Source organism: Corylus avellana, chromosome 11 (assembly GCF_965113065.1).
Source record: "Corylus avellana chromosome 11, dhCorAvel1.hap1.2, whole genome shotgun sequence".
In the NCBI taxonomy this organism is placed as follows: domain Eukaryota; kingdom Viridiplantae; phylum Streptophyta; class Magnoliopsida; order Fagales; family Betulaceae; genus Corylus; species Corylus avellana.
This window is the reverse complement of record NC_142500.1, coordinates 4,018,902-4,089,702: the sequence shown is the minus strand read 5'-3', so window position 1 is coordinate 4,089,702 and position 70,801 is coordinate 4,018,902. Positions and strand designations below refer to the sequence as shown.

Sequence of the window (70,801 nt, the reverse complement as noted above, 5' to 3'; positions counted from 1 at the left end):
TGGCCTCTATCTTCATTAGAGCATCACCTTGATAACCCCATTTTAACATCTTCACCCCTGTTGACAAAGCATCCCTTATAGTCAACAAAAGCACAAAAGCTTTAGGGATGACCATGGAAAACCAAATAAGCTTCCACCATGATACTTTTGGAAACTTAATTCGGATTTCTTCCCAAGTTTCTACACAATGATAAACTGTAACGACCCAGGGAAAAGCGCTAGCCACATTTGCACTATCACTCCAAAATGACTAGTCAATTTAGAGCTTTCTTAGAATTCATTATAAAGCCTAATTTCACCTATTAACTAGGCAATGTGGAACTTAGTAACCATTACTATCTTTATAAACCACCCACTCTATGTGGGCTTCTTCTCAACTTCCCAATATGGGACCGGAGTATTAGATAAACACCATTTTGACAGTCCACACATGTGATCCATCTCTCCAATGGGCACAAGATGAAGTTTGCTTAGTATAAGAATTAAATTTTCTGACCTTGCCGGGTGCCAACACAATCTCTGTTCTTTCACACACTCGAGACCTTTACTTCTAGATTATTACTAGCATCATACACAGCCTGAAAACCATATTTCTCATATAGAATTCCATCCGATTGCAACTGTCAAGCCAAAGGTGAATACCCTTTCCATCTCCAATCTTAAATTTCAGAAAATTTCAAGCAACATCCTTAGTTTTAATAACTTCCTCCAACTCCATGAACTTGATTGAGGTATTTTTACTATCCAAAAGCTACATACTCTTAACAAATACTCCCTCACCCAAGCTACCCACAAAGAACCTGCTTTGTGGGTATGACAGATTTGTTCCAGCCTTCAAGTCTCTTTAAACCCACACCTCCTTCACTCTTTGGAGCACAAACCACCTCCCAAGAGACCTTTGCTTAGCTTTAGACAAGTTAGTCCCTAACCATAAGTAACGATTAAATTTCTGCTTGAGCAAATGTATAATCTTCTTTGGTAGTATGAAAATACTAGCCCAAAACACTTGAATGCTATACAACACAGATGATTGCAATTGCAACCTCCCAAAAAAAGAGAGTTTCTTAGCCAACCAGGATTAAATTCGAGCAGAGATTTGCTCTTTGCTCAAGCAAGCTGCCGCAATCACTAGCTGTTAGTTTCCTAGAGATTAAAGGCACCCCAAGGTATCTAACAGGACGTTGGTTCTCCTTCATTTGTAGACACTCTACAAGCTGTTCCTTCTGCAAATCAGTCACACCTGCAACATAAAGGGAGCTTTTTGTGGGATTAGCTGAAAGCCCTGATAAAGAAGCAAACTCCTGCAACACTGCGTTGATGATTTTAGCAGATGTTGTAGTAGCAGCTAAAAAAAGAAGAACATCATCCGCAAAGCACAAGTGCGTGATCTGCAATTTTGCACATCTAGAATGAAACTCAAAAGTCAAAAGTCTTCTTTCACAGCTACTTCCGCCATTAATCCAGTAAAAAAACTCCTTAGAAATGACAAAAAAAATAAGGGGAAAGGGGATACCCTTGTCAAACCCCTCTTGCCTTCAAAATAGCCCACTAAAGTCCCATTCACAGCCACAGAGAATATGGGATTTGTTATGCATTCTCTGATCCACTCAACGAAACCAGTAGGCACACCAAAACAGAGTAAGCATTTGAATATGAAGTCCCATTCCAAGGAATCATAAGCTTTCATTAAGTCAATCTTCAAAGTACACCGAGCTCTACCCTTTCCCTACCTTTTCCTTTATGGTAACATAAACTTTGGATTTAAAAACTGTCTCCGATATTCAAGTATAAAAATGCTTTTCAGAAAAAGATGTAAATTTTTCTGAAAAAGTTACACTGAGCTCTACCTCTTAGGAATATATACAAAAACAAGCTGAAATTCCAGAAGAAGTCAACACTGGGCAAAAATAACAAAAGCAAAGAAGAGAAGAAGAGAAGAGGGATGATAGCTGAATATTCAAAGAAAATGAAGAGATAAGGGATAAATCAAATGGGGTTTACAGCAGGAATACCTGATTCGGTGTTCTTTTCTGAGGAGGTCTTCCTCGGACAGCACCGGAATACGAGCTCCAAGGGTTGGCGCCGTGGGATTCTGTAGTCTTCGCACTACGCACTCCTGATTCCTCACCAGTTTATAACACATGCATGGGCGTGAATAAACACAGGTGTCAGTTGGAGGAAGGCCCAGAAGGGAACCAGTATTTTTTCTTCTTTCTTTTTTTTTTTAAAAAAAAACACCCGTCTTCCTCGATTGGGTCTTCCTCCATGTTATCATGATGGGCCCCCAAAACGCTTTAGATGTTGGGCTTAAAGGTACTCCTGGCCCAGTTGTGGCCTTAGCTGAACCCCAAGCCATCAACATGCAGCCCATTGGATTTACCTGTTTGAAGATAAACCACCGCCGTAACAGGTTGTTGTTGTTCACGGAAGCGGCACGTCCTCCATCCAGATCCACAGCCGCGCTATCCAGTATCCAAAACCATAAACAATTGACCAGAAATGTCCTCCACTAGGGCCGAAGGGGGAAGCACCAGAATGCTCATCGGCAAGAACAAAGGAAACAAGGGGGAGGATCAGGCCGGCTTCATAGAACGCAGATCCAGCCGCAGTAGATATGGGGGGTCGGTGGAAGAGAAATGTGGTTCATGAACAAAGGAGGAACAATCAATCTAAAAATGAACAAAAAGGAAAAATAATGTAGAGAGTAGTAGAAAGTCAACGCAGAATTGAAGGAAACCGTATGCAAGAAATGCCAAAAATGAAAGGAGGAACAATCAATCTCAAAATGCTTATGACTTCATCATTAATGTACAGCATTCTTGCAATGGTTAAAATATTTACCATTTTTCTTTATTCTAAGCGACTCAGTTGCCTCTTCGATATACCAACAAAAAAAGGGGGTTAAATACAAAAAAATAGTTGCCTCTTCGTAAAAAAAAAAAAAGAAAAAAAGTTACCGGATATACGAGCTAAAAGCTTAGACATAACGCTAAAAACAAGTTTAGATAGATTAATCCAATCCAAATGAACCACAAGCACCACTAAGCAGGTGAAAGTAGAAGTCATCTGCGAAATGCAGCCAATGAAAGCCACGCAAAATCTGATGGATACTACTATCGGAAGTACGAATACCCCTATCAAACATTTAAATAGGCTTCCTAAGAAGTCAAGGAGATTTAGATGAAATGTAATAGTGGAAAAAAAAATGTTTCCAAACAAAAACCAAAAAAAGAAAAGAAAAAAAGATCCGCTTCACAGATAAAGAGTCTAAAGCCCAACTGGATTGGGTTAAATACTAAGCAACAAAGCCACAGAAAATTACAAAAAGTTACATAAAATAATAGGAAAACTCAAAACACAGAAGCTGGGACGGAGGAAGGCTTCAGCAGAAGCTACATGGCGTGCGTGGGACCCACGAGCCGGCGCGTGAGATCCACTCGCAGGAGCTTGTGGTCCACGCCCCGACGCGTGGCCGTCGAAAGGGGCCACAGGGAGCTTCGCCGGAAAGCTAGAAAGTCGGTGATGATGGAGGAGAGATGTGTTTCTGGCTGGGGCTGATGGAGAGAAGTTGATCGGATGTTGAAAAATCCAATCTTCAAGCCTACACAAATCTGACCGACGAAGCGATGGAGGGGACGATCCATTGTGGCGGTTGTTTTTTGAGGGTCAGGGATAAATCCTCATAGACGATAGACAGACCTAGAGAAATCTCTAGAGAAAAGTGAGTTCTATCACAAAGAGAGAAGCTCATAAGGAAAAGGGGAGAAAAACATGAAAAGGAGATTGGAAGAGGAGGGAAACCAGAAGGTTTGCCCTCCTCTGCAAGCAATTGCAGCTGAGCTTGAGACAGAAGAGAGAAGGGAGCTTTTTTTATATTATTATTTTTATTATTATTATTATTATTGGGCTTTCCTTAAAGCTTATTCATGTCCAAAAAATTCCAATAAATTATCGAAGTAAAAAAAAAAAAAAAAAAAAGAATATAAAAGATGGAACGAGTATTATTGTCACGATAAAAAAATAATAATAATAATAATAATTAGTGATAAATTCAATGAATTTATCACTAAATTTTTAGGACTCATATAAGTCTGACATAAATTTAATGATGAATTTACTTATTCACTATATAAAGATGAGTAAAAAATAGCTAGACCTGAAAAAATAGAGTGCTTATATCTGAACAAAATAAATGCCAACGTGAATTACCATTTTTAAATGAAAACTAATACTATTTACAAATGAGCATAAAACAAAGGAGGAACAATCAAAAAATGTGAATGACTTCTTCATTAATGTATTGCTTGCTTGCCATTTTTCTTTAGGGTTAAATACTAAAAAATCCCCTAAGGTTTGACATATTTATTTTTTGCTCTTTAGGGTTTCATTTTTATTACAAGAAGTACTTGTAATTTTCACAAAGACGGAAATTGTATCTCCGTTAAAATTTCATCCAAAACATAACGGAATGCATATCAGCACCAATCAAACGTCGACACGTGTCATGTAATTATTATTTTTTAATTTAAAAAAATAAAAAGATTAAAAAAATATATTTTTTTTTCAAAAAAAATTTGGGGATGGCCCTTTGGCCATGGAGGTGGCCAGGCCACTCCCATCTGGCCGGATGGGGGTGGCTCGGCCAACCCCTTGGCTACATGTGGTGGCTCGGTCACCCCCAATATCCACTGGGGGTAGTTTCGGCCACTCCCTTGGCACCTTGGGAGTGGCCGATCCACCCCCATCCCGCCAAATGGGGGTGGCCAAGCCACTCCCATGGCCAAAGGGGTGGCCGAGCCATAGCCACCCCAAAATTTTTTTTTTTTTTTTTTTTTTTCTTGGAAAAAATATATATTTTTAATCTTTTTATTTTTTTATTTTTAAAAATAAAAAAATTAATTACATGACACTTGTCGACGTTTCATTGGTGCTAATATGACATTCCGTTAAGTTTTGGACGGAATTTGAATGGAGATACTATTTTCGTCTTTACTAAAATCACTGGTACCATTTTTATTTTTCTCTGATAAAAATGAAATCTTATGAGACAAAAAATAAAGATGTCAAACCCTAAAATTTTTTTAGTATTTAATCCCTTCTTTATTCTAAAGGGTCTAGGCTAGACCAAACGACCGCAGACCGCTGGGATTTCTTCTGAGGGTTTTTTAACCCTTAGAAGGTAACGTAAATTTTTTTTTTCTTAAAAGAATTCCGTCAAAAAATCCAGTTGAACTCCCGTCTATTATTTTTTTGCCACCCAAACCCCAAGCCGTCTTCTCTCTCCTTTCACTTGCCCCTCTCTCCCCACCCCCACCGACGCTGCTCTCCCATGAATGCTACCCTCCCTTCCTCTCCCGGCCAAGCACTGCTGCCCACCAGCCAACAATGACGCCGGCCACTCCCCACCACTAACAAGGCTGCCACCCACCATCCAATGACTTTCTCCGAAAATTAAAGTCAGTAGTTTGTTAGATTTGATGGTGAGGACAATACGATGTTGACGGGGAGTAGAAATCTTAATTCACAAATCTCTTTCCTTTTTTTTATTTATTATTATTATTATTTTTTTAATCGTGGCTAAATGGCCCAGTTTAGAACCTTTCTTTGACAAAATGACCAATCTTTCTCTCAAGATTTAATTGCAGAAATAAAAATTTAGAACTTAATTTCATCTAGGTGGAAAAATTCTATGCCCATTTCATGGACTCGATAACACGGTCTGTTTGTTTGTTTGGATTTTTTTTTTTTTTTTTTTTTTTTTTCCCACTGGTCCAAATCGCTTGCATCTACTATGAAAGGACAGTCTTGCTTAGGAAAATTTTAGGGAAAATGGGGGGAGGTGAAATGGGTGGAGGTGGCTGTCCGAGCCGGTGCCGTGGTGGGTGGGCGGAGGGGGAGAGAGAGAGAGAGCAGTGTTTTTGGAGAAAGTCACTGAATGGTGGACAGCGGCCCTGTTGGTGGTGGATGGTGGCCGGCGTCATTGCTTTTGTGAATTGGTGGAATATTAGGTGATATGATGAACCTGCAGAGAGAAGATCGACAGCTTGGGGTTTGGGTAGAAAGAAAAAGAAATTGACGGGAGTTAAACAGGTTTTTGACGGAATTCTTTTTTTTAATTTTTTAATTTTTAATTTTTTTATAATTTATGTTACCCTTCTAAGGGTTAAAAAACCCTTTGAAGAAATTTCAGCCAGTATGCGGTAGTTTGTTCTACCGCAGGTAAGCCAAGTACATTCCTTTATTGAAAGCACACTTTATATAATTAGTTATCCCTTTCTTTCTTCCCGAATTTGAATAGAAAAAAAAAAAGAAAGCTATAAACTACAAATTTCACTTCGAGCATTCCCAATGGAAGAGTCATATTTTTATGTAAAATGGCTCTTCAAAACTCACTTTTATCTAGTTTAGCTAAGCCATTTTTAAGTGTCTCCACATCCGATTAACTATATTTCTAGAAAAAAGATGGGAAAAGATTTGAAAAAAAGATAAAGCAGGAGAGAGAAACACTAAAAAATAAAATGGCTCCCTTAAAAAGTGCTGCTACATTTAACTTTTTTTTAGCTCTTCTAATCAAATATCTATTTTACATATATTTTTGGCTCATCCAATGTGGGAGGTTTTTTGAACATTTGAAGAGCTATTCTAGATAAAAGTAACATTTGGCTCTTCCATTGGGAATGCTCTAAAATATTTTAAAGGCTTTCTTTTATCTATTATTAAATATACCCACAACATCACAATCCATGATGGAGAATTTATCTAAAACTATGCAGCATGGAGAAAAATCCATAAAACTACCATTATAAAATTTTACTCCTTTTTTTTTTTCCCCCTCAAATTAGTATCTCCTCTTTATGCATTTGCAGAAACTATAAGTACTTTTATCTTACATAATTTTACAAATGATCAAAAATCTTATTATTTGAAAGAGAGTAAAAGTGCCAAGTATTAACCTACAAAAATGTTGATGAATGTTATATATTAAAAATGGTATTTGAAATGAATTTACGAAAGGAGACGTAAAATATGCATATGAGACATCACACAAAAAAGAAAAAGACAAACAACTCTGGATAACTTTACTGTCCCCATCTCCACCAAAAAAATAAGGAAAACACAATTTTCACCCCCAAACTTCACCCTTCTCGACCACCAAACTTTAAATTGTAACACCCTCCAACTACTTACAAATCACACCTTTCCCTAAGAATTAACACAAGCCAAACCAAAATCTATATATAGTACATATACCAAAGGAAAAGTGAGCAAACAAGGTAAAAACATACAAGTATGTGATATCATTTTCATAGAACTTCTTATATTTTCTCCAAATCTTTCCAATCTACTTTCCCTGCGACTTAATCTGTTCAGCTACTTGTTTCAATTTGATAATTAACCTGTGAAAATTGAAACCATAGCAAAGCAAGTAAGCAATGGAACAAGAAAAAAGTGTATATTAACACCACAAATGAACGAGGAAAGGAAATTGATCAAAGGTTGTAGTCTAGGAAGTACCCGAGCCTTGAGATGAAATGTCCCCTAGTACGGGTGATGGTGATAGCACCATTCAAGAAGTTAAACTCGAGTTTCTCATTTGCCCTTATATCATCAGGTAGTATATGTGTTTCACCCAATTCCCTGGCACCTTCAAGGTAAATAACTACATCTACAGGACGGTCTCGATTATATTTAATGCGAAGATCCTCATAGCACATATATTTGTGGTCACCAGATGGAATTACAAATTCAAACTCTAGAAAGTTTCCAGGATCCCGTCGCACTTCCACTTTCATTGCTCTACCAGACGCATTTTCAAATTTAGCGTTTCGTGAAAAAGACTTGGCCATGGAACTACAACACAACAAATGTAAAATAAGCCAGGAAAGTTACTAGTGACCACTTTTAAACTAGGAGCTTTCAAACAAATCATTCAATAACTTCAGACACTTCAACAAAACAATAAGAACTTATCAAAGAAGAAGGGGTTGGTGATACCATCAATATCAATGTTAAAGTTGATAACATCGCCTATCTCATCTTTATAAGTGTATAGTGCATTATTTTCGATGAATGAAAATTTCATTAAAGAAACACGCTACAAAACACTCCAACTTTTAAACAAACTGGATCAAGCTGCAAAATACAGCATACAACAAACACTCCAACTTGCTACAACCAAACTCTAGCCAAAAACAAAATAAATCTGCAGAATCTAAAGCTGTGATACAACAGACTAGATATATTCTGCACAATTCCTGATCTGCAGCACCACAAAACAGAGAAAACTGCATATACACTTGCTACTTCCGCCATTAATCCAGTAAAAACTCCTTAGAAATGACAAAAAAAAAAAAAAAGAAGGGAAAGGGGATCCCCTTCTCAAACCCCTCTTGCCTTCAAAATAGCCCACTAAAGTCCCATTCACAGCCACAGAGAATATGGGATTTGTTATGCATTCTCTGATCCACTCAACGAAACCAGTAGGCACACCAAAACAGGGTAAGCATTTGAATATGAAGTCCCATTCCAAGGAATCATAAGCTTTCATTAAGTCAATCTTCAAAGTACACCGAGCTCTACCCTTTCACTACCTTTTCCTTTATGGTAACATAAACTTTGGATTTAAAAACTGTCTCCGATATTCAAGTATAAAAATGCTTTTCAGAAAAAGATGTAAATTTTCCTGAAAAAGTTACACTGAGCTCTACCTCTTAGGAATATATACAAAAACAAGCTGAAATTCCAGAAGAAGTCAACACTGGGCAAAAATAACAAAAGCAAGGAAGAGAAGAAGAGAAGAGGGATGATAGCTGAATATTCAAAGAAAATGAAGAGATAAGGGATAAATCAAATGGGGTTTACAGCAGGAATACCTGATTCGGTGTTCTTTTCTGAGGAGGTCTTCCTCGAACAGCACCGGAATGCGAGCTCCAAATGTTGGCGCCGAGGGACTCTGTAGTCTTCGCACTGTGGATTCCTCACCAGTTTATACACACATGCATGAGCGTGCATGACAGGTGTCAGTTGGAGGAAGGCCCAGGCGCCAGACGGGAATCCGTGTTTTTTCTTTCTTCATAAAAAAAAAAAATAAAAAATAAAACGCACGTCTTCCTCTATGGTGGCCTCCCAAAACGCCTTAGATGTTGGGCTTAAAGGCCCTCCTGGGCCAGCTGTGGCCTTAGCCGAACCCCAAGCCATCAACATGCAGCCCATTGGATTCACCTGTTTGAGAGACGCCACAGCATCAGGTCCGACGCTTGCAACCGCAGCCGGCACGGTAACCCGGTTGTTGTTCACGGAAGCGGCACCTCCTCCGTCCAGATCCATAGCCGCGCTATCCAGTATCCAAAACCACAAACAATTGACCAGAAATGTCCTCCACTAGGGCCGATGGGGGAAGCACCAGAATGCTTATCGGCAAGAACAAAGGCAACAAGAGGGAGGATCAGGCCGGCTACTTAGGACGCAGATCTAGCCGTAGTAGATATGGGGGGTCAGTGGAAGAGAAATGTGGTTCATGAACAAAGGAGGAACAATCAATCTAAAAATGAACAAAAAGGAAAAATAATGTAGAGAGTAGTAGAAAGTCAACGCAGAATTGAAGCAAACCTTATGCAAGAAATGCCAAAGATGAAAGGAGGAACAATCAATCTCAAAATGCTTATGACTTCATCATTAATGTACAGCATTCTTGCAATTGTTAAAATCTTTACCATTTTTCTTTATTCTAAGCGACTCAGTTGCCTCTTCATTATACCAACAAAAAAAAGGGGTTAAATACAAAAAAATAGTTGCCTCTTCTGCCAAAAAAAAAAAAAAAGTTACAGGATATACATAACGCTAAAAACAAGTTTAGATAGATTAATCCAATCCAAACGAACCTCAAGCACCTCTAAGCAGGTGAAAGTAGAAGTCATCTGTGAAATACAGCCGATGAAAACCACGGCAAAATCTGATGGATACTACCATCGAAAGTACGAATATCCCTATCAAACATCTAAATAGGCTTCCTAAGAAGCCATGGAGATTTAGATGAAATGCAATAGTGGAAAAAAAAAAAAAAAAAGTTTCCAAAAAGAAACCAAAAAAAGAAAAGAAAAAAATATCCGCTTCACAGATAAAGAGTCTAAAGCCCATCTGGATTGGGTTAAATACTAAGTAACAAAGCCATAGAACATTACAGAAAGTTACATAAAATAATAAGAAAACTCAAAACACAAAAGTTGCGACAGAGTAAGGCTTCGGCAGAAGCTGCATGGCATGCGTGGGACCCACTAGCCGGCGCGTGAGATCCACTCGCAGGAGCTTGTGGTCCACGCCTCGGCGCGTGGCAGTCGAAAGGGGCCACAGAGAGCTTCGCCAGAAAGCTAGAACGCTGATGATGATGGGGGAGAGATGTGTTTCTGGTTAGGGCTGATGGAGAGAAGTTGATCGGATGTTGAAAAATCCAATCTTCCAGCCTACACAAATCCGGCCAACGAAGCGATAGAGGGGATGATCCATTGTGGCGGCTATTTTTTTAGGGTCAGGGATAAATCGTTATAGACGATAGACAAATCTAGAAAAATTTCTAGAGAAAAGTGAGTTCTCTCACAAAGAGAAAATTAAGCTCATAAAGAAAAGGGGGGAAAAACATGAAAATGAGATTGAAAGAGGAGGGAAAGCAGAAGGTTTGCCCTCCTCCTCAAGCAGTTGCAGCTGAGCTTGAGACAGGAAGGAGAAGGGTGCTTTTTTTATTTATTTATTATTATTATTATTGGACTTTCTTTAAAGCTTATTCATGTCCAAAAAATTCAAATAAATTATCGAAGTAAAAAAAAAAAAAAAAGAATATAAAAGACGGAACGAGGATGACTGTCACGATTAAAAAAAAGAGAAAAAATAGTGATAAATTCAATGAATTTATCACTAAATTTTTAGGACTCATATAAGTCTTGACAAAAATTCAATGATGGATTTACTTATTTACTATATAGAGATGAGTAAAAAATAGCTAGACCTCAAAAAATAGAGTGCTTAAATCTGAACAAAATAAATGCCAACTTGAATTACCATTTTTAAATGAAAACTAAAACTATTTATAAATGAGCATAAAACAAAGGAGTAACAATCTACAAATGTGAATGACTTCTTCATTAATGTACAGCTTGCTTGCCATTTTTCTTTAAGGTTAACTACTAAAAAATTCCCTAAGATTCGACATCTTTATTTTTGGCCCTTTAGGGTTTCATTTTTATTACAGGAGGTATCTGTGATTTTCATAAAGACGGAAATGGTATCTCCGTTAAAATTTTGTCCAAAATTTAACGAAATGCCATATCAGCACCAATCAAATGTCGACACGTGTCTTGTAATTAGGTTTTTTTTTTTATTTAAAAAAAATAAAAAGATTAAAAAATATATATTTTTTCAAAAAAAATTTGGGGATGGCCAAGACCATGGAGGTGGCCAGGCCACCCCCATTTGGCCGGATGGGGGTGGCTCGGCCACCCCCTTGGCTACATGGGGTGGTTTGGCCACCCCCAATATCCATTGGGGGTGGTTTCGGCCACTCCCTTGGCACCTTGGGGGTGGCCGATCCACCCCCATCCGGCCAAACAGGGGTGGCCAGGCCACTCCCATGGCCAAAGGGGGTGGCCGAGCCATAGCCACCCCCAATTTTTTTTTTTAAAAATATATATTTTTTAATCTTTTTATTTTTTATTTTTTGAAAATAAAAAAATTAATTACGTGACACGTGTCGACGTTTGATTGGTGCTGATATGACATTTCGTTAAGTTTTGGACGGAATTTGAACGGATGTACCATTTTCGTTTTTATTAAAATCACTGGTACCATTTTCATTTTCCTGTGATAAAAATGAAACCCTAAGGAACAAAAAATAAAGATGTCAAATCCTAAATTTTTTTTAGTATTTAACCATTTTATTTATTTTAAAGGGTCTTGGCCTAGACCAAACTACCGCATACGGCTAAGATTTCTTCCTAAGGGTTTTTTAACCCTAAGAAGGTAATGTAAATTTTTTTTTTCTTAAAAGAATTCCATTAAAAAATCCAGTTGAACTCCCGTCTATTATTTTTTGTTTACCCAAACCCCAGGCCGTCTTCTCTCTCCTTTCACTTGCCCCTCTCTCCCCACCCCCACCGACGCTGCTCTCCCATGAATGCTACCCTCCCCTCCTCTCCCGGCCAAGCATTGCTGCCCACCAGCCAACAATGATGCCGGCCACTGCCCACCACTAACAAGGCTGCCACCCACCATCCGGTGACTTTCTCCGAAAATTAAAGTCAGTAGTTTGTTAGATTTGATGGTGAGGACAATACGATGTTGACGAGGAGTAGAAATCTTAATTCACAAATCTCTTTCCTTTTTTTATTTATTATTATTATTATTTTTTAATCGTGGCTAAATGGCCCAGTTTAGAACCTTTCTTTGACAAAATGACCAATCTTTCTCTCAACATTTAATTGCAGAAATAAAAATTTAGAACTTAATTTCATCTAGGTGGAAAAATTCTATGCCCATTTCATGGACTTGATAACACGATGTGTTTGTTTTTTTTTTTTTTTTTCCATTGGTCTAAATCGATTACATCTACTATGAAAGGACAGTCTTGCTTGGGAAAATTTTAGGGAAAATGGGGGGAGGTGAAATGGGTGGAGGTGGCTGTCCGAGCCGGTGCCGTGGTGGGTGGGCGGCGGGGGAGAGAGAGAGAGAGAGAGTAGTGTTTTTGGAGAAAGTCACCCGATGGTGGGCAGCAGCCCTGTTGGTGGTGGATGGTGGCCGGCGTCATTGCTTTTGTGAATTGGTGGAATATCAGGTGATATGATGCACCTGCAGAGAGAAGATCGACAACTTGGGGTTTGGGTAGAAAGAAAAAGAAATTGACAGGAGTTAAACAGGATTTTGACGGAATTTTTTTTTAAAAAAAAATTTATGTTACCCTTCTAAGAGCATTCCCAATGGAGAAGCTATATTTTTATGTAAAATGACTCTTCATAACTCACTTTTATCTAGTTTAGCTAAGCTATTTTTAAATGTCTCTACATCCAATTAGCTATATTTCTATCTATTCTATTAAAATATTATTAAAAGTAAGAAAAGTTTTGGAAAGAAGAGAACATGTGAGAGAAAAAATAGAAAAAAATTCGGAAAAAAGAGAACATGTAGAGAAAAAGTAGAAAACGATTTGGGAAAAAAAGAACACAGGTAAGAGAAACAATAAAAATTAAAATAGCTCCCTTGAAAAGTGTTGCTACATTTAGCTTTTATTTTAGTTCTTCCAATCAAATATCTATTTTACTTCTTTTTTTTGCTAATCCAATGTATGAGATTTTTTTAAACATTTGAAGAGCTATTTTAGATAAAAGTAACATTTTGCTCTTCCATTGGAAATGCTCTATGGGTTAAAAAACCCTTTGAAGAAATTTCAGCCAGTATGCGGTAGTTTGTTCTACCGCCGGTAAGCCAAGTCTATACATTCCTTTATTGAAAGCACACTTTATATAATTAGTTATCCCTTTCTTTCTTCCCGAATTTGAATAGAAAAAAAAAAAAATGCTATAAACTACAAAGTACAAATTTCACTTCTAAAATATTTAAAAGGCTTTTTTATTTTTTTTATTTTTTTTATTTTATTTTTTTTAATTTTTAACTATACCCATAACATCACTATCCATGATGGAGAATTTATCTAAAACTATGCAGCATGGAGAAAAGTCCATAAAACTACCATTATAATTAATAATAATAATAATAATAATAATAATAATAGTTGTGACAAAGGCAATATGTTCAACAGAAATTAACATGACAAGATTTGGACATGTAGTTGCGGATACGCAAAACGTATTGCAGTCTTTTAGAGGGTGAAAATGTAATTTTGTTCGTAGAAATGTTAATGGTGCAGCCCATTTGCTAGCAAATGTGGCAAAACAGTTTTTCATGGATAAGGATTGGTTGGGGGAAACCTCAGATTGTATCCGTGATGTAATTTTGAAAGAGCAAATTGCTCTTTTTGTGATCTGATATATGACATTTGAATTTTTCTTTTTTAAAAAAAATCTAATTAATTAATTAATTAATAATAATAATAATAAGAGAGATTGAGATCCACAAATTTACACAATTGATGGTACGTAAAAATTAGTTTGATTCAACAAATTTATTCACACCGGCCCTCCCACTAGTTTTCCAATTCTAGCAACTCTTCTAAGTCTTAGGATGAATTTGGAAGTTCACATAATTATGAATCTCCTCCTTACAATTATTTATCAAATAAAAAGAATCACATATGTTAAAAGTCTTAGAGCTACATGGAGAATCTTTTATATACCATCCAACTTGAGGTCTTGTCAAATAAGTATTACTTTTGAAGTACTAATTAAATCATCAATTCATCTTTTGTGAATAAGAAAATAAAATTACTGCCTTGCATATATATATATATATATATATATATAAACTTTGACTCTTTATATAAAGAGTAAGGATAGAAACTATATTTTTCTTGTAGAAACTATCTCATTATATTAATATAAGTACAGTATCAACTAGCTATTAAATTTTTTTTTTAATAGTAGTTAATTGGTACTGTCATGTCAGAAGAGTTATCCTATCATTATCTCATCGTATTAATGTGAGAGTGCCTATCACCTTCTTTTTTTTTGTTTAACAAAGGTTAATTAGTACGACTACATCAACTGGATTATCGTACCATTATCACACTCAGCTGATATGACACTGCCTATCAACTATTAGATTTTTTAAATAATAACTGATCTTTATAAGATATAAGCGTTATTCTTATGTAAATGATTGGGAAAAAGATAAAATGAAGTGAATCAAAGTAACTGGATTGTGGGATTGATCCCACTCACTCTGACCAGATGTTCCCTAAAAGCAGCATGATGAGGTGAATGAGCAGCAATTTGTAGCGTAATAATGAACTTTACAGATGCATTATCAGCGGGATTAGACCTAGTGTGTTTGAAATCTAATTTGTCGTCCTCCTTGAAAGGGACTAGTGATGCAAACTTTTGATGATGGAGTAAAATAATTTACACATCATCAACAACCTTTTAACTCTCTCCTCCTCACCTTTTTTCCTTTATAAAACATTCTTTTTGTTGCCAAACATAATTGTGGCTCTGTCGTGAACAATGTGGAATATATCTTTTGTAATCATTGCCCAGCAAAGACAAGCAAATCCCATAAAAAGAGTAGCTTGGTGTGATACTTACCTGTTAGTGGATTTTACTATAGCCCAAAGCAATGGTGAAGATGCATGGCCCGAAGATGCAAATCCAATAAGTATGAAATTGTTAATTTTGCTAAGTGCTAGGGAGCTAAATAAATGAACTCATAAAAAATTTTAAACTGATGTGGCAAGAGTTTTTAAATTAAAAAAATACAATTCTTTCTTCCTTGTCTGTCACCCACAGTCTGCCACATCAGTTTGAAAATTTTTTTGAGTTCATTTATTTGGCTCCCTAGAACTTCTTGTTAATTTTTTCCTTTCAAAATTGTAATATTTTCATTCAGGCCCTCTCCTGACAACATTCAGTGGCCCAGAAAAAAAGTTTTTAGATGTGGGCCAGGAAAAAAAAGTTTTAAGATGTGGGTTGGATCCGTTCAAGAGTGGACTTATTCAAAGAACACTTTATATAATTAGTTATCCATTTCTTTCTTCCCGATTTTGAATAGAAAAAAAAAATGCTATAAACTACAAATTTCACTTCTAAAATATTTTAAAGGCTCTCTTTTATCTATTATTAACTATACCCACAACATCACTATCCATGATGGAGAATTTATCTAAAACTATGCAGCATAGAGAAAAATCCATAAAACTACCATTATAAAATTTTACTCCTTTTTTTTTTTTTTTTTTTTCCCTCAAATTAGTATCTCCTCTTTATGCGTTTGCAGGAACTATAAGTACTTTATCTTACATAATTTTACAAATGTTCACAAATCTTATTATTTGAAAGAGAGTAAAAGTGCCAAGTATTAACCTACAAAAATGTTGATGAATGTTATATATTAAAAATGGTATTTGAAATGAATTTACAAAAGGAGACGTAAAATATGCATATGAGACATCACACAAAAAAGAAAAAGACAAACAACTATGGATAACTTTAGTGTCCTCATCTCCACCAAAAAAATAAGGAAAACACAATTTTCACCCCCAAACTTCACCCCTCTGGACCACCAAACTTTAAATTGTAACACCCTCCAACTACTTACAAATCACACTCTTCCCTAACAATTAACACAAGCCAAACCAAAATCTATATATAGTTCATATACCAAAGGAAAAGTGAGCAAACAAAGTAAAAGCATACAAGTATGTGATATCATTTTCATAGAACTTCTTATGTTTCCTCCGAATCTGTCCAATCTACTTCCCCCGCGACTTAATCTGTTCAGCTACTTGTTTCAATTTGATAATTAACCTGTGAAAGTTGAAACCACATGAAAGCAAGTAAACAATAGAACAAGCAAAAGTGTATATTAACACCACAAATGAACAAGGAAAGGAAATTCATCAAAGATTGTAGTCTAGGAAGTACCCGAGCCTTGAGATGAAATGTCCCCTAGTACGGGTGATGGTGATAGCACCATTCAAGAAGTTAAACTTGAGTTTCTCATTTGCCCTTATATCAGCAGGTAGTATATGTGTTTCACCCAATTCCCTAGCACCTTCAAGGTAAATAACTACATCTACAGGACGGTCTCGATTATATTCAATGCGAAGATCCTCATAGCACATATATTTGTGGTCACCAGATGGAATTACAAATTCAAACTCTAGAAAGTTGCCAGGATCCCGTCGCACTTCCACTTTCATTGCTCTACCAGACGCATTTTCAAATTTAGCGTTTCGTGAAAAAGACTTGGCCATGGAACTACAACACAATAAATGTAAAATAAGCCAGAAAAGTTACTAGTGACCACTTTTAAACTAGGAGCTTTCAAACAAATCATACAATAACTTCAGACACTTCAACAAAACAATAAGAACTTATCAAAGAAGAAGGGGTTGGTGATACCATCAATATCAATGTTAAAGTTGATAACATCGCCTATCTCATCTTTATAAGTGTATAGTGTATTATTTTCGATGAATGAAAATTTCATTAAAGAAACATGCTACAAAACACTCCAACTTTTAAACAAACTGGATCAAGCTGCAAAATACAGCATACAACAAACAAACAAATCTGCAGAATCTAAAGCTGTGATACAACAGACTAGATATATTCTGCACAATTCTTGATCTGCAGCACCACAAAACAGAGAAGACTGCATATACACTCGCTACTAACCACTCCAGCTTTTTAAACAAGCTGGACCTCAAGCTGCAAAATAAAGCAAACAACAAACACTATAACATGCTATACACCCAAACTCTAACCAAAACCAAAACAAATCTGCAGTACAGCAAACCAGAAAAAAACTATAAGCTGCAGTACCACAAACCAGAAAGACCGGCATATACAACTCTTAGCAACTTTTTTTGATAAGTAACAACTTAAAATGTGAAACCTACATATTCAGAGCAGGTAAGCTCCATAACCTCATCTCTTAAATTATCCTAATTTCAACCTACTAACGAGATTTAAACAAGCAATCGATCAGAAATGTCCCAACTGTTGTGCAGCATTACATTCTAACTGGTTTTCCGAAATCTCCCCTTCGCAGTTACCCTTGATCTTATTTCCCATTTTATTTGCCTAAGCACAAGTTCTTCTGATCTGATATTGTTTCCATGCCTTATAATATCATTTCTTTGCTTCCACAGTTGATACGCTGCAGCACTCCCACTTAATCTACAGAGTGCAGCTTTCATTGAATTGCTCTTCAATTGCCATATACGCCATTGAAGAATATCTTCCCAATCTGTATATATAACATCAACTGCACACCATTTTAAACGCTCCTTCTAGATACGTTTATTGAAACCACATTGAAAGAAAATGTGGCCTCTATCTTCATTACAGCATCACCTTGATAACCCCATTTTAACATCTTCACCCCTGTTGACAAAGCATCCCTTATGGTCAACAAAAGCACAAAAGCTTTAGGGATGACCATGGAAAACCAAATAAGCTTCCACCATGATACTTTTGGAAACTTAATTCGGATTTCTTCCCAAGTTTCTACACAATGATAAACTGTAACGACCCAGGGAAAAGCGCTAGCCACATCTGCGCTATCACCACAATATGACTAGTCAATTTGGAGCTTCCTTAGAATTCATTATAAAGCTCAGTTTCACCTATTAACTAGGCAATGTGAGACTTAGTACCCATTACTATCTTTATAAATCACCCACTCTATGTGGGCTTCTTCTCAACTTCCCAATATAGGACCGGGATGTTACATAAACACCCTTTTGACAGTCCACACATGTGATCCATCTCTCCAATGGCCAATGGGCACAAGATGAAGTTTGCTTAGTATAAGAATTAAATTTTCTGACCTTGCCGGGTGCCAACACAATCTCTGTTCTTTCAACACACTCGAGACCTTTACTTCTAGATTATTACTAGCATCATACACAGCCTTAAAACCATATTTCTCATATAGAATTCCATACGATTGCACATCTAGAATGAAACTCAAAAGTCAAAAGTCTTCTTCCACAGCTACTTCTGCCATTAATCCAGTAAAAAAACTCCATAGAAATGACAAAAAAAAAAAAAGGGGGGGGAAAGGGGATCCCCTTGTCAAACCCCTCTTGCCTTCAAAATAGCCCACTAAAGTCCCATTCACAGCCACAGAGAATATGGGATTTGTTATGCATTCTCTGATCCACTCAACGAAACCAGTAGGCACACCAAAACAGAGTAAGCATTTGAATATGAAGTCCCATTCCAAGGAATCATAAGCTTTCATTAAGTCAATCTTCAAAGTACACCGAGCTCTACCCTTTCCCTACCTTTTCCTTTATGGTAACATAAACTTTGGATTTAAAAACTGTCTCCGATATTCAAGTATAAAAATGCTTTTCAGAAAAAGATGTAAATTTTTCTGAAAAAGTTACACTGAGCTCTACCTCTTAGGAATATATACAAAAACAAGCTGAAATTCCAGAAGAAGTCAACACTGGGCAAAAATAACAAAAGCAAAGAAGAGAAGAAGAGAAGAGGGATGATAGCTGAATATTCAAAGAAAATGAAGAGATAAGGGATAAATCAAATGTGGTTTACAGCAGGAATACCTGATTCGGTGTTCTTTTCTGAGGAGGTCTTCCTGGAACAGCACCGGAATGCGAGCTCCAAATGTTGGCGCCGAGGGACTCTGTAGTCTTCGCACTGCGGATTCCTCACCAGTTTATACACACATGCATGAGCGTGCATGACAGGTGTCAGTTGGAGGAAGGCCCAGGCGCCAGACGGGAATCCGTGTTTTTTCTTTCTTCATAAAAATAAAAAATAAAAAATAAAACGCACGTCTTCCTCTATGCCGGCCTCCCAAAACGCCTTAGATGTTGGGCTTAAAGGCCCTCCTGGGCCAGCTGTGGCCTTAGCCGAACCCCAAGCCATCAACATGCAGCCCATTGGATTCACCTGTTTGAGAGACGCCACAGCATCAGGTCCGACGCTTGCAGCCCCAGCCGGCACGGTAACCCTGTTGTTGTTCACGGAAGCGGCACCTCCTCCATCCAGATCCATAGCCGCGCTATCCAGTATCCAAAACCACAAACAATTGACCAGAAATGTCCTCCACTAGGGCCGATGGGGGAAGCACCAGAATGCTCATCGGCAAGAAGAAAGGCAACAAGAGGGAGGATCAGGCCGGCTTCTTAGGACGCAGATCTAGCCGTAGTAGATATGGGGGGTCAGTGGAAGAGAAATGTGGTTCATGAACAAAGGAGAAACAATCAATCTAAAAAAGAACAAAAAGGAAAAATAATGTAGAGAGTAGTAGAAAGTCAACGCAGAATTGAAGCAAACCTTTTGCAAGAAATGCCAAAGATGAAAGGAGGAACAATCAATGTGAAAATGCTTATGACTTCATCATTAATGTTACAGCATTCTTGCAATGGTTAAAATATTTACCATTTTTCTTTATTCTAAGCGACTCGGTTGCCTCTTCGATAACCACTACGGACCTTAAAGCTTATTCATGTCCAAAAATTTCAAATAAATTATCGATGTAAAAAAAAAAAGAACAAAAGAACAAAAGAAAAAGAAGTAATCAACCATCAGCTCAATTTTTATTAGATTTTAATCTAACGGTGGTTTAAAATTATTTATGAGTGTGAAGAAATGAGTGTAAAAAAGTGAGAATAAATGTAATATTATTAATATACATATTAAATTGACTAAACATATTAATACATAATAATTTGATTTATATTATTTGTTTCCTTATTTGATTCGAATATTAATAATACTTAATTTATTGAATAATTTATATATAGAAAACTCTTGAAATATAATTAACACAATTAATGATACTAATTAATGATAGGTTTTTTAAGAAAAAACCGGTTTATTCTTAAAAAAAAACTGGTTAAAAAACTAGTTTAGCCTTTAAAAAAAAAAAAAAAAGGTTCACGCCACATGTCACAATTTTAAGACACTTCTGGGAGAGTAGAAGAAAATGAAATTATGTAGAAAAACACAATGGAGTGCTTGAATCAGACCAAAATGAAAGTTGTTTTGGGTTGAGTACAAAATCATGTTGTAGGCTGTCCTCAAGAGGTAACTCAATCGGCTAGGACCACATCTCATGAAGTGAAAATCACTAATTTGAATTCCTCTTCCCCCTTTTATGTAGACATATTAAAAAATAAAAAATTCATGTTGTAGGCAGAATTTCTGATTGTGTGTTGCAAGTTAAGATGGTATTGGGCATTTTATCAATGTCTTTGTTATTCACGCTTCAAATAGTATGCTATTGTCCACTTTTTACTCCAAAATACCTGGTACCATTCAGAAATAACATGCTCTATCACGTAACATCAAGAACCACAAAGCATGTCCCATCAATATCCATCACTTGATAAAGAGAAAGTGGGTAAGCACCACAAATCATTTCCCATATTTTCTACGCTATTATATACAGTGTTTGAAACAGTACTTAGATGTTAGAAATTACAAATATTCCTTATCAAATATTCAAAAGGTTCTTTTGTCTATTAACTATACACTTGACATCACCAGTCATGATTTAAGTTACGTCACCAGAATCTCCTCAGCCTATTTCCCAAGCGTTTCAATTCGATAATAAACCTGTGAAATTTGAAACCATTGCAAAGTAAGTAAACAATGGAATAAGAAAAAGTGTATATTAACACAACAAATGAAGTATAAGGAACAATATATGAAAGGAAATTGATCAAAGATTGTAGTCTAGGAAAGTACCCGAGCCTCGGGATGAAATTTCCCCTAATAGGGGTGATGGTGAAACCCCTCTCAATCGAGTAGTTGAACTCCAGTTTCTCATTTGCCCTAATATCAGCAGGCAGAATATGTTCTCTACCCATTTCCCTAGCATCTTTAATGTAAACAAATACTCGAACAGGGCGCAATCCAAGGGGAATATCTTCATGGCAAACATATTTGTGCTTGCCAGGTTCAATTTCGACCATCTTCTCTAGACAATTGCCAGGATCCTGTCTCACTTCCACTATCATTGCTCTATGATACAGGTTTTCAACCCTAGTGTTTCTGGAAAAGACTTTGGCCATGGAACTACAACACAATAAATGTAAAATAAAAGCCAGAAAAGTTACTAGTTACCCCACTTTTAAACTTTGAACTTTCAAACAAATCATCCAATTATATATGATCTATGGGTTGGTGAAACCATCAATATCATTAGTAATTAAGTTGATAAATCTATGCTACTGTTTATTAGCCAAGGGGTATTTAGGGAATCAAGTGCTGGAAATATACAATTAAATGTGGCCAATCATGACAACATAATGAGCATCATACATTATGACATGCTAATTTAAGTAGCGTGTGATGAATGAAGGTCAGATGATATACGACTAAAGTCATGTCTTCATCGATCGTAGAAATCTTCAACTTAAATGTACAGAAAAACAGAGAGTTTATAGTTTTTCATCGGATCTCTTTTTGGGTTTTTTTGTGATGGATGGATTTATAAGAGAAATTTAATATATGACTCTTGATCTTAATCCCACTCTCAAAAAGTCCGTGGATTCCTCATCAGTAACGCAGGAAAAAAAAAAAAAAAAACGTGAGGAAAGAGAAAATCAAGATAATTTCGTAATCAACGACGGTTAAAACGAAATACTTATGCTCAGAAAAATAACAAAAGACGTGGGACATAGAATCGTAACAATTGCAATCAGAAAAAAGAAGAAGAGGGATGATAGCTCAATATTCAAAGAGATAAGGGATAAATCGAGTGGGGTTACAGCAGGAATACCTGAATCGGTGCTTCTGAGGAGGTCAGCCTCGAACAGAATACAAGCTCTGAAGGTAGGCAGCGAGGGACTTGGCTCCCCCCTCCCAGCTCCCACTCCCCCCTCGATCTCTTTATCTCTTTCTCTCTCTCTCTCTCTGTACTCCACGCCTCCAAGATTGACAATTTAGACTGTTAATAGATGGAGCCATAAGAGGTATCTTACACATATTTAATTATTTTAATATATAAATGGTTTCATTTTAGTTTCTGGTGTAAGTTTTGAAGTTAAAAACAATAAAAATAAATAAACAGAGTTGTGCTTGCAGTATCACATCACCATCATTTTAGGATTACAATCGACTCGAGCGAAATTGTACAGTAAAATTTTAAACACACTATATTTTGTACACAGATGAGGCAATGATGATGATTAATTACTCATGTTAAACTATAAAATACAATAACAAACATTATAAAAACTTGATTTTTGGCCGTCATGTTTTGAGAGTCGTGCGCCATTTGTTTTACTAAGATTCTCCTTCTAGAATTTTTGTTCTCTGCTCTAGCAGAGAGAGACTGCATAATGCGTGAGTGGCAACTGGCAACTGGCATGTCACTCTTCTAGAAGGAAGACGGACGTAAAACATATTTTTTGTAGAGGATCCGTTTTGTTTTAAGAGTCGTGCGTCATTTGTTTTACTAAAATTCTCCTTCTAGAATTTTTCTTCTCTGCTCTAGCAGAGAGAGACTGCAAAATGCGTGAGTGGCAACTGGCATGTCACTCTTCTAGAAGGAAGACGGACGTAAAACATATTTTTTGTAGAGGATCCGTTTTCCTTCAGCAAGGCTCTGTGGAGGAAAACTGGTGTCCTTAATTATTACCATGCTATCATGGTGGGCCGGGCCTAAACGGCTCAGATGTTGGGCTTAGAGGCCCGCCTGGCCCATACGTAGGATTTTAGCCCAACCCAAGTCATCAGAATGCAGCCCATTGGATATACCCGTTGTCAAAGATTCCAACCTGTTTGACGAGAAGCCATTTTACTCTTCGACGGAGAAACTGCTTACTGCTTACTGCTCCAGATCCTGTTTCAGCTATCGCCGACGCTTGCAGCCCAAGCGGTGCCGTAACAGGTTGCTGTTCACGGAACCAGCACATCCATTCAGATCCACAGCCGCGCGATCCAACACCACGAATAATTGACCAGAAATGTCCTCTGCCAAGGGGAGAGCAGCAGAATGCATATCGGCAAGAACAACGGAAAGAAGAGGGAGGGTCACTGGATCAGGCTAGTCAGGACGCAGATCAAGCTGCAGAGTATGGGGAGTATGAGAGAGAAAAACTGAAATCAATGAGAAAGCAACGATAAAATATTAAAATGTTTCGGAATAAAGGAATCCTTATACCTTCAAGAAGGGTTGTCGGGAGCGTGAATCTCGAGGGTCGCTGAAACTGAAGTCCGCGAAGACCGATCTGTGATAAGGAGGACACTTGTCAAAAGCTCCAGACTCCACAATCTCAATTAATTATATATATCTTCGCATTTTATTTACACTCCAAATTCCTCACCTTGCTGGATCCAGATAGGCCCGTGCTGCGTGTTTTAGGCCCAAGCAGTATTTGGCTGGGCTTGATTCGCTTGAATACAGTGAAATCAAGTCAGGCCAGAAATGAGAAAAGTTAAAACGAAGAAAAATGGGAAACATATTTCTTTTCTCTTTTTATAAATTCAATCAATTCGTCATCAAATTTGTGGACTCGATTGATTTACTCGTCATCAAATTTTTTTTTTTATCATTTCTCAAAAAATAGAGTGTTTATTTCTGAACAAAATAAACGCCAACTTAAATTACCATTTTTAAAAGAAAACTAAAACTATTTATAAATGAGCTAAAAAACAATGGAGGATCAATCTAAAAATGTGTATAAATTCTTCGTTAATGTATAGCTTGCTTGCCATTTTTCTTTATTTTAAAATAATTATGGACTGGAGAATATCCAGTTAATTGTCAGGATCTTTTTGAGAGATCCTAAGAACATAAATAAGAGATTTGTCCAATTAATAAAAATAATAATAAAATATTATATATTTTTTTTAAAAATGATTAAAAAATAAAATTATAAAAAACTAAGGAGTGACTGGCCACTCATTGGGGGTGGCCGGACCACCCCATAGCCCTTGGGGGTGATTCGGCCACCCCTAATGGCCAAATCTAAAAAAATAAAAAATAAAAATCGTTTGGCCCTTGGGAGTGGCCGGACCAGCTAAAAAACAAAGGAGAAACAATCTAAAAATGTGTATGACTTCTTCATTAATGTAGAGCTTGCTTGCCATTTTTATTTATTCTAAAGCGACCACTCTCCTTCAACCTTGGTGTTTCTTGAAAAGAGTTTGGCCATAGAATTGCAACAAAATAATTGTAAAATAAGCAAGAAAAGTTAGTGGCCACTTTTAAATTTCGAATTTTCAAACAATTCATCCAATACCTTCGAACAATTCAACAAAAATAAGAAAAAAAATATTATCAAAGAAGAAGGCTAACACCCGTGGCCTAGGAGTTGGTGATACCATCATCAACAGTATAGTTGATAACTGTTGAAATAATCAATAACAATGCCTTTGTCATCCTTATAAGAGTATACCTCTAAAAATTGAGAATTGTTACACATTACTCGTATTTTAGTAGATTGATGTGGTAGTGTTCTATAACAGTGTTGTACTTCTAACACACTGTAATTGACTAAAATGGATGAAAAAGAAAGAAGCTAGATGATGAATTGATAGAAATATAAACTATTTGTATAAAACTAAGCATTTCGAGGATGCTTAAACCTTCAAAGTTCCCAATAAATATTCTACAAATTCTTTGATAAGGCTTCATTCTAAGTTCAACATTTTATACTTACATTTTTCGCCCAACTACTTAACAGCTTTCCTAAAAGAATTACTAGCCACACTCGGTTACAACTGTTTATTACAAGCAAGTAAAACACATCTTAATTGACTACTTCCTTCTGTAACCATTCCTTTGCCATGTGGTTTTCTCATACAATTGTTACGTGTCACTCATCTAATATACCTATTAGAGCACACTAGTTGCAGATGCTTTATATGTAATTCACTTTTCTATGTTTAGGAAATTTTTAGAAAAATTACAAAAACATACTCACATCAGATTTCTTACATTTAACCAACTCTCAAGGGTTGCTACGATGTTTCCTAATGTACAATGTTCCCCGTACATTATTTTAATATAAACATTCATCTTTTCTCTCTCATTTTTCATCTCTTTGTCTTTAATTGGGGATTGTGTTGAAATTTTGTGAAATAAATGAGAGTAGATAGGGAAATTGTATTTTGTATAGAAATAATATTTTAATAGTATATAGAAAGGTAAGGAAAACTATTGTGAAATATATTTTCATAGGGAAGTAAAAAGTAATTTTATACTCTAAACTTAGAAAAAATAAAAATAAAAAGCTGTTGCTAGTACTCTTACATAACCCACTTATTTTAAAGACCTTGCCCACAAGGTGTGTAATTAAAAAAGATATGCTCAAAACCCTGTGTGACAGAGTAATTTTAAATGGCCTATTAAAAATGATGTGATTATTAAAATCATTCTTAGATCAAAATTTAATAATGATCAATCACATGCCCAATAATAATTTTAATAGCCATATCATTCTTAATAGAATACAAATAAGCTATTTAGAATTACTCCAATGTGACATGATGACATATTGACATCTACTTGAGCAATCCGATACAGGATCCCAACAAACAACTCAATAGCCCGTTAACAAAGGATCAGGACGTCCAAAAAATAAAAAATAAAGGATCAGGCACATATAAAAAACCTTCATTCTAGAAGCTCGGTAGAGTTCCACCACAAAGAGACAACAAAGATTTTTCTCACACAACATCACACACGCTATTCCATATTCATCCGAATTTCAAGATTTGGTTTCAGCCGACACATGCCAATTACAGTTGACTTGCACATGTATAAAACATCAAAACACCATCTACCGCACCAAAGACTTGCACATGCTTTTTATAAAACATTCTCGCTTCATAATAATATAATAAAGCCTCTCTTTAGGGTGCCGTAACAAATCTCCCTAAATGCAGCATCTTCATTAATTTAGGTTAATTACATTTTAAGTGTAAATTGTAAAATACTTCTCAAAACAAGAGAAAAAAAAAAAAAAAAAAAAAAAAAAATTTATCCCTCAAACCGGCAACTCATTTGCACTTGTACCTTAAAATGCTATTTGTGACACTTGTTCCCTCAAACTACTTTTTTTTTTTTTTTTTTTTTTTTTTTTTTTTTTAATTGGCACTTTACCTTAAAATAGATGGAAGATGTCACCCGACCCACACGTGTGAATGTTTTATTTAAAATACCAAAAATGCTTTGGTTTTAAGAAATACAATACCGTATTTTGATAGGAATCGGAATGCAATTCCAATTCATTAGGATTAAATTATTTAAATTAGTATTAGTTTATTTAATATTAAGATTATGTTATTAGAATTAGAGTTTATTTGAATTTGAATATTAGAAGTTTAGGTGTTATCATTTTAAGCTTTATCTACTTGATAGGGATAAAGTAATGATTAGATAAGATAATAGTTGAATTGGAATGCAATTCCAATTTAACTATGATTAGATTATTTAAATTAGTATTAGCTTATTTAATATTAAGATTAGGTTATTAGAATTAGAGTTTATTTGAATTTGAATATTAGAACTTTAGGTGTTATCACTTTAAGTTTTATGTATTTCTACTTAAAGACCATAAGAATGAATTAGACTTACATCTTTGTATAGCCTCAATTGGATTCACTTGTAGTTTGTCTCCGACCCTAATTGGAGTTCATTATCAATCCTATTTCCATTATCATTTCCACATTCATCCACTAGTCATCGCTTTCAATAGAAATTGCCTATCATATTTATCCTTTAAATAAAAAAAATACAATAAACATTTTTAGAGGCCGAGCCACCCCTTTGGGCGAAACCTCGAAAGGATGATTCGACTATCCAAAAGATGACTTTGCCAATACCTAAATTAACCCTGCAACTCTAAGGTAGTTGGGCCACCCTCTTCAAGAAAAACTCATCAAGTACTTATAACGCTTCATTTTAAGAAAAAAAAATTTGGTCAATCAGCATTAATGGCAAAATTTATAGAACAACGAAAGCTTCATCTGGACTTGAAAATGCTTTAAATGCTAATTTGCTAGCGAGTGTTATATGAAACAAATAAGTACCTTCTCAGCTTCCCTTTTAAATATCTAATCCACGTTGTTAGATCCAAAATCAAAAATCAAAACAAGGAAAATATCCGTGTGTTTGTGTGTGGGCAAAATGTATAAGAGACACCCATAATTATATAAGAAGACTTGTGAGTCACAACAAAGAGAAAAACGCTGTAAATGACTAGAACAAAATCATAAAAGAATCATAAAAGAGGAGCAACACTATAGAAATCAAATCCAATCCAAATCCAAATCCAATATGAATTTAGAACATTGTTTTAGCTTATAGCAAGACAATTAGGAAACGCAAAGCAAATATATAAAATCATGCAGCATGGAGAATCTATGGAAAATCATGGGAGAAGTGATAATTTGAGATTTTGGCGTTCCCAATCTATTTTCCCAATCTATTTTCCCGGTGACTTAATCTACTGAACTACTCGTTTCAATTGGATAATAAACCTGTGAAAATTGAAACCACCACAACGTAAGTAAACAATGGAATAAGAAAAAAAGTGTAAATATTAACACAGCAAAAGAAGTATAAAGAACAATGAAAGGAAATTGATCAAAGGTTGTAGTCTAGGAAAGTACCCGAGCCTTGGGATGAAATTTCCCCTAGTAGGGGTGATGGTGATCAAACCCCTCTCACTCGAGTAGTTCAACTCCAGTTTCTCATTTGCCCTAATATAAGAGGGCAAAATATGTTTCCTACCCATTTCCCTGGCACCTTCAATGTAAGCAATTACATATCCGGGGCGGCCTCCAGCAGGACCTGGAATATCTTCATGGCAAATATATTTGTGCTCACCAGGTGGAATTTTGACAGTCATCACTGGAACATCGGGAAAAGGCTGTCTCACTTCCACCATCATTGCTCTATCATGCACGTTTTCAACCCTAGTGTTTCTTGAAAAGAGTTTGGGCCGTTTATCCATGGAACTGCGACACAATAAATGTAAAATAAAACAGAAAAGTTACTAGTTATCCACTTTTAAACTTTGAACTTTCAAACAAATCATCCAATATCTTCGGATAATTCAACAAAAATAATAATAATAATAATAATAATAATAATAATTATTATTATTATTATTATTATTAAAGAAGAAAGGTTAATCCATGACCTATGGGTTGGTGATACCATCAATATCAGTAGTAAAGTTGATAACATTGCATATCATATCGCTATAAGAGTATAGCTTATAGAAAATTATGCTACTGTTTATTAGCGACGACCTTATTTAGTTGATTTCAACAGGAAATGATCCGTTTCCAATGGAGAGAATCAAGTTAGCGCAAATTTGAGGGGCACAATTTTTTTTTTTTTTTTTTTTTGGCGTCAAATTTGCAGTACCTGTAACTGAATCCGTCCCATATGACTAAATTCATGTCTTCATCGGATGTCTTTTGGTTTTTGAGTAATTTATTATATGACTCTCGATCTTGATCCCTCTCTCTCAAAAAGTGTGTGGGGTTCCTCATCAGTAACGAAAAAAAAAAAGAAAAAAGTAGTGAGGAAACAGAAGATCAAGATAATTTTGTAAACATATCATTTTGGCTAGTTTGTAAACCCCATAGAGAAAGATCCCCTCCCATACAAGGAATGGCATAGAAAGAGAGAAGAAAAAAAAAACAAAAAACACACTTTGAAAAATGAAGAAAGATAATTTCGTAAACAACGTGGGTGAAATAATTGGAAAAGATGAAGTGGAGAGGATTTAGGATTTGTCCTAACTGGATCCTTTCGGAGAAGGGCCTTTTTTAGGCTAAAAAAAGAAATAACAAAAGACATGTGGTGTGGGACACAGAATCGTAACAATTGAAATCATAAAAATAACAAAAGCAAAAAAGAGAAGAAGAAAAGAGAGGGATTATAGCTCAATATTAAAAGAAAATGAAGAGATAAGGTATAAATCAAATGGGGTTACAGTAGGAATACCTGATTGGCTGATTCGGTGTTCTTTTCTGAGGAGGTCTTCCTCGAACAGCAACAGAAGACAAGCTCTGAAGGTCGGCAGCGAGGGACTTTGTCGGTCGCTCCTCCCTCCACCAACTGCCCTCTGTCTCTCTCTCTGCTCTGAGATTGACAATCACACTGCTATATCCAATATAGATATAGAGAATACGATGTTAGACTTGTTACGTGCTTATACATTTTTAATCATTTAAATGTAGTGTCATTATCATTGATTCACTGTCATATGAGTCTACGACCAGTGACAGAGCCAAGATATGGTGTGAGGACTGAAGAGGGACAAAATTAAAATGATACAATAAAATAGTAAAATACATATTTTTTAATCTCTTTATAATTATATTTAATAAATTTTACTGATGATTAATTACTTTATGTTAAACTATAAAATACAAAAACAGATATTATGTATAAGGATAAAAATTTGAGAGTCGTGCGTCATTTGTTAATTGTTATACTCAAATTTATATTGAAATAAAACACTATTATCACTCATATACTTCTAGAATTGTAAACTTTCTTCTTTTTCTAGAAGAAGACGGATCTATCCATTCCAAATGAAATGGATAAGGTCAATTTAGAGAGACAAGCTTGTCTTCACTCAAATGCATTATTCATTTGCACTGTGTTGTTATAGAGGGTGCAGAGTGTTACTTCCAAAGTAAAGAAGAAGCAAAATTTTGATCCATTTGATTCTAGACAAAGTAATGATCACTATCCTATAGAGGTACTCCATGTAAATGAATTGCATGCAGTTGGGTTGATGAAGATGAAGGGAGTCATTAATTCCTTCATTGGCCATAAGAATGGTTATTCCAAGTGTTAGATCCTTATCATATACTCTACCACCAAGGCTGTTCTACTCCACATTCTTGCACTCCTAATAAAGGCTATTCATTTTTAAAAATGGAATAGTCATTAACTTAGTGTTAGATTCTCCAAGAATCTTATTCCCAATAATCCAAACAAGATCCTTTTTCCAAAAAGAGGCCCAGGCTACCTCTAAATGACCTACCTATTTAAACATATTTTCCCTGTTTTCTAAAAATAGGAAATAAACGTAAGATCAATCCTGCATTTATAGTTTTGCATCGGAAGAGTAATTTTATTTTTATTTTTGTTTTTTACGATGACGGGCCTGTCTAAGGCAAGACCACTTTGTGTACGGTGTACCCCACTCTTATCGAGCAAGCCTTGAACCCGTGCAAATTAAAGCGCTTCCAAAAAAATTGTTTACACAAAAATGGATTTGAACTTTAAACTTGATTTATAGATGCCATAAGCCAACCCCTTGGGGTTCTAAGAGTAATTTAATATATGAGAAGTTAAAGATCCCATAATCATGAATATTGATCTTCATCATATCCCTCCCTCCCAAAAAGTCTGTGAGGTTCCTCATCAAAGACAAAAAGAAAAGAGAGAAAAAGAGTGAGGAAAGAGAAGATCAAGATGTGGAGGTAACTTGGTAAAGAACGTGGTTGAAATACCTATAGTGTTACAGCTGAAAAGGCCATTTCATTTTTTTTTTTTGGATGAATGAGTAATTTCATTAAGATCAAAACACAAACCAAACAACACAGCAACCAAAAAAAAAAAAAAGGCAATTTCTAACCAGTGAAGATTCCCATTCGAAGCTCAGCTTCTTCGATAGGAAGCAGCGGGTTCTATCAAATTGCAATCAGAAAAATAACAAAAGCAAAGAAGAAAAGAGAGGGATGATAGTTGAAAATGAAGAGATAAGGTATAAATCAACTGGAGTTAAGGCAGGATTAATACCTGTTCGTTTCTGAGGATTGGTGTCAGCGAAGGATTTTGTAGTTTCCTTTTTTCTTTTCTCTTGCTCTGTTGGTCTTCCGTTCTAGCGTTCCTACTATATGTAAATTATATAATGCGGGAGTGATGCGTTCCGCTCGGTCCTCCGCGAAGTATTTCTTGCTGAGCTGGCGTGCGGGGAGTGATGCGTTCCGCAAAGCAAAGTATTTCGCTTGCTGAGCTGGCGTGCGGGGAGTGATGCGTTCCGCAAAGTATTTCGCTTGCTGAGCTGGCGTGCGGGGAGTGAAGGAGTTGAAGCGTTCCGCAAAGTATTTCCCTTGCTGAGCTGGCGTGCGGGGAGTGATGAGATATGCTATGACGCATTCTCTAAACCTTCTACTCACCATCTCTACCTGCGTGGCATGACACGTCTTAATTTTTTTTTTTTTTTAAAAGCAAAAATCAATTGCTCACATATTCAGCTGGAGAAAAATTTAAGTCTCTCCCCTCACCCTCACCCTTTCTCTCTCTCTGTCTCCGGCAACCGACGCTCTCTCTCTCTGTCTCCGGCAACCCCACGCTCTCTCTCTCTCTCTCTCTCTCTTTTCGGCCGAAACCCACGACGCTCTCTCTCTGTCTCCGGCCGAACCCCACTCTCTCTCTCTTCGGCCACTGCTCCGGCTCAGATGGCGGCAAACCCAGCTGCTCGTCGCCGGAGATGGGTTGCTTGACAGCATAGCGTGGGTTGCTCAACAGAATCACGTGGATGCTCGTCGCCGGAGATGGAGTTCTGTCCTGGTGGTCGACGTTGCTGCTCGTGGCTGGCTGTGCGTGAGTGGGGGAGAGGGAAGATGGAGATGGAGGGACAGATTTGGGGATTTCAATTTTGGATGAAATTGGATTTCCTGAAATGGGTTGTAGGCGAGCAGCTGGGTTTGCCGCCGTCTGAGTCGGAGGAGTGACCGGAGAGAGAGAGAGAGCGGGTTCGGCCAGAGAAAGAGAGAGAGAGCGTGGGGTTCGGCCTAACTCAAATCGTACATCAGTTACACAAAGCATTTAGATCAAAGGGCATGTAACCATTGTCCTTCGGCTTGATGAGAAACAGATATAAAGTGAATTTCTAGATCGATATAAAGTGAATTTCTAGATATAAAGTGAATTTCTAAATCACTTATAATATCTCATTACCTGAAATGTGAGCCGTTCCGTTCACGCCCAAACGCCAAAAATCCGAAATGCCCAAACGTCTGAGCCGGAGCAGTGGCCGGAGAGAGAGAGACAGAGAACGTGGATTCGGTCAGAGACAGATAGAGAGCGTTGTGGGTTTCGGCCGAAAAGAGAGAGAGAGAGAGAGAGAGAGCGTGGGGTTGCCGGAGAGAGAGAGAGAGAGAGAGTCGATTGACGGAGACAGAGAGAGAGAGCGTCAGTTGCCGGAGAGAGAAAGGGTGAGGGGAAACACTGCGTGAGGGTGAGGTTCAAATTTGGGTCAAATTTGGAGCTAAATTTTTTCCCCCCGCCGGATATGTGAGCAATTCGATTTTGTTTTTTTTTTAAAAAAAAAAAGACGTGTCATATGCCACGTAGAGACAGAGATGGTAAGTAGAATGATAGGAGAATGCATAGAAGCATTTCTCGGGGAGTGATGCCGTTCCGCAAAATATTTCTTGCTGAGCTGGCGTGGTTAACTGAACTACGGTTACACCCGTACCGTGTGAGCCAAAAAGGACGAAATGCATCTTGAATCCTCCCCATAACAAGCGTGACGTAGTGTCGTTCAATAATCATTGGGCTGATGTCAGCAAAGTCAAAGTGGGTCCCGCCTGCCTCAGATCTTCGGCTAAGAGGCCCATCCGTGGGCTTAGCCAAACCCAAGTCATAAGCAGGCAGCCCATTTGGACCTATATACCGACTGTACAGTCCAAGATTCTAACCGTTTGAAGAGAAGCCACCGGCGCCGCATCAGATCCGACGCTTGCAGCCCCAGCCACCAGTTCCACATGCAGCCGAGCTATCCAAGCCTACACCACAAGCAATTGACCGGAAATGTCCTCCCCTAGGCCTAGGGGCTAGGGGCCAAGGGGGAGCATGCACCTGATTGCATAACGGCAAGAACAAGGGGAAAGAAGAGGGAGGACCACTGGACCAGGCTAGCCGCATGGAGGGTTGAGATAGAGAAAAACAGAAATCAATGGAAAGAAAGCAACAACAAAAGTTGTGAGAAAGGCTTTCCACCTCCACCTTCAAGAAGGGTTGCCGAGAGAGTGAATCTCGAGGAGTCGGTGAGAGTCTGCGAAGACCGATCGATGATAATTGTCAATTGATAAAGGACTTAAGGAGGAGGTTAGTTGGCAAGGTCCGGATAGAATCTGCCAAGATTCGTTTTATTTACATGTTTGCCCTCCTATCCAATACGTACAGTACAAAATCCATATAGGCCGAGGTTGTGTAGAGTGAGGCAGGCCCATCCTACCTGTTTTAGGCTCAGATATGATTTGGCTGGGCTTGAATACAGTGTTTTATTTTGAAGAGTTAAAGCCACCGTTAGGTACACGGTCCAAACGGTATGCTGCTTTGAAGATTGAGAGGTTGCCGTTTATTGAGCTGCTTTGAACAAAGGTTTTAAAATAACTAGTTTCGTTCGAACGATGGATTGAACTGTTCGAATGCTGCTGCGCGCGGTTTTTTCTTATTTGGTCTCTTAATTGTTCGAATAAACCTAGTTTTCAAAACTCTATTTAAAAGGCTCTTAGAGTACGATTTTCTAAGAGACTAAAATGCTATAGTGCATTGTGCATTTCTCTTTTACAGTTTTATTTTAATAAACCAAAGACATATATGATAGAATCATACGACCCTAATCGAAAATATATATATTTGTCTCATACACTATGGAGATGGTGAGAAAATATATATTTTACATCCTAAATGGGCTATAATTGAAGATGCCATTGTTTTTAGTACAAAAGTTCCTATAAAAATTGGAAATGTCTTAGTTTGGTTTTTGCTATTGATTTATGTAATTGGAAGTAACCAATTAGGTTTAAAACAAAACCTAAAAAGCCGTGTTTCTTTCATAAAAAGCATTCAACCTATCGGAATTTTGATAAAGGAAATCAAGTAGAAGAATTATTCAAAAGTTATGAAAGAACTACCACGATAACAGGTAAGTGAGTCGCTTATCTGGAACAATGGTCATGTGTCAATTGCAAAAATTTTGTAAGTACAAATATCTTATAATTTCTAATTCATTTTCTAGTTTTTGATTTTATTTTTAAAAAAGTTCTTCAAAAGGTTTCCACTTTATCATTAAATTACTTGTTTTGATTGATTTACTGCTTTCTTTATATTTTATATTTTGTGATTTTTGTGTCATTGCTAAATTTTAAATTTCCTGTTACTTTTACATACACCTATTCAAATTCAACCCTCTTTGGATTCTTTTGTATATTTTTCACTAAGAAAAGCTTCAAATTAAAACAGTAACTTTTAAGCTTATAGCAAGACAATTAGGAAACATAAAGTAAATATATAAATATACGTATATGCATGTATGTATGTGTGTGTGAAGATTAAAAAGTTTAAAAGCTTTTATCGGGAGGTTTATGCGAAATCCCAAGAGGATGGTGCTCCCAGTTTGTAATTACTCTCATAGCGGTCGATGTAAGCACACTATGCTTCTTAATAGCATTACTTGTATGCGTGCATCCTGCGTCCTAATGTCATGCAAATTATGCAATCAAAGGTGATAGATGATCCATCTTCTGCTATTGGTTTTGAGACTAGGACAAAAAGCAAGAACATTAATATCAGAAATTCATGTGCCTTCTCTTTAATTGGAAAACTTGTTTTATTGTAGAGCCCATTGGGTCTCTCTTCATGAAATTCAGGTCCAGTGTCCTCATACTCAAATTAGAAAAAGAAAAAAAAATGGTAATATAAATTTAAAAAAAAAAAAAAAAAAATTGTAATGAATTCTATCTTAAGGTACTATTTATTTATTTTTTAATTTTTTTTTCCTGACAAATTAAGGTGCTAATGTTTAAAGATGTGGTGGATCTGTTAAAAGTGGACTGTATTGAGAGCACACCAAGATCCATCGACTGATAAAGAGAAAGTGGGTAAGAAGCACAAAGCATTGCCAAGCTTCTACACAATTAAATATAGTGATTATTAGAACATACCAATTTTCCTTCTCAAGTATTTGAAAGGTTTTTGTCTATTTAAAACCATACCCAGAACATGCATCACTATCAATGATGGAGAATTTATCTAAAATTAAGCACCATGGAAAAATCCATAAAACTACCATTATACAACTATAAATTTTTTCCCCATCAAATTAGTATCTTCTATTTTTGTGTTTGCAAAAAATATAAGTACCTTTATCTTACATAATTTTATAATGTACACAAATCTTATACCTATATTCTTTGAAAGAGAGGAAAAGTGCCATGTATTAGCCTACAAAAATGTTGATGAATGCTATATCTTAAAAATGCAATTTGATATGAATTTACTAGAGGAGTCATAAAATATGCATATGAGACATCACCATCATGAAGCATGACAAAATTCAAGGGCTGAAACAGAAAAAGAAAATGACAAAAACATCATGGATAGCTTTGGTGTCCACATCCACAAACTATAACCCTCAGGCACTTGGACCACCAAACTTTAAAAATGTAACACTTTCCCCCTTCCAACAACTTACAAATCACACGCTTCCCTAACAATTAACAAAAACCAAACCAAAATCTATATATAGTTCATATACCAATGGAAAAGTGAGCAAACAAGGTAAAAACATACAAGTAAGGGTAGATAGAAAACTTGTATTTTGTAAAAAAAATGAAAGAAAAGCTATTATGAAATATATTTTCATAAGAAATCAAAAAAATAATTTTGTACCCTAAGCTTAAAAACAATTAAAAATAAGCTGCTACTAGTACTATTACATAGCCCACTTATTTTAAACACCTGCCCACGTTGTGTGTAATTAAAAGAGACATGCCCAAATCCCTGAGCAATCCGATACAGGAGCCCAACAAACAACTCAAAAGCCCATTAACAAAAGGCACATATAAAACTCCTTCCCTCTAGATGCTCGGTAGAGCTCCACCACAAAGAGACAACAAAGATAAAATCTCACACAACGCTACCCATTTGTTATCCCAAAGCCACATAGAGCAGGACTCGTCAATCTATGCGTATCATGACTATCATCCCTTGTCGAATAAAGTTGTTAAACCAGACAAAAAGATATTTAATTCTAAAAAAAAAAAAACAAAAAAAAGCACCAGCTGCACCACCCCTACATTGACCCCAGTATAAACATTACATTGCACAAATAAAGCTAAAAAACTGGTAATGAGCATACAAGTAGCCCGGCCAATATTGAAGCGCCGCCAAAAGTAGCGGTTTTTGAGACAAAATAGTAGATAACTGCCGCATGAGACACCCATTGTAATTATAAGAAGACGTGTGAGTCACAACAAAGAGAAAAGCATTGTAAATGACTAGAACAGAATCATAAATGAGGAGCAACACCGTAATGTTCGTCAAATCTGAATGTGTGCCCGGCGATAAACACATGGTGAACATTGAATATGAATTTAGAAATCCCCGTAAACCAAAAAGGGCACCTGTTACACACAGTAATCACTACTGTAGCTGGCTAGGACTCCAAGTAGAAAACTAAAAAGACAGATAAAATCAAATCTATAAACTCAAATCCAAGACTTCACTCCAAAAACAATCGCTAAAACGAAACAAAAATCAATGAGAAAGCCAAGAAAAGCTTGAAACATAGTAACCTTTTAGCTTATAGCAAGACAATTAGGAAACACAAAGCAAATATATGAAATCATGCAGCATGGAGAATCTATGGAAAACCATGGGAGAAGTGATGATTTAAGATTCTGGCGTCCCCAATCTATTTTCCCAGTGACTTAATCTACTGAGCTACTTGTCTCAATCGGATAATAAACCTGTGAAAATTGAAACCACCACAACGTAAGCAAACAATGGAATAAGGAAAAAAGTGTATATATTAACACAACAAATGAAGTATAAAGAACAATGAAAGGAAATTGATCAAAGGTTGTAGTCTAGGAAAGTACCCGAGCCTCGGGATGAAATTTCCCCTAGTACGGATGACGGTGATCGAACCGCTCTCACTCGAGTAGTTCAACTCTAGTTTCTTATTTGCCCTAATATCAAAAGGCTTAATTTCTTTCCAACTCATTTCCCTGGCACCTTCAATGTACACAATTACATATCCGGGGCGGCCTCTAGCTGGACCTGGAATATCTTCATGGCAAATATATTTGTGCTCACCAGGTGGAATTTTGACAGTCATCACTAGAACATCAGGAGAAGTCTGTCTCACTTCCACCATCATTGCTCTATCATGCACGTTTTCAACCCTAGTGTTTCTTGAAAAGAGTTTGGGCCGTTTGTCCATGGAACTGCGACACAATAAATGAAAAATAAGACAGAAAAGTTACTAGTTACCCACTTTTAAACTTTGAACTTTCAAACAAATCATCCAATATCTTCGGATAATTCAACAAAAATAATAATAATTATTATTATTATTAAAGAAGAAAGGTTAATCCATGACCTATGGGTTGGTGATACCATCAATATCAGTAGTAAAGTTGATAACATTGCATATCACATCGCTATAAGAGTATAGCTCATAGAAAATTAGGCTACTGTTTCTTAGCAGACGACCTTATTTAGTTGATTTCAACCGGAAATGATCCGTTTCCAATGGAGAGAATCAAGTTAAGGCAAATTTGAGGGGCAAAATTTTTTATTTTTTTATTTTTTGGCGTCAAATTTGCACTACCTGTAAGTAACTGAATCCGTCCCATATGACTAAATTCATGTCTTCATCGGATGTCTTTTTGGTTTTTGAGTAATTTATTATATGACTCTCGATCTTGATCCCTCTCTCTCAAAAAGTGTGTGGCATTCCTCATCAGTAACGAAAAAAAAGAAAAAAGTAGTGAGGAAACAGAAGATCAAGATAATTTCGTAAACATATCATTTTGGCGAGTTTGTAAACCCCATAGAGAAAGATCCCCTCCCACACAAGGAATGGCATAGAAAGAAAGAAGAAAAAAAAAAACAAAAAACACACTTCAAAAAATAAAGAAAGATAATTTCGTAAACAACGTGGGTGAAATAATTGGAAAAGATGAAGTGGAGAGGATTTAGGATTTGTCCTAACTGGATCCTTTCGGGGAAGGGCCTTTTTTAGGCTAAAAAAAGAAATAACAAAAGACATGTGGTGTGGGACACAGAATCGTAACAAGATTGACATGCAATCATAAAAATAACAAAAGCAAAAAAGAGAAGAAGAAAAGAGAGGGATTATAGCTCAATATTAAAAGAAAATGAAGAGATAAGGTATAAATCAAATGGGGTTACAGTAGGAATACCTGATTGGCTGATTCGGTGTTCTTTTCTGAGGAGGTCTTCCTCGAACAGCAACAGAAGACAAGCTCTGAAGGTCGGCAGCGAGGGACTTTGTCGATCGCTCCTCCCTCCCCCAACTGCCCTGTCTCTCTCTGCTCTGAGATTGACAATCACACTGCTATATCCAATATAGATATAGAGAATACGATGTTAGACTTGTTACGTGCTTATACATTGTTAATCATTTAAATGTAGTGTCATTATCATTGATTCACTGTCATATGAGTCTAAGACCAGTGTCAGAGCCAAGATATGGTGTGAGGACTGAAGAGGGACAAAATTAAAATGATACAATAAAATAGTAAAATACATATTTTTTAATCTCTTTATAATTATATTTAATAAATTTTAATGATGATTAATTACTTATGTTAAACTATAAAATACAAAAACAGAAATTATGTATAATGATAAAAATTTGAGAGTCGTGCGTCGTTTGTTAATTGTTATACTAAAATTTATATTGAAATAAAACACTATTATCACTCATATACTTCTAGAATTGTAAACTTCTTTTTCTAGAAGAAGACGGATCCATCCATTCCAAATGAAATGGATAAGGTCAATTTAGAGAGACAAGCTTGTCTTCACTCAAATACATTCTTCATTTGCACTGTGTTGTTATAGAGGGTGCAGAGTGTTACTTCCAAAGTAAAGAAGAAGCAAAATTTTGATCCATTTGATTCTAGACAAAGTAATGATCACTATCCTATAGAGGTACTACATGTAAATGAATTGCATGCAGTTGGGTTGATGAAGATGAAGGGAGTCATTAATTCCTTCATTGGCCATAAGAATGGTTATTCCAAGTGTTAGATCCTTATCATATACTCTACCACCAAGGCTATTCTACTCCACATTCTTGCACTCCTAATAAAAGCTATTCATTTTTTCAAATGGAATAGTCATTAACTTTAGTGTTAGCTTCTCCAAGAATCTTATTCCCAATAATCCAAACAAGATCCTTTTTCCCAAAAGAGGCCAGGCTACCTCTAAATGACCTACCTATTTATACATATTTTCCCTGTTTTCTAAAAATAGGAAATAAACCTAAGATCAATCCTGCATTTATAGTTTTGCATCGGATGTCTTTTTGGGTCTTTCTGTGATGGAAGGATGGATTTATAAGAGTAATTTTATTTTTATTTTTTACGATGACGGGCCTGTCTAAGGCAAGACCACTTTGTGTATGGTGTACCCCACTCTTATCGAGCAAGCCTTGAACCCGTGCAAATTAAAGCGCTTCCAAAAAAATTGTTTGCACAAAAATGGATTTGAACTTTAAACTTGATTTATAGATGCCATAAGCCAACCCCTTGGGGTTCTAAGACTAATTTAATATATGAGAAGCTAAAGATCCCATAATCATGAATATTGATCTTCATCATATCCCTCCCTCCCAAAAAGTCTGTGAGGTTCCTCATCAAAGACAAAAAGAAAAGAAAGAAGAAGAGTGAGGAAAGAGAAGATCAAGATGTGGAGATAACTTGGTAAAGAACGTGGTTGAAATACTTATAGTGTTGCAGCTGAACAGGCAATTTCATTAAGATCAAAACACAAACCAAACAACACAGCAACCAAAAAAAAAAAAAAAGAAAAAAAAAAAAAAGAGGCAAATTGTAACCAGTGAAGATTCCCATTCGAAGCTCAGCTTCTTCGATAGGAAGCAGCGGGTTCTATCAAATTGCAATCAGCAAAATAACAAAAGCAAAGAAGAAAAGTGAGGGATGATAGTTGAAAATGAAGAGATAAGGTATAAATCAACTGGAGTTAAGGCAGGCTTAATACCTGTTCGTTTCTGAGGTTGGTGGCGGCGATGGATTTTGCAGTTTCCTTTTTTCCTTTCTCTTAAGTCGGTTGGTTTTCCGTGCCCCTTATAGTGTGTGTTTTGGTGGGGACAAAATCTCCCTGAGTGGCCCCACTCCGTGTCAGCCAAAAAGGAAGAAATGAATCGGGGAATAAGTTTCAACAGCGTGACGTAGCGTAGTTGAATAATCATTACGATGACGTCAGCAAAGTCAAAGTCGGTCCCGCCTGCCTCAGATGTTCGGCTAAGTGGCCCATCCGTGGGCTTAGCCAAACCCAAGTCATAAGCAGGCAGCCCATTTGGATTTATATACCCACTGTACAGTCCAAGATTCTAACCTGTTTAAAGAGAAGCCACCGGCGCCGCATCAGATCCGACGCTTGCAGCCCCAGCCACCAGTTCCACATGCAGCCGAGCTATCCAAGCCTACGCCACAAACAATTGACCGGAAATGTCCTCCCCTAGGACTAGGGGCTAGGGGCCAAGGGGGAGCATGCACCAGATTGCATAACGGCAAGAACAAGGGGAAAGAAGAGGGAGGACCACTGGACCAGGCTAGCCGCATGGAGGGTTGAGATAGAGGAAAACAGAAATCAATGGAAAGAAAGCAACAACAAAAGTTGTGAGAAAGGCTTTCCACCACCACCTTCAAGAAGGGTTGCCGAGAGAGTGAATCTCGAGGAGTCGGTGAGAGTCTGCGAAGACCGATCGATGATAATTGTCAATTGATAAAGGTCTTAAGGAGGAGGTTAGTAGTCAAGGTCCGGATAGACACTGCCAAGATTCGTTTTATTTACATGTTGGCCCTCCTATCCAATACGTACAGTCCAAAATCCATATAGGCCGAGGTTGTGTAGAGTGAGGCAGGCCCATCCAACCTGTTTTAGGCTCAAATATGATTTGGCTGGGCTTGAATACAGTGTTTTATTTTGTAGAGTTAAAGCCACCGTTAGGAACACCGTCCAAACGGTATGCTGCTTTGAAGATTAGGGGTGGGCAAATTAACCGTTACCGTTTAACCGGCCGTCTACCGGCTTCGACCGAACCGATATAAACCGTAGCCGATATGCCGATATCCTTATCGGTTAAAAAAAGTATACCGGAATTCGGTCCGGTCCGGTCCGGTCCGGTTAAACGGTTCTTATCGGTTAACCGATTTAACCGATAAGAAACCGGATTTTTTTTTTTTTTTTTTTTTTTTTTTTTTTTTTTTTTAATTCTAGTCCCAAAACGGCGCCGTTTAGTCTTTTAGAGAGGTTTCCAAATTCCCACACAGTGACACAGGTTTCCGAATTTGTGTAATGGTGTTGCCCATGACTTATTTTCCTTTTGCTAAGTGACTTTAATTAGTTAATACTTTGTTTATTATTCATTAATGAATTTTATTTTAATTTGGGTTTGGGTTGGTTTGATGTTTTTTTTTTAAGTGATGGCATTTGATGGGATTTCTTTGCCTTTGGTAAAAACATTTTTCATTAACTAGTTTTGCTAGTCTAATTAGCATTCATTATGTTAATTAGTCTATTTGCTTTGGAAAAATGTATTTTATAATATATATAAAAAAAAAAAAAAAAAAAGTTGAAATGGATCAATATAAAAAAGCTTCAATTTTTAGCCCAAAAAACAAATATTTTGGTCCCAACAAAAAGTATTTGGTCCCTAAAACAACTCATTTTTAATAAGTTATTTTAGGCCAACAAAAAGTATTTGGGCTCTCAAAAGTCAAAAAAACTCATTTTTGGTTTTTGGCCCAACAAAATAAATCAATATAAAGCTTTCGGTTAAATCGGTTAACCGGTTTAACCGGACCGTTTAACCGTGTACCGTCTTAACCGAAATTATCGGTTAAAATTCTTATTGGTTCGGTATCGGTTAATAAACCGTTTAACCGAAAATTATCGGTTAATAACCGATAAGGTCCTTAACCGGACCGTTTTGACCGATACCCAGGCCTATTGAAGATTGAGAGGTTGCCGTTTATTAAGCTGCTTTGAACAAAGGTTTTAAAATAACTAGTTTCGTTCGAACGATGGATTGAACTGTTCGAATGCTGCTTCGCGTGGTTTTTTCTTATTTGGTCTCTTAATTGTTCTAATAAACGATTTTCTAAGAGACTAAAAAACCATAGTGCATTGTGCATTCTTCTCTTACAGTTTTATTTTGATAAACCAAAGACATATATGGTAGAATCATACGATCCTAATCGAAAATACATACATTTGTCTCATACACTATGGAGATGGTGAGAAAATATATATTTTACATTCTAAATGGGCTTTAATTGAAGATGCCATTGTTTTTAGTACAAAAGTTCCTATAAAAATTGGAAATCAAGTGGAAGAATTATCCAAAAGTTATGAAAGAACTATCACGATAATAGATAAGTGGGGTGCTTGTCTGGAACAATAGTCGTGTGTCAATTGCAAAAGTTTTATAAGTACGAACATCTTATAATTTCTAATTCATTTTCTAGTTTTTGATTTTATTTTTAAAAAGTTTTTCAAAAGGTTTACACTTTATCATTAAATTACTTGTTTTGATTGATTTACTGCTTTCTTTATATTTTATATTTTGTGATTTTTGTGTGATTGCTAACTTTTAAATTTCATGTTATTGTTACATACACCTATTCAACCTTCTTTGGATTCGTTGTTATATTTTTCACTAAGAAAAGCTTCAAATTAAAACAGTAACCTTTTAGCTTATTGCAAGACAATTAGGAAACATAAAGTAAATATATAAATATACGTATATGCATGTATGTATGTGTGTGTGAAGATTACAAAGTTTAAAAGCTTTTACCGGGAGGTTTATGCGAAATCCCAAGAGGATGGTGCTCCCAGTTTGTAATTACTCTCATAGCGGTCGATGTAAGCTCACTATGCTTCATAATAGCATTACTCGTATGCGTGCATCCTGCGTCCTAATGTCATGCAAATTATGCAATCAAAGGTGATAGATGATCCATCTTCTGCTATTGGTTTTGAGACTTGGACAAAAAGCAAGAACATTAATATCAGAAATTCATGTGCCTTCTCTTTAATTGGAAAACTTGTTTTATTGTAGAGCCCATTGGGCCTCTCTTCATGAAATTCAGGTCCAGTGTCCTCATACTCAAATTAGAAAAAGGAAAAAAAAATGGTAATATAAATTAAAAAAAAAAAAAAAAAATTGTAATGAATTCTATCTTAAGGTACTATTTATTTATTTTTTAATTTTTTTTTCCTGACAAATTAAGGTGCTAATGTTTAAAGATGTGGATTGGATCTGTTAAAAGTGGACTGTATTGACAGCACACCAAGATCCATCGACTGATAAAGAACCACAAAGCATTGCCAAGCTTCTACACAATTAAATATAGTTATTATTAGAAAATACCAATTTTCCTTCTCAAGTATTTGAAAGGTTTTTGTCTATTTAAAACCATACCCAGAACATGCATCACTATCAATGATGGAGAATTTATCTAAAATTATGCACCATGGAAAAATCCATAAAACTACCATTATACAACTATAAATTTTTCCCCCATCAAATTAGTATCTTCTATTTTTGTGTTTGCAAAAAATATAAGTACTTTTATCTTACATAATTTTATAATGTACACAAATCTTATACCTATATTCTTTGAAAGAGAGGGAAAGTGCCATGTATTAGCCTGCAAAAATGTTGATGAATGTTATATCTTAAAAATGCAATTTGATATGAATTTACTAGAGGAGTCATAAAATATGCATATGAGACATCACCATCATGAAGCATGACAAAATCCATGGCCTGAAACAGAAAAAGAAAATGACAAAAACATCATGGATAGCTTTAGTGTCCACATCCACAAACTACAACCTTCAGGCACTTGGACCACCAAACTTTAAAAATGTAACTCCCCCTTCCAACAACTTACAAATCACACGCTTCCCTAACAATTAACAAAAACCAAACCAAAATCTATATATAATTCATATACCAATGGAAAAGTGAGCAAACAAGGTAAAAACATACAAGTAAGGGTAGATAGAAAACTTGTATTTTGTAAAAAAATGAAAGAAAAGCTATTATGAAATATATTTTCATAAGAAATCAAAAAAATAATTTTGTACCCTAAGCTTAAAAACAATTAAAAATAAGCTGCTACTAGTACTATTACATAGCCCACTTATTTTAAACACCTGCCCACGTTGTGTGTAATTAAAAGAGACATGCCCAAATCCCTGAGCAATCCGATACAGGAGCCCAACAAACAACTCAAAAGCCCATTAACAAAAGGCACATATAAAACTCCTTCCTTTTAGAAGCTCGGTAGAACTCCACCACAAAGAGACAACAAAGATAAAATCTCACACAAAGCTACCCATTTATTATCCCAAAGCCACATAGACCAGGACTCGTCAATCAATGCGTATCATGACTATCATCCCTTGTCGAATAAAGTTGTTAAACCAGACAAAAAGATATTTAATTCTAAAAAAAAAAACAACAACAACAAAGCACCACCCCCTACATTGACCCCAGTATAAACATTACATGCACAAATAAAGCTAAAAAACTGGTAATGGGCATACGAGTAGCCCGGCCAATATTGAAGCCCAGCCAAAAGTGGCTGTTTTTTTTAGACAAGATAGTAGATAACTGCCGCATGAGACACCCATTGTAATTATAAGAAGACGTGTGAGTCACAACAAAGAGAAAAGCGTTGTAAATGTCTAGAACAGAATCATAAAAGAGGAGCAACACTGTAATGTCCGTCAGATCTGAATGTGTGCCCGGCAGTAAACACATAGTGAACATTGAATATGAATTTGGAAATCCCCGTAAACCAAAAGGGGAACCTGTTATACACAGTAATCACTACCGTATCTAGCTAGGACTCCAAGCAGAAAACTAAAAAGACAGATAAAATCAAATCTATAAACTTGAATCCAAGACTTCACTCCAACAACAATCGCTAAAATGAAACAAAAATCAATGAGAAAGCCAATAAAAGCTTGAAACATAGTATAACCTTTTAGCTTATAGCAAGACAATTAGGAAACACAAAGCAAATATATAAAATCATGCAACATGGAGAATCTATGGAAAACCAAGGAAAGAAGTGATGATTTAAGAATCTGGCGTCCCCAATCTATTTCCCCAATGACTTAATCTGTTGAGCTACTCGTTTCAATCGGATAATAAACCTGTGAAAATTGAAACCACCACAACGTAAGTAAACAATAGAATAAGAAAAAAGTGTATATATTAACACAGCAAATGAAGTATAAAGAACAATGAAAGGAAATTGATCAAAGGTTGTAGTCTAGGAAAGTACCCGAGCCTCCGGATGAAATTTCCCCTGGTAAGGGTGATGGTGAAACCCCCCTCACTCGAGTAGTTCAACTCTAGTTTCTCATTTGCCATAATATCAATAGGATGAATATATTTTTTACTCATTTCCCTGGCACCTTCAATGTAAACAATTACATATCCTGGGCGGCCTCCAGCGGGACCGGGAATATCTTCATGGCAAATATATTCGTGCTCACCAGGTGGAATTTCCACAGTCATCACTAGAACATCGGGAGAAGTCTGTCTCACTTCCACCATCATTGCTCTATCATGCACGTTTTCAACCCTAGTGTTTCTTGAAAAGAGTTTGGGCTGTTTGTCCATGGAACTGCGACATAATAAATGTAAAATAAGACAAAAAAGTTACTAGATCGACCCACTTTTAAACTTTGAACTTTCAAACAAATCATCCAATATCTTCGGATAACTCAGCAAAAATAATAATAATAATAATAATTATGAAAGAAGAAAGGTTAATCCATGACCTATGGGTTGGTGATACCATCAATATCAGTAATAAAGTTGATAACATTGCATATCACACCGTTATAAGAGTATAGCTTATAGAAATTTATGCTCCTGTTTATTAGCAGACGACCTTATTTAGTTGATTTCGACCGGAAATGATCCGTTTCCAATGGAGAGAATCAAGTTAGTGCAAATTTGAGGGGCAAAATTTTTTATTTTTTTATTTTTTGGCGTCAAATTTGCAGTACCTGTAACTGAATCTGTCCCATATGACTAAATTCATGTCGTCATCGGATGTCTTTTTGGTTTTTGAGTAATTTAATATATGACTATCGATCTTGATCCCTCTCTCTCAAAATGTCTGTGGGGTTCCTCATCAGTAACGCAAAAAAAATAAAAAAATAAAAAAGAAAAAAGTGAGGAAAGAGAAGATCAAGATAATTTCATTAACATGTCCGTTTGGCGCGTTTGTAAACCACCGGTCCCATAGAGAAAGATCCCCTCCCACACAAGGAATGGCATAGAAAGAAAGAAAGAAGAAAAAAAAAACGCGTTGAAAAATAAAGAAAGATAATTTCGTAAACAACGTGGGTGAAATAATTGGAAAAGATGAAGTGGAGAGGATTTAGGATTTGTCCTAACTGGATCCTCTCGGAGAAGGGCCTTTTTTAGGCTCAGAAAAATAACAAAAGACATGTGCATGGATCCTTGTAGCTGATTATTCAAAGAAAATGAAGAGATAAGGTATAAATCAAATGGGGTTACAGCAGGAATACCTGATTCGGTGTTCGTTTCTGAGGAGGTCTTCCTCGAACAGCATCAGAAGACAAGCTCTGAAGGTCGGCAGCGAGGGACTTTGTCGATATCTCCTCCCTCCCCCAACTGCCCTCTCTCTCTCTCTCTCTACTCTGAGATTGACAATCACAGAGTACGCATTTTTAATCATTTAAATGTAGTGTCATTATCATTGACTCACTTTCATATGAGTCTACGACCAGTGACAGAGCCAAGATATGGTGTGAGGACCGAAGAGGAACAAAATTAAAATGATACAATAAAATAGTAAAATATATATTTTTTAATCTCTTTATAATTATATTTAATAAATTTTAATGATGATTAATTACAATTTTTCTTAGTGTTTTTTTTTTGTCCGTATGAACAACATTTATAGGATTGCAATTTGCAATCGACTCAAGCAGCGGAATTGTATATTAAACTTTTATATAAAACACCACTCTTCTAGAATTTATCTGCTCTGCTCTGGAAGAGAGACACAGAAAGACTACGAAAGAAAAAAAGCGTTAAGTGACATCACTCATTCGCTCCTCCTCTTCTTCTAGAAGAGGACGGATCTGTCCATTCCAAATGAAATGGATAAGGTCCATTAAAATGCCCCTCGATGGAGAAGGGAGAGGATCCGTTTCCCTTCTAGAAGGCCCTGTGGCTGTGCAGGAAATCTGGTGTCCTTAATTACCATTCTATCATGGTGGCCCGGGCCTAAATGGCTCAGATCTTGGGCTTAGAGGACCTCCTGGCACAGCTGTGGCCTTAGCCGAACCCAAGTCAACAGAATGAAGCCCATTCGATTTACCCGCTGTCAAAGATTCCAACCTGTTTGAAGAGAAGCCATTTCACTCGTCAACGGAGGACACTGCTGAGTGCTCCAGATCCTCCTTCAGCTATCGCCAACGCTTGCAGCCCAAACCACCGCCGTAACAGGTTGTTGTTCTCGGAAGCAGCACCTCCATCCAGATCCACACCCGCGCGATCCAACACCACGAATAATTGACCAGAAATGTCCTCTCCCATAGGGGCCAAGGGGGGAGCAGCAGAATGCATATCGGCAAGAACAACGGAAGGAAGAGGGAGGATTACTGGATCAGGCTAGTCAGGACGCAGATCAAGCTGCAGAGTATGAGGAGTTTGAGAGCAAGAAAAACTTGAATCAATGAGAAAGCAACAATAAAAATGTTTCAGACAAAAAGGATTTCTACCTTCAAGAAGGGTTGTCCAGAGCGTGAATCTCGAGGGTCACTCACTGAAACTGAAGTCCGCGAAGACCGATCTGTGATAAGTTAACTGATAAGGAGGACACTTGTCAAAAGCTCCAGACTCCACTCTCTCAATTTTTATTATTATTTACACTCCAAATTCCTCACCTTGCTGGATCCATATAGGCCCATGCTACCTGTTTTAGGCCCAAACTGTGTTTGGATGGGCTTGAATACAGTGAAATCAAATGAGGCCAAGAAATCAGAAAAAGCCTAAACGAAGAAAAATGGAAAACATATTTCTTTATTTTTTTTACAAATTCAATGAATTTATCACTAAATTTGTGGACCCATATAAGTCTTGTAGGGACTGATCCTCATGTAGAAAAGCAAGCTTGGAGTGTTCCATATTTTTAGCAACGTGGGATTGATCCTCTTCCTGTTTATTATTTCCTGAGGCTAATCGACTTATCAAACATGTCTATAAATATAGAGTGCCATTTGCTCTTGCTTCAAACTCCTTACGAGAATACATAGATGCGAAAATATCTCTCCAAAGAGGTTCTCCATTTTGGCTTTCTTGGATATTAGCTTGAATCTAGCCCTTTTTTAACCTTTGTTTCTTGCTATTCTCATTAACTTTTTATTATTACAATGTTATAACCAACTTGATATTCAAGTTATTGCTACTGTAGACCAAAAGATTTAATTACTGCTCATAGTACTTGTCAAAAGTTAGGCCCCGTTTAGTTTGCGGAATAGACTCTTGAATTGGACTAACTAACACTAGATATAGCTAATCTTTTGTTTGGTAAGACTCTATTCTTAGAAATAGTCTATTCTAATGGGACTACTAATCTCATACACACAAGCTTAGCTAAGCCACTAAAAAAATGAGTGGCTTAGCTAATCATTTCCTGTGGAATTAAATTAATTGTTTAAATTGTCACAAAAAATCTCACTTGTGAGATTAAATTTTGTTATCTCTCTCTGATTTTTATATATTTCATTCTCTCTCTTTCTCTATCTCTCTATTTCTCTTTTTCCCGTTTCTATATTTCGTTATCTCTCTTTTTCTTTTCTCTCTGATTCTTTTGGTACAGTTTTTCTGTTTTTTTATTTCTTTTGATTCTCTGTACCGTTTCTCTCTGATTTTCTTCTCTCCGTCTCTTTGTTTTTTTTTTTTAATTTCTGTACCTTTTTTTTTTTTTTTTTTTTTTATTCTGTTTCTCCGTCTCTCTTCTCTGTACCATTTCTCAGTTTTTATTTTTATTTTTGATTTCTTTGATGGAGAAACAGAATCTGCAAGGTTTCTATAAAATACAAATATATAATCTGTTTTTTTATTTCAAGATTGAGTTTGATTCTGTTTTCTCAAACTATATTTTTTTTTTTATATAAATAACTTTGTAGCATAATTGCAAAAAAAAAAAAATGCCACATACCTAACGTAATTAAAAAAGAAAAAGAAATTATAGTAAAATTGTTTATGTTTCACAAAAACAAAAAGAATGAAAGCCCTTAATAATATAAATTGTATTTGTATTATAAGGGTATTTTAAGAAATTTGATCACAATATGAGTCTATTCACCCAAATATTGCATTGTACCAAACGAATGAATATGATTAGCTAATCTATTACAGCGTTACAATCAAGCAAAAGAATATGAATGGGTAATCTATTCCATTCTTCTATTTCCAGTAATAGCTAATCATTTTTTCAATGGATTAGACATTTTGCGAACCAAACGAACCCTCAATTGATGAATTGAAAGCTTTTTTCGTATGTATAAAGCACAATGGACATTTGTTGTACAAAGATCTCCGAGAAGTGCCACTTTATGGGTTGAGAGAAAAAAGAGCTGCTAGGCAATTTGATAAAAATGGATTTTTGAGATCTCTCTCGCTCTGTGGATCATAATATATCTTAAATGTCACCCATTTCATTGGTACAAACGGTTCTTTTAAGTACAGCAAGTTTTATGGTTGATATACTGAAGTTTGTCAAAAATTTTGTACATTTAAAAAGTGTCGACCGGTGCCATTTTGGTGAGAAGCAAAGTCCTAATACTCCGATCCAAATAGAGTTCCATCATAATTAGAGTTCCCTTAACATTTCACACATCTGCAATTGTTGAAACAAACACAAAGATAGAAGAAGAAGAGAACTTCCGTAGTTGTTCTTTACCTTTTTAGTGAGTTCCACCATAATTACGCAATTACCCTCAAGACTTTTTTTTTTTTTTTTTTTTTTCATCTAATTTAACGGAAATTAGTAATTAAAGATTTAAATTGAAATTTTTTGAAACATTAGAGGGGTACATTGCTAATTTTTAAACTTTGAGATTCAAATTGAAAAACACCTAAAACTTCATGAGGGTAAAGTGAATTTTCTCAAAATATTAAATATTTCAAAATAAAGGATCTGGATCATAAATCTCGAGGGTCGCTGAAACTGAAGTCCGCGAAGACCGATCTGTGATAAGGAGGACACTTGTCGAAAGCTCCAGACTTCACAATCTCAATTTATTATATATATCTTCCCATTTTATTTACACTCCAAATTCCTCACCTTGTTGGCCCAAACAGTATTTGGCTGGGCTTGATTCGCTTGAATACAGTGAAATCAAGTATAAAACATCAAAACACCATCTACCACACCAAAGAATGAAGACACTTTCGTTGCAGCATTTTATAAAACGTTCTCGCTTCATAATAATAAAGCCTCTCTCTAGCTGTAAGAAATCTCCCTAAATGCAGCATCTTCATTAATTTAGATTTACATTTTAAATGTAAATTGTAAATTACTTCTCAAAACAAAGAGAAAAAAAAAAAAAAAAAAAATCCCTCAAACCGATAATCATTGCACTTGTACCTTAAACCTTAAAATGCTATTTGTGACACTTGTTTCCTCAAACTACTATTTTTTTTTTTTTTAATTGGCACTTTACCTTAAAATAGATGGAAGATGTCACCCGACCCACACGTGTGAATGTTTTATTTAAAATACCAAAAATGCTTTGATTTTAAGAAATTGGATTGCAATTCTAATTCATTAGAATTAAATTATTTAAATTAGCATTAGTTTATTTAATATTAAGATTAGGTTATTAGAATTAGGGTTTATTTGAATTTGAATATTAGAAGTTTAGGTATTATCACTTTAAGCTTAATCTACTTGATAGGGATAAAGTTATGATTAGATAGGATAATAGTTAAGTTGGAATGCAATTCCAATTCAACTAGGATTAGATTATTTAAATTTGTATTAGTTTATTTAATATTAAGATAATGTTATTAGAATTATAGTTTATTTGAATTTGAATCTTAGAACTTTAGGTGTTATCACTTTAAGCTTTATGTATTTCTACTTGAAGATCATAATCAAAGAATGAATTAGACGTACATCTTTGTACAGCCTCAATTGGATTCACTTGTAGTTTGTCTCCAACTCTAATTGGAGTTCATTATCAATACTATTTCCATTTCCACATTCATCCACCAGTCATCCCTTTCATTAGAAATTGCGTATCATATTTATTCTTTAAAAAAAAAATGCAATAAACATTTTTAGAGGCTAGGCCACCCCTTTGGGCGAAACCTCGAAAGGATGATTCGACCATCCAAAAGATGACTTTGCCGGTACCTAAATTAACCCTACAACTCTAAGGTAGTTGGGCCACCCTCTTCAAGAAATACTCACCAAGTACTTATAACCCTTCTGTTTAAGAAAAAAAATTTTGGTCAATCAGAATTAATAGCAAAATTTATAGTACAACGAAAGCTTCATCTGGACTTGAAAATGCTTTAAATGCTAATTTGCTAGCGAGTGTTATATGAAACAATTAAGCACCTTCTCAGCTTCCCTTTTAAATATCTAATCCACGCTGTGAGATACAAAATCAAAAAATCAAAACAAGGAAAATATCCATGTGTTTGTGTGAGGGTAAAATGTATAAGAGACACCCATAATTATATAAGTAGTCTTGTGAGTCACAACAAAGAAAAAAGCGCTGTAAATGACTAGAACAGAATCATAAAAGAGGAGCAACACTGTAATCTGAATTAGGAAATCAAATCCAATCCAAATCCAAATCCAAATCCAATCCCCATAAACCAAATCCAATCTGAATTTAGAACATTGTTTTAGCTTATAGCAAGACAATTAGGAAATGCAAAGCAAATATATAAAATCATGCAGCATGGAGAATCTACGGAAAACCATGGGAGAAGTGATGATTTAAGATTTTGGCGTCCCCAATCCTTTATTAATCCTATTGGGCATCTTGCTTTATGAGCAAAGAATCCTAGTCCTACGGAGATATTTAAACATCTCTTATCTAATAAGAATCCCAAGTCTTCTTTATGGTTCTTCAAGGTCAACTTTGCCCTTCAAGTCTTCCTCCTTCGCAGCATTGTTTCCCACTCCTTCTAGTAAACGGCTACTGCCCCGGCCATAACACTGAGCTACTCGTTTCAATCGGATAATAAACCTGTGAAAATTGAAACCACCACAGCGTAAGTAAACAATGGAATAAGAAAAAAGTGTATATATTAACACAACAAATGAAGTATAAAGAACAATGAAAGGAGATTTATCAAAGGTTGTAGTCTAGGAAAGTACCCAAGCCTCGAGATGAAATGTCCCCTAGTAGGGGTGATGGTGATAGCATGATTCAAGTAGTTCAACTCGAGTTTCTCATTTGCCCTTATATCAGCGGGCAGTATATGGGTTTCACCCATTTCCCTGGAACCTTCAAGGTAAACAAGTACATCTACAGGACGGCCTCGATTACATTCAATGTGAAGATCCTCATAGCACATATACTTGTGGCCACCAGATGGAATTACAAATTCAAACATTAGAAAATTACCAGGATCCCGTCTCACTTCCACTTTCATTGGTCTATCATACACATTTTCAAGCTTAACGTTTCTTGAAAATGACTTGGCCATGGAACTACAACACAATAAATGTAAAATAAGCCAGAAAAGTTACTAGTGACCACTTTTTAAACTTGGAGCTTTCAAAAAAATCATACAATAACTTCAGGCAGTTCAACAAAACAAAAAAAAAAAGTAGTGAGGAAAGAGAAGATCAAGATAATTTCGTAAACATATCCGTTTGGCGCATTTGTAAACCCCATAGAGAAAGATCCTCTCCCACACAAGGAATGGCATAGAAAGAAAGAAGAAAAAAAAAAAACAAAAAACACACTTTGAAAAATAAAGAAAAATAATTTCGTAAACAACGTGGGTGAAATAATTGGAAAAGATGAAGTGGAGAGGATTTAGGATTTGTCCTAACTGGATCCTCTCGGAGAAGGGCCTTTTTTAGGCTAAAAAAAAAAATAACAAAAGACTATGTGGTGTGGGACACAGAATCGTAACCAATTGCAATCATAAAAATGACAAAAACAAAAAAGAGAAGAAGAAAAGAGAGGGATTATAGCTCAATATTAAAAGAAAATGAAGAGAAAAGGTATAAATCAAATGGGGTTACAGTAGGAATACCTGATTGCTGATTCGGTGTTCTTTTCTGAGGAGGTCTTCCTCGAACAGCAATAGAAAACAAGCTCTGAAGGTCGGCAGCAAGGGACTTTGTCGATCGCTCCTCCCTCCCCCAACTGCCCCCTCTCTCTCTCTCTCTCTCTCTGCTCTGAGATTGACAATCACACTGCTATATCCAATATAGATATAGGGAATACGATGTTAGAATTGTTACGTGCTTATACATTTTTAATCATTCAAATGTTGTGTCATTATCATTGATTCACTGTCATATGAGTCTACGACCAGTGACAGAGCCAAGATATGGTGTGAGGACTGAAGAGGGGCAAAATTAAAATGATACAATACAATAGTAAAATACATATTTTTTAATCTCTTTATAATTATATTTAATAAATTTTAATGATGATCAATTACTTAGGTTAAACTATAAAATACAAAAACAGAAATTATGTATAATGATAAAAATTTGAGAGTCATGCATCATTTGTTAATTGTTATACTAAAATTTATATTGAAATAAAACACTATTATCACTCATATACTTCTAGAATTGTAAACTTTCTTCTTTTTCTAGAAGAAGACGGATCTATCCATTCCAAGTGAAATGGATAAGGTCAATTTAGAGAGACAAGCTTGTCTTCTCTCAAATACATTATTCATTTGCACTGTGTTGTTATAGAGGGTGCAGAGTGTTACTTCCAAAGTAAAGAAGCAAAATTTTGATCCATTTGATTCTAGACAAAGTAATGATCACTATCCTATAGAGGTACTCCATGTAAATGAATTGCATGCAGTTGGGTTGATGAAGATGAAGGGAGTCATTAATTCCTTCATTGGCCTAAGAATGGTTATTCCAAGTGTTAGATCCTTATCATATACTCTACTACCAAGGCTATTCTACTCCACATTCTTGCACTCCTAATAAAAGCTATTCATTTTTTCAAATGGAATAGTCATTAACTTTAGTGTTAGCTTCTCCAAGAATCTTATTCCCAATAATCCAAACAAGATCCTTTTTCCCAAAAGAGGCCCAGGCTACCTCTAAATGACCTACCTATTAATACATATTTTCCCTGTTTTCTAAAAATAGGAAATAAACGTAAGATCAATCCTGCATTTATAGTTTTGCATCGGATGTCTTTTTGGGTCTTTTTGTGATGGATGGATGGATTTATAAGAGTAATTTTATTTTTATTTTTATTTTTTACGATGACGGGCCTGTCTAAGGCAAGACCACTTTGTGTACGGTGTACCCACTCTTATCGAGCAAGCCTTGAACCCGTGCAAATTAAAGCGCTTCCAAAAAAATTGTTTGCACAAAAATGGATTTGAACTTTAAAGTTGATTTATAGATGCCATAAGCCAACCCCTTGGGGTTCTAAGACTAATTTAATATATGAGAAGTTAAAGAGCCCATAATCATGAATATTGATCTTCATCATATCCCTCCCTCCCAAAAAGTCTGTGAGGTTCCTCATCAAAGACAACAAGAAAAGAAAGAAAAAGAGTGAGGAAAGAGAAGATCAAGATGTGGAGGTAACTTGGTAAAGAACGTGGTTGAAATACTTATAGTGTTACAGCTGAAAAGGCAATTTCATTTTTTTTTGGATGAATGAGTAATTTCACTAAGATCAAAACACAAACCAAACAACACAGCAACCAAAAAAAAAAGGCAATTTCTAACCAGTGAAGATTCCCATTGGAAGCTCAGCTTCTTCGATAGGAAGCAGCGGGTTCTATCAAATTGCAATCAGAAAAATAACAAAAGCAAAGAAGAAAAGAGAGGGATGATAGTGAAAATGAAGAGATAAGGTATAAATCAACTGGAGTTAAGGCAGGATCAATACCCGTTCGTTTCTGAGGATTGGTGTCAGCAATGGATTTTGCAGTTTCCTTTTTGCCTTTCCCTTTAAAGTGCATGTTTTAGTGGGGAGAAAATCTCCCTGAGTGGCCCCACTCCGTGTCAGCCAAAAAGGAAGAAATTACAAGTTTCAACAGCGTGACGTAGTGTAGTTGAATAATCATTGGGATGACGTCAGCAAAGTCAAAGTCGGTCCCGCCTGCCTCAGATGTTCGGCTAAGAGGCCTATCCGTGGGCTTAGCCAAACCCAAGTCATAAGCAGGCAGCCCATTTAGATTTATATACCCACTGTACAGTCCAAGATTCTAACCTGTTTGAAGAGAAGCCACCGGCGCCGCATCAGATCCGACGCTTGCAGCCCCAGCCACCAGTTCCACATGCAGCCGAGCTATCCAAGCCTACACCACAAACAATTGACCGGAAATGTCCTCCCCTAGGCCTAGAGGCTAGGGGCCAAGGGGGAGCATGCACCAGATTGCATAACGGCAAGAACAAGGGGAAAGAAGAGGGAGGACCACTGGACCAGGCTAGCCGCATGGAGGGTTGAGATAGAGGAAAACAGAAATCAATGGAAAGAAAGCAACAACAAAAGTTGTGAGAAAGGCTTTCCACCTCCACCTTCAAGAAGGTTTGCCGAGAGAGTGAATCTCGAGGAGTCGGTGAGAGTCTGCGAAGACCGATCGATGATAATTGTCAATTGATAAAGGTCTTAAGGAGGAGGTTAGTTGTCAAGGTCCGGATGCCAAGATTCGTTTTATTTACATGTTGGCCCTCCTATCCAATACGTACAGTCCAAAATCCATATAGGCCGAGGTTGTGTAGAGTGAGGCAGGCCCATCCAACCTGTTTTAGGCTCAAATATGATTTGGCTGGGCTTGAATACAGTGTTTTATTTTGTAGAGTTAAAGCCACCGTTAGGTACACCGTCCAAACGGTATGCTGCTTTGAAGATTGAGAGGTTGCCGTTTATTAAGCTGCTTTGAACAAAGGTTTTAAAATAACTAGTTTCGTTCGAACGATGGATTGAACTGTTCGAATGCTGCTTCGCGTGGTTTTTTCTTATTTGGTCTCTTAATTGTTCTAATAAACGATTTTCTAAGAGACTAAAAAACCATAGTGCATTGTGCATTCCTCTCTTACAGTTTTATTTTGATAAACCAAAGACATATATGGTAGAATCATACGACCCTAATCGAAAATACATACATTTGTCTCATATACTATGGAGATGGTGAGAAAATATATATTTTACATCCTAAATGGGCTATAATTGAAGATGCCATTGTTTTTAGTACAAAAGTTCCTATAAAAATTGGAAATCAAGTGGAAGAATTATCCAAAAGTTATGAAAGAACTATCACGATAACAGATAAGTGGGGCGCTTGTCTGGAACAATAGTCGTGTGTCAATTGCAAAAGTTTTATAAGTACGAACATCTTATAATTTCTAATTCATTTTCTAGTTTTTTATTTTATTTTTAAGAAGTTTTTCAAAAGGTTTCCACTTTATCATTAAATTACTTGTTTTGATTGATTTACTGCTTTCTTCATATTTTATATTTTTTGATTTTTGTGTGATTGCTAACTTTTAAATTTCATGTTATTGTTGCATACACCTATTCAACCCTCTTTGGATTCGTTGTTATATTTTTCACTAAGAAAAGCTTCAAATTAAAACAGTAACCTTTTAGCTTATTGCAAGACAATTAGGAAACATAAAGTAAATATATAAATATATGTATATGCATGTATGTATGAAGATTAAAAAGTTTAAAAGCTTTTACGTGGAGGTTTATGCGAAATCCCCAGTGGATGGTGCTCACATTCTGTAATTACTCATATAGCGGTTGATGTCAGCACACTATGCTTCTTAATAGCATTACTCGTATACGTGCATCCTACGTCCTAATGTCATGCAAATTATGCAATCAAAGGTGATAGATGATCCATCTTCGGCTATTGGTTTTGAGAGTTGGATAAAAAGGCAGGAACATCAATATCAGAAATTCATGTGCCTTCTCTTTAATTGTAAAACTTGTTTTATTGTAGAGCCCATTGGGTCTCTCTTCACAAAATTCAGGTCCAGTGTCCTCATACTCAAATTAGAAAAAGAAAAAAAAAATGCTAATATATAAATAAAAAAATAATAAAAAAAAAAAAAAATTTTAAAAAGAAAAATAGGTAATGAATTCTATCTTAAGGTGCTAATTTTTTTTTTTTTTTTTCTGACAAATTATGGTGCTAATGTTTAAAGATGTGGATTGGATCTGTTAAAAGTGGACATCCATCGATTGATAAAGAGAAAGTGGGTAAGAAGCACAAAGCATTGCCAAGCTTCTACACAATTAAATATAGTTATTATTAGAAAATAACAATTTTCCTTCTCAAGTATTTGAAAGGTTTTTGTCCATTGAAAACCATACCCAGAACATGCATCACTATCAATGATGGAGAATTTATCTAAAATTAAGCACCATGGAAAAATCCATAAAACTACCATTATACAACTATAAATTTTTTCCCCATCAAATTAGTATCTTCTATTTTTGTGTTTGCAAAAAATATAAGTACTTTTATCTTACATAATTTTATAATGTACACAAATCTTATACCTATATTCTTTGAAAGAGAGGAAAAGTGCCATGTATTAGCCTACAAAAATGTTGATGAATGCTATATCTTAAAAATGCAATTTGATATGAATTTACTAGAGGAGTCATAAAATATGCATATGAGACATCACCATCATGAAGCATGACAAAATCCAAGGGCTGAAACAGAAAAAGAAAATGACAAAAACATCATGGATAGCTTTGGTGTCCACATCCACAAACTATAACCCTCAGGCACTTGGACCACCAAACTTTAAAAATGTAACACTTTCCCCCTTCCAACAACTTACAAATCACACGCTTCCCTAACAATTAACAAAAACCAAACCAAAATCTATATATAGTTCATATACCAATGGAAAAGTGAACAAACAAGGTAAAAACATACAAGTAAGGGTAGATAGAAAACTTGTATTTTGTAAAAAAATGAAAGAAAAGCTATTATGAAATATATTTTCATAGGAAAGCAAAAAAATAGTTTTGTACCCTAAATTTAAAAATAATTAAAAATAAGCTGGTACTGTATTCTTACATAGCCCACTTATTTTAAACACCTGCCCACCTTGTGTGTAATTAAAAGAGATATGCCCAAATCCCTGAGCAATCCAATACAGGAGCCCAACAAACAACTCAAAAGCCCATTAACAAAAGGCACATATAAAACTCCTTCCCTCTAGATGCTCGGTAGAGCTCCACCACAAAGAGACAACAAAGATAAAATCTCACACAACGCTACCCATTTGTTATCCCAAAGCCACATAGAGCAGGACTCGTCAATCTATGCGTATCATGACTATCATCCCTTGTCGAATAAAGTTGTTAAACCAGACAAAAAGATATTTAATTCTAAAAAAAAAAAAACAAAAAAAAGCACCAGCTGCACCACCCCTACATTGACCCCAGTATAAACATTACATTGCACAAATAAAGCTAAAAAACTGGTAATGAGCATACAAGTAGCCCGGCCAATATTGAAGCGCCGCCAAAAGTAGCGGTTTTTGAGACAAAATAGTAGATAACTGCCGCATGAGACACCCATTGTAATTATAAGAAGACGTGTGAGTCACAACAAAGAGAAAAGCATTGTAAATGACTAGAACAGAATCATAAATGAGGAGCAACATCGTAATGTTCGTCAAATCTGAATGTGTGCCCGGCGATAAACACATGGTGAACATTGAATATGAATTTAGAAATCCCCGTAAACCAAAAAGGGCACCTGTTACACACAGTAATCACTACTGTAGCTGGCTAGGACTCCAAGTAGAAAACTAAAAAGACAAATAAAATCAAATCTATAAACTCAAATCCAAGACTTCACTCCAAAAACAATAGCTAAAACGAAACAAAAATCAATGAGAAAGCCAAGAAAAGCTTGAAACATAGTAACCTTTTAGCTTATAGCAAGACAATTAGGAAACACAAAGCAAATATATGAAATCATGCAGCATGGAGAATCTATGGAAAACCATGGGAGAAGTGATGATTTAAGATTCTGGCGTCCCCAATCTATTTTCCCAGTGACTTAATCTACTGAGCTACTTGTCTCAATCGGATAATAAACCTGTGAAAATTGAAACCACCACAACGTAAGTAAACAATGGAATAAGGAAAAAAGTGTATATATTAACACAACAAATGAAGTATAAAGAACAATGAAAGGAAATTGATCAAAGGTTGTAGTCTAGGAAAGTACCCGAGCCTCGGGATGAAATTTCCCCTAGTACGGATGAGGGTGATCGAACCGCTCTCACTCGAGTAGTTCAACTCTAGTTTCTTATTTGCCCTAATATCAAAAGGCTTAATTTCTTTCCAACTCATTTCCCTGGCACCTTCAATGTACACAATTACATATCCGGGGCGGCCTCTAGCTGGACCTGGAATATCTTCATGGCAAATATATTTGTGCTCACCAGGTGGAATTTTGACAGTCATCACTAGAACATCAGGAGAAGTCTGTCTCACTTCCACCATCATTGCTCTATCATGCACGTTTTCAACCCTAGTGTTTCTTGAAAAGAGTTTGGGCCGTTTGTCCATGGAACTGCGACACAATAAATGAAAAATAAGACAGAAAAGTTACTAGTTACCCACTTTTAAACTTTGAACTTTCAAACAAATCATCCAATATCTTCGGATAATTCAACAAAAATAATAATAATTATTATTATTATTAAAGAAGAAAGGTTAATCCATGACCTATGGGTTGGTGATACCATCAATATCAGTAGTAGAGTTGATAACATTGCATATCACATCGCTATAAGAGTATAGCTCATAGAAAATTAGGCTACTGTTTCTTAGCAGACGACCTTATTTAGTTGATTTCAACCGGAAATGATCCGTTTCCAATGGAGAGAATCAAGTTAAGGCAAATTTGAGGGGCAAAATTTTTTATTTTTTTATTTTTTGGCGTCAAATTTGCACTACCTGTAAGTAACTGAATCCGTCCCATATGACTAAATTCATGTCTTCATCGGATGTCTTTTTGGTTTTTGAGTAATTTATTATATGACTCTCGATCTTGATCCCTCTCTCTCAAAAAGTGTGTGGCATTCCTCATCAGTAACGAAAAAAAAAAAGAAAAAAGTAGTGAGGAAACAGAAGATCAAGATAATTTCGTAAACATATCATTTTGGCGAGTTTGTAAACCCCATAGAGAAAGATCCCCTCCCACACAAGGAATGGCATAGAAAGAAAGAAGAAAAAAAAAAACAAAAAACACACTTTGAAAAATAAAGAAAGATAATTTCGTAAACAACGTGGGTGAAATAATTGGAAAAGATGAAGTGGAGAGGATTTAGGATTTGTCCTAACTGGATCCTTTCGGGGAAGGGCCTTTTTTAGGCTAAAAAAAGAAATAACAAAAGACATGTGGTGTGGGACACAGAATCGTAACAAGATTGACATGCAATCATAAAAATAACAAAAGCAAAAAAGAGAAGAAGAAAAGAGAGGGATTATAGCTCAATATTAAAAGAAAATGAAGAGATAAGGTATAAATCAAATGGGGTTACAGTAGGAATACCTGATTGGCTGATTCGGTGTTCTTTTCTGAGGAGGTCTTCCTCGAACAGCAACAGAAGACAAGCTCTGAAGGTCGGCAGCGAGGGACTTTGTCGATCGCTCCTCCCTCCCCCAACTGCCCTGTCTCTCTCTGCTCTGAGATTGACAATCACACTGCTATATCCAATATAGATATAGAGAATACGATGTTAGACTTGTTACGTGCTTATACATTGTTAATCATTTAAATGTAGTGTCATTATCATTGATTCACTGTCATATGAGTCTAAGACCAGTGTCAGAGCCAAGATATGGTGTGAGGACTGAAGAGGGACAAAATTAAAATGATACAATAAAATAGTAAAATACATATTTTTTAATCTCTTTATAATTATATTTAATAAATTTTAATGATGATTAATTACTTATGTTAAACTATAAAATACAAAAACAGAAATTATGTATAATGATAAAAATTTGAGAGTCATGCGTCATTTGTTAATTGTTATACTCAAATTTATATTGAAATAAAACACTATTATCACTCTTCTACTTATCACTCTTCTACTTCTAGAATTGTAGACTTTCTTCTTTTTCTAGAAGAAGACAGATCTATCAATTCCAAATGAAATGGATAAGATCAATTTAGAGAGACAAGCTTGTCTTCACTCAAATACATTATTCATTTGCACTGTGTTGTTATAGAGGGTGCAGAGTGTTACTTCCAAAGTAAAGAAGAAGCAAAATTTTGATCCATTTGATTCTAGACAAAGTAATGATCACTATCCTATAGAGGTACTCCATGTAAATGAATTGCATGCAGTTGGGTTGATGAAGATGAAGGGAGTCATTAATTCCTTCATTGGCCATAAGAATGGTTATTCCAAGTGTTAGATCCTTATCATATACTCTACCACCAAGGCTATTCTACTCCACATTCTTGCACTCCTAATAAAAGCTATTCATTTTTTCAAATGGAATAGTCATTAACTTTAGTGTTAGCTTCTCCAAGAAACTTATTCCCAATAATCCAAACAAGATCCTTTTTCCCAAAAGAGGCCCAGGCTACCTCTAAATGACCTACCTATTAATACATATTTTCCCTGTCTTCTAAAAATAGGAAATAAACGTAAGATCAATCCTGCATTTATAGTTTTGCATCGGATGTCTTTTTGGGTCTTTTTGTGATGGATGGATGGATTTATAAGAGTAATTTTATTTTTATTTTTATTTTTTACGATGACGGGCCTGTCTAAGGTAAGACCACTTTGTGTATGGTGTACCCCACTCTTATCGAATATCGAGCAAGCCTTGAACCCGTGCAAATTAAAGCGCTTCCCAAAAAATTGTTTGCACAAAAATGGATTTGAACTTTAAACTTGATTTATAGATGCCACAAGCCAACCCGTTGGGGTTCTAAGACTAATTTAATATATGAGAAGTTAAAGAGCCCATAATCATGAATATTGATCTTCATCATATCCCTCCCTCCCAAAAAGTCTGTGAGGTTCCTCATCAAAGACAAAAAGAAAAGAAAGAAAAAGAGTGAGGAAAGAGAAGATCAAGATGTGGAGGTAACTTGGTAAAGAACGTGGTTGAAATACTTATAGTGTTACAGCTGAACAGGCAATTTCATTAAGATCAAAACACAAACCAAAAAACACAGCAACCAAAAAAAAAAAAACTGAGGCAATTTCTAACCAGTGAAGATTCCCATTCGAAGCTCAGCTTCTTCGATAGGAAGCAGCGGGTTCTATCAAATTGCAATCAGCAAAATAACAAAAGCAAAGAAGAAAAGAGAGGGATGATAGTTGAAAATGAAGAGATAAGGTATAAATCAACTGGAGTTAAGGCAGGCTTTATACCTGTTCTTTCTGAGGACTGGTGGCGGCGATGGATTTTGCAGTTTCCTTTTTTCCTTTCTCTTGGTCGGTTGGTTTTCCGTGCCCTTTATAGTGCACGTTTTGGTGGGAGAGAAAACTGATAGGGGGTTTGCAAAGAATTAGAGGGTAATTAATGTTTATCCACGTGGCTTAGTTTGAATTGTTAGATGAATTCAACGACCATGATTCGAGAATTCGAGGCTTTCAACTTTTAAACTAATTTGAGGAGATCTCGGTCGGGCCCAACTCCGTGTCAGCCGAAAAGTAGGAAATGAATCGGGCCATGCGAATCCTCCCCATAGCAAGTTTCATCAGCGTGACGTAGCGTCATTGAATAATCATTGGGCTGATGTCAGCAAAGTCAAAGTCAGTCCCGCCTGCCTCACATGTTCGGCTAAGAGGCCCATCCGTGGGCTTAGCCGAACCCAAGTCATAAGCAGGCAGCCCATTTGGATTTATATACCCACTGTACAGTCCAAGATTCTAACCTGTTTGAAGAGAAGCCACCGGCGCCGCATCAGATCCGACGCTTGCAGCCCCAGCCACCAGTTCCACATCCAGCCGAGCTATCCAAGCCTACACCACAAACAATTGACCGGAAATGTCCTCCCCTAGGCCTAGGGGCTAGGGGCCAAGGGGGAGCATGCACCAGATTGCATAACGGCAAGAACAAGGGGAAAGAAGAGGGAGGACCACTGGACCAGGCTAGCCGCATGGAGGGTTGAGATAGAGAAAAACAGAAATCAATGGAAAGAAAGCAACAACAAAAGTTGTGAGAAAGGCTTTCCACCTCCACCTTCAAGAAGGGTTGCCGAGAGAGTGAATCTCGAGGAGTCGGTGAGAGTCTGCGAAGACCGATCGATGATAATTGTCAATTGATAAAGGACTTAAGGAGGAGGTTAGTTGTCAAGGTCCGGATAGAATCTGCCAAGATTCGTTTTATTTACATGTTTGCCCTCCTATCCAATGCGTACAGTCCAAAATCCATATAGGCTAAGGTTGTGTAGAGTGAGGCAGGCCCCATCCTACCTCTTTTAGGCTCAAATATGATTTGGTTGGGCTTGAATACAGTGTTTTATTTTGAAGAGTTAAAGCCACTGTTAGGTACATCGTCCAAACGGTATGCTGCTTTGAAGATTGAGAGGTTGCCGTTTATTGAGCTGCTTTGAACAAAGGTTTTAAAATAACTAGTTTCGTTCGAACGATGGATTGAACTGTTCGAATGCTGCTGCGCGCGGTTTTTTCTTATTTGGTCTCTTAATTGTTCTAATAAACCTAGTTTTCAAAACTCTATTTAAAAGGCTCTTAGAGTACGATTTTCTAAGAGACTAAAATGCTATAGTGCATTGTGCATTTCTCTTTTACAGTTTTATTTTAATAAACCAAAGACATATATGATAGAATCATACGACCCTAATCGAAAATACATATATTTGTCTCATACACTATGGAGATCGTGAGAAAATATATATTTTACATCCTAAATGGGCTATAATTGAAGATGCCATTGTTTTTAGTACAAAAGTTCCTATAAAAATTGGAAATGTCTTAGTTTGGTTTTTGCTATTGATTTATGTAATTGGAAGTAACCAATTAGGTTTAAAACAAAACCTTAAAAGCCGTGTTTCTTTCATAAAAAGCATTCAACCTATCGGAATTTTAATAAAGGAAATCAAGTAGAAGAATTATCCAAAAGTTATGAAAGAACTACCACGATAACAGGTAAGTGAGTCGCTTGTCTGGAACAATGGTCATGTGTCAATTGCAAAAGTTTTGTAAGTACGAATATCTTATAATTTCTAATTCATTTTCTAGTTTTTTATTTTATTTTTTAAAAATTCTTCAAAAGGTTTCCACTTTATCATTAAATTACTTGTTTTGATTGATTTACTGCTTTCTTTATATTTTATATTTTGTGATTTTTGTGTCATTGCTAAATTTTAAATTTCCTGTTACTTTTACATACACCTATTCAACCCTCTTTGGATTCTTTTGTATATTTTTCACTAAGAAAAGCTTCAAATTAAAACAGTAACTTTTAAGCTTATAGCAAGACAATTAGGAAACATAAAGTAAATATATAAATATACGTATATGCATGTATGTATGTGTGTGTGAAGATTAAAAAGTTTAAAAGCTTTTATCGGGAGGTTTATGCGAAATCCCAAGAGGATGGTGCTCCCAGTTTGTAATTACTCTCATAGCGGTCGATGTAAGCACACTATGCTTCTTAATAGCATTACTCGTATGCGTGCATCCTGCGTCCTAATGTCATGCAAATTATGCAATCAAAGGTGATAGATGATCCATCTTCTGCTATTGGTTTTGAGACTAGGACAAAAAGCAAGAACATTAATATCAGAAATTCATGTGCCTTCTCTTTAATTGGAAAACTTGTTTTATTGTAGAGCCCATTGGGTCTCTCTTCATGAAATTCAGGTCCAGTGTCCTCATACTCAAATTAGAAAAAGAAAAAAAAATGGTAATATAAATTTAAAAAAAAAAAAAAAAAAAATTGTAATGAATTCTATCTTAAGGTACTATTTATTTATTTTTTAATTTTTTTTTCCTGACAAATTAAGGTGCTAATGTTTAAAGATGTGGTGGATCTGTTAAAAGTGGACTGTATTGAGAGCACACCAAGATCCATCGACTGATAAAGAGAAAGTGGGTAAGAAGCACAAAGCATTGCCAAGCTTCTACACAATTAAATATAGTGATTATTAGAACATACCAATTTTCCTTCTCAAGTATTTGAAAGGTTTTTGTCCATTGAAAACCATACCCAGAACATGCATCACTATCAATGATGGAGAATTTATCTAAAATTAAGCACCATGGAAAAATCCATAAAACTACCATTATACAACTATAAATTTTTTCCCCATCAAATTAGTATCTTCTATTTTTGTGTTTGCAAAAAATATAAGTACTTTTATCTTACATAATTTTATAATGTACACAAATCTTATACCTATATTCTTTGAAAGAGAGGAAAAGTGCCATGTATTAGCCTACAAAAATGTTGATGAATGCTATATCTTAAAAATGCAATTTGATATGAATTTACTAGAGGAGTCATAAAATATGCATATGAGACATCACCATCATGAAGCATGACAAAATCCAAGGGCTGAAACAGAAAAAGAAAATGACAAAAACATCATGGATAGCTTTGGTGTCCACATCCACAAACTATAACCCTCAGGCACTTGGACCACCAAACTTTAAAAATGTAACACTTTCCCCCTTCCAACAACTTACAAATCACACGCTTCCCTAACAATTAACAAAAACCAAACCAAAATCTATATATAGTTCATATACCAATGGAAAAGTGAACAAACAAGGTAAAAACATACAAGTAAGGGTAGATAGAAAACTTGTATTTTGTAAAAAAATGAAAGAAAAGCTATTATGAAATATATTTTCATAAGAAATCAAAAAAATAATTTTGTACCCTAAGCTTAAAAACAATTAAAAATAAGCTGCTACTAGTACTATTACATAGCCCACTTATTTTAAACACCTTACCACGTTGTGTGTAATTAAAAGAGACATGCCCAAATCCCTGAGCAATCCGATACAGGAGCCCAACAAACAACTCAAAAGCCCATTAACAAAAGGCACATATAAAACTCCTTCCTTTTAGAAGCTCGGTAGAACTCCACCACAAAGAGACAACAAAGATAAAATCTCACACAAAGCTATCCATTTATTATCCCAAAGCCACATAGACCAGGACTCGTCAATCAATGGGTATCATGACTATCATCCCTTGTCGAATAAAGTTGTTAAACCAGACAAAAAGATATTTAATTCTAAAAAAAAAAACAACAACAACAAAGCACCCCCCCCTACATTGACCCAGTATAAACATTACATGCACAAATAAAGCTAAAAAACTGGTAATGGGCATACAAGTAGCCCGGCCAATATTGAAGCCCAGCCAAAAGTGGCTGTTTTTTTTAGACAAGATAGTAGATAACTGCCGCATGAGACACCCATTGTAATTATAAGAAGACGTGTGAGTCACAACAAAGAGAAAAGCGTTGTAAATGTCTAGAACAGAATCATAAAAGAGGAGCAACACTGTAATGTCCGTCAGATCTGAATGTGTGCCCGGCAGTAAACACATAGTGAACATTGAATATGAATTTGGAAATCCCCGTAAACCAAAAGGGGCACCTGTTATACACAGTAATCACTACTGTATCTGGCTAGGACTCCAAGCAGAAAACTAAAAAGACAGATAAAATCAAATCTATAAACTTGAATCCAAGACTTCACTCCAACAACAATCGCTAAAATGAAACAAAAATCAATGAGAAAGCCAATAAAAGCTTGAAACATAGTAACCTTTTACTCTTTAAGCTTATAGCAAGACAATTAGGAAACACAAAGCAAATATATAAAATCATGCAACATGGAGAATCTATGGAAAACCAAGGAAAGAAGTGATGATTTAAGAATCTGGCGTCCCCAATCTATTTCCCCAGTGACTTAATCTGCTGAGCTACTCGTTTCAATCGGATAATAAACCTGTGAAAATTGAAACCACCACAACGTAAGTAAACAATAGAATAAGAAAAAAGTGTATATATTAACACAGCAAATGAAGTATAAAGAACAATGAAAGGAAATTGATCAAAGGTTGTAGTCTAGGAAAGTACCCGAGCCTCCGGATGAAATTTCCCCTGGTAAGGGTGATGGTGAAACCCCCCTCACTCGAGTAGTTCAACTCTAGTTTCTCATTTGCCATAATATCAATAGGATGAATATATTTTTTACTCATTTCCCTGGCACCTTCAATGTAAACAATTACATATCCTGGGCGGCCTCCAGCGGGACCGGGAATATCTTCATGGCAAATATATTCGTGCTCACCAGGTGGAATTTCGACAGTCATCACTAGAACATCGGGAGAAGTCTGTCTCACTTCCACCATCATTGCTCTATCATGCACGTTTTCAACCCTAGTGTTTCTTGAAAAGAGTTTGGGCTGTTTGTCCATGGAACTGCGACACAATAAATGTAAAATAAGACAAAAAAGTTACTAGATCGACCCACTTTTAAACTTTGAACTTTCAAACAAATCATCCAATATCTTTGGATAACTCAGCAAAAATAATAATAATAATAATAATAATTATTATGAAAGAAGAAAGGTTAATCCATGACCTATGGGTTGGTGATACCATCAATATCAGTAATAAAGTTGATAACATTGCATATCACACCGTTAGAAGAGTATAGCTTATAGAAATTTATGCTACTGTTTATTAGCAGACGACCTTATTTAGTTGATTTCGACCGGAAATGATCCGTTTCCAATGGAGAGAATCAAGTTAGTGCAAATTTGAGGGGCAAAATTTTTTTATTTTTTATTTTTTGGCGTCAAATTTGCACTACCTGTAACTGAATCTGTCCCATATGACTAAATTCATGTCGTCATCGGATGTCTTTTTGGTTTTTGAGTAATTTAATATATGACTATCGATCTTGATCCTTCTCTCTCAAAATGTCTGTGGGGTTCCTCATCAGTAACGCAAAAAAAATAAAAAAAAAATAAAAAAATAAAAAAAAAGAAAAAGAAAAAAGTGAGGAAAGAGAAGATCAAGATAATTTCATAAACATGTCCGTTTGGCGCGTTTGTAAACCACCGGTCCCATAGAGAAAGATCCCCTCCCACACAAGGAATGGCATAAAAAGAAAGAAGAAAAAAAAAACAAAAAACACACTTCGAAAAATAAAGAAAGATAATTTCGTAAACAACGTGGGTGAAATAATTGGAAAAGATGAAGTGGAGAGGATTTAGGATTTGTCCTAACTGGATCCTCTCGGAGAAGGGCCTTTTTAAGGCTCAGAAAAATAACAAAAGACATGTGCGTGGATCCTTGTAGCTGAATATTCAAAGAAAATGAAGAGATAAGGTATAAATCAAATGAGGAATACCTGATTCGGTGTTCGTTTCTGAGGAGGACTTCCTCGAACAGCATCAGAAGACAAGCTCTGAAGGTCGGCAGCGAGGGACTTTGTCGATCGCTCCTCCCTCCCCCAACTGCCCTTTCTGTCTCTGTCTCTGTCTCTGTCTCTCTCTGTGCTCTGAGATTGACAATCACACTGCTACTGCGATATCCAATATAGATATAGAGAATACGATGTTAGACTTGTTTTTCGTGCTTATACATTTTTAACCATTTTAATGCTGCTGACACCTCGCATATCCTTCGCAATCATGTCCCACATCACCGACCATTGTTGCGAAATGTAGTGTCGTTATCATTGATTCACTGTCATATGAGTCTACGACCAGTGACAGAGCCAATATATGGTGTGAGGACCGAAGAGGAACAAAATTAAAATAATACAATAAAATAGTAAAATACATTTTTTTTAATCTCTTTATAGTTATATTTAATAAATGTTTTTTTGTTTTATTTTCAAATTCATTTTTTTTTGATTTTGTAAACAGATTTGACACAAATACACAAAACTCAAAATTTTAACCAATGTTCTAAAAATCAGACAACACATATTTATGGGTTTCTTAAAAAATTCAAAACAAAAATAAAATTTAACCCATCCAAACAACACATCTGCATCGCTTTTTTAAAAAATTCAAAACAAAAATGAAATTTGGCCCATCCAAGGTAGTGTTTTTTTTTGGTCCGTATGAACAACATTTATAGGATTGCAATTTGCAATCGACTCAAGCAGCGGAATTGTATATTAAACTTTTAAATAAAACACCATTCTTCTAGAATTTATCTGCTCTGCTCTGGAAGAGAGACACAGAAAGACTACGAAAAAAACAAAAGCGTAAGTGACATCACTCATTCACTCGTCTTCTTCTTCTAGAAGAGGACGGATCTGTCCATTCCAAATGAAATGGATAAGGTCCATTAAAATGCCCCTCTCCCGTCTCCCTTCTAGAAGGCCCTATGGCTGTGCAGGAAAACTGGTGTCCTTAATTACCATTCTATCATGGTGGGCCGGGCCTAAACGGCTCAGATCTTGGGCTTAGAGGACCTCCTGGCACAGCTGTGGCCTTAGCCAAACCCAAGTCAACAGAATGAAACCCATTCGATTTAGCCGCTGTCAAAGATTCCAACCTGTTTGAAGAGAAGCCATTTCACTCGTCAACGGAGGACACTGCTGAGTGCTCCAGATCCTCCTTCAGCTATCGCCAACGCTTGCAGCCCAAACCACCGCCGTAACAGGTTGTTGTTCTCGGAAGCAGCACCTCCATCCAGATCCACACCCGCGCGATCCAACACCACGAATAATTGACCAGAAATGTCCTCTCCCATAGGGGCCAAGGGGGGAGCAGCAGAATGCATATCGGCAAGAACAACGGAAGGAAGAGGGACGATTACTGGATCAGGCTAGTCAGGACGCAGATCAAGCTGCGGAGTATGAGGAGTTTGAGAGCAAGAAAAACTTGA

The 70,801-nt window shown here is 36.0% G+C and overlaps 5 protein-coding genes and 1 long non-coding RNA gene across 10 annotated transcripts; all 6 read right to left on the bottom strand.

The window, feature by feature from the left end:
• Positions 1-20,997: 20,997 nt before the first annotated feature.
• On the bottom strand, positions 20,998-23,914 carry LOC132166103 (uncharacterized). 3 transcript variants are annotated; one of them, XR_009438543.2, is made up of 5 exons: positions 23,806-23,911; positions 23,420-23,709; positions 22,420-22,566; positions 21,384-21,713; positions 20,998-21,251 (listed from the first exon to the last, which is right to left on the bottom strand). XR_009438543.2 is itself a non-coding variant. In XM_059576862.2 (5 exons), the coding sequence occupies exons 2-4, from the start codon at positions 23,555-23,557 to the stop codon at positions 21,681-21,683; spliced, it is 339 nt and encodes a 112-aa protein (XP_059432845.2). In that variant the 5' UTR covers positions 23,558-23,709; positions 23,806-23,914; the 3' UTR covers positions 20,998-21,251; positions 21,384-21,680. The 3 variants fall into 3 exon arrangements, 1 of the variants encoding a protein (XP_059432845.2); XR_015909463.1 differs by having other exon boundaries at positions 22,420-22,553; XM_059576862.2 differs by having other exon boundaries at positions 22,420-22,587; positions 23,806-23,914.
• Positions 23,915-27,904: 3,990 nt separating this feature from the next.
• Positions 27,905-31,884, bottom strand: LOC148583014 (uncharacterized). Of its 2 annotated transcripts, none has more exons than XR_015909498.1 (4): positions 31,423-31,884; positions 29,611-29,769; positions 28,263-28,610; positions 27,905-28,130 (listed from the first exon to the last, which is right to left on the bottom strand). It is a non-coding gene; the product is annotated as an uncharacterized LOC148583014 (long non-coding RNA). The 2 variants fall into 2 exon arrangements; XR_015909499.1 differs by having other exon boundaries at positions 29,611-29,766; positions 31,423-31,883.
• Positions 31,885-36,994: 5,110 nt separating this feature from the next.
• Positions 36,995-40,744, bottom strand: LOC148583013 (uncharacterized). Its single transcript, XM_088511806.1, has 5 exons — positions 40,672-40,744; positions 40,508-40,559; positions 38,847-39,001; positions 37,518-37,865; positions 36,995-37,385 (listed from the first exon to the last, which is right to left on the bottom strand). The coding sequence occupies exons 4-5, from the start codon at positions 37,859-37,861 to the stop codon at positions 37,352-37,354; spliced, it is 378 nt and encodes a 125-aa protein (XP_088367932.1). The 5' UTR covers positions 37,862-37,865; positions 38,847-39,001; positions 40,508-40,559; positions 40,672-40,744; the 3' UTR covers positions 36,995-37,351.
• A 4,856-nt stretch (positions 40,745-45,600) lies between these two features.
• On the bottom strand, positions 45,601-48,571 carry LOC132166105 (uncharacterized). Of its 2 annotated transcripts, XM_088511804.1 has the most exons (5): positions 48,481-48,571; positions 48,098-48,391; positions 47,260-47,391; positions 45,999-46,343; positions 45,601-45,867 (listed from the first exon to the last, which is right to left on the bottom strand). In XM_088511804.1, exons 3-5 carry the CDS (start codon positions 47,301-47,303, stop codon positions 45,813-45,815), a joined length of 444 nt encoding a protein of 147 aa, XP_088367930.1. In that variant the 5' UTR covers positions 47,304-47,391; positions 48,098-48,391; positions 48,481-48,571; the 3' UTR covers positions 45,601-45,812. The 2 variants fall into 2 exon arrangements, with proteins under 2 accessions (XP_088367930.1, XP_088367931.1); XM_088511805.1 differs by lacking the exon at positions 48,481-48,571 and having other exon boundaries at positions 48,098-48,474.
• A 3,950-nt stretch (positions 48,572-52,521) lies between these two features.
• LOC132166756 (uncharacterized) lies at positions 52,522-63,465 on the bottom strand. The gene is made up of 5 exons (XM_088511813.1): positions 63,336-63,465; positions 63,172-63,223; positions 61,493-61,647; positions 60,161-60,508; positions 52,522-52,971 (listed from the first exon to the last, which is right to left on the bottom strand). The coding sequence occupies exons 4-5, from the start codon at positions 60,502-60,504 to the stop codon at positions 52,842-52,844; spliced, it is 474 nt and encodes a 157-aa protein (XP_088367939.1). The 5' UTR covers positions 60,505-60,508; positions 61,493-61,647; positions 63,172-63,223; positions 63,336-63,465; the 3' UTR covers positions 52,522-52,841.
• A 4,266-nt stretch (positions 63,466-67,731) lies between these two features.
• Positions 67,732-69,437, bottom strand: LOC148583012 (uncharacterized). The gene is made up of 3 exons (XM_088511812.1): positions 69,309-69,437; positions 68,027-68,371; positions 67,732-67,895 (listed from the first exon to the last, which is right to left on the bottom strand). The coding sequence occupies exons 1-3, from the start codon at positions 69,350-69,352 to the stop codon at positions 67,841-67,843; spliced, it is 444 nt and encodes a 147-aa protein (XP_088367938.1). The 5' UTR covers positions 69,353-69,437; the 3' UTR covers positions 67,732-67,840.
• Between the last annotated feature and the right edge of the window lie 1,364 nt (positions 69,438-70,801).

What these genes read in the sequence shown, in the direction of transcription:
- LOC148583012 (XM_088511812.1), bottom strand. Translation starts at nt 69,352, where the DNA reads ATGCTGTTCGAGGAAGTCCTCCTCAGAAACGAACACCGAATCAG. An exon ending in AGAAACGAACACCGAATCAG is followed by an intron (nt 68,372 to 69,308) that starts GTATTCCTCATT and finishes ATTGTGTCGCAG; the next exon opens with TTCCATGGACAAACAGCCCA. An exon ending in AATTTCATCCGGAGGCTCGG is followed by an intron (nt 67,896 to 68,026) that starts GTACTTTCCTAG and finishes CAATTTTCACAG; the next exon opens with GTTTATTATCCGATTGAAAC.
- LOC148583013 (XM_088511806.1), bottom strand. Translation starts at nt 37,861, where the DNA reads ATGGACAAACGGCCCAAACTCTTTTCAAGAAACACTAGGGTTGAAAAC. An exon ending in AATTTCATCCCGAGGCTCGG is followed by an intron (nt 37,386 to 37,517) that starts GTACTTTCCTAG and finishes CAATTTTCACAG; the next exon opens with GTTTATTATCCGATTGAGAC.
- LOC132166756 (XM_088511813.1), bottom strand. Translation starts at nt 60,504, where the DNA reads ATGGACAAACGGCCCAAACTCTTTTCAAGAAACACTAGGGTTGAAAAC. An exon ending in AATTTCATCCCGAGGCTCGG is followed by an intron (nt 52,972 to 60,160) that starts GTACTTTCCTAG and finishes CAATTTTCACAG; the next exon opens with GTTTATTATCCGATTGAAAC.
- LOC132166105 (XM_088511804.1), bottom strand. Translation starts at nt 47,303, where the DNA reads ATGCTGTTCGAGGAAGACCTCCTCAGAAACGAACACCGAATCAG. An exon ending in AGAAACGAACACCGAATCAG is followed by an intron (nt 46,344 to 47,259) that starts GTATTCCTGCTG and finishes ATTATGTCGCAG; the next exon opens with TTCCATGGACAAACAGCCCA. An exon ending in AATTTCATCCGGAGGCTCGG is followed by an intron (nt 45,868 to 45,998) that starts GTACTTTCCTAG and finishes CAATTTTCACAG; the next exon opens with GTTTATTATCCGATTGAAAC.
- LOC132166103 (XM_059576862.2), bottom strand. Translation starts at nt 23,557, where the DNA reads ATGTGCTGGTTCCGTGAACAGCAACCTGTTACGGCACCGCTTGGGCTG. An exon ending in AATGGCTTCTCGTCAAACAG is followed by an intron (nt 22,588 to 23,419) that starts GTTGGAATCTTT and finishes ATCTATTAACAG; the next exon opens with TCTAAATTGTCAATCTTGGA. An exon ending in CCTCAGAAGCACCGATTCAG is followed by an intron (nt 21,714 to 22,419) that starts GTATTCCTGCTG and finishes ATTGTGTTGTAG; the next exon opens with TTCCATGGCCAAAGTCTTTT.